At 55.0% G+C, this 60,948-nt stretch overlaps 3 protein-coding genes across 7 annotated transcripts; 2 read left to right on the forward strand and 1 right to left on the reverse strand.

Annotated features, from left to right (window-relative positions):
* Positions 1–4,446: 4,446 nt before the first annotated feature.
* ABHD17A (abhydrolase domain containing 17A, depalmitoylase) lies at positions 4,447–16,352 on the reverse strand. Its single transcript, XM_049876214.1, has 5 exons — positions 16,219–16,352; positions 8,688–9,227; positions 7,265–7,459; positions 5,022–5,201; positions 4,447–4,928 (listed from the first exon to the last, which is right to left on the reverse strand). The coding sequence occupies exons 2-5, from the start codon at positions 9,008–9,010 to the stop codon at positions 4,703–4,705; spliced, it is 924 nt and encodes a 307-aa protein (XP_049732171.1). The 5' UTR covers positions 9,011–9,227; positions 16,219–16,352; the 3' UTR covers positions 4,447–4,702.
* A 4,614-nt stretch (positions 16,353–20,966) lies between these two features.
* On the forward strand, positions 20,967–42,065 carry ADAT3 (adenosine deaminase tRNA specific 3). Of its 4 annotated transcripts, none has more exons than XM_049876205.1 (3): positions 20,967–21,283; positions 38,932–41,078; positions 42,021–42,065. In XM_049876205.1, exon 2 carries the CDS (start codon positions 38,949–38,951, stop codon positions 40,002–40,004), a length of 1,056 nt encoding a protein of 351 aa, XP_049732162.1. In that variant the 5' UTR covers positions 20,967–21,283; positions 38,932–38,948; the 3' UTR covers positions 40,005–41,078; positions 42,021–42,065. The 4 variants fall into 4 exon arrangements, with proteins under 4 accessions (XP_049732162.1, XP_049732161.1, XP_049732159.1 ...); XM_049876204.1 differs by lacking the exon at positions 20,967–21,283 and adding an exon at positions 28,711–28,792; XM_049876202.1 differs by lacking the exon at positions 20,967–21,283 and adding an exon at positions 28,818–34,526.
* Positions 28,760–60,521, forward strand: SCAMP4 (secretory carrier membrane protein 4). Of its 2 annotated transcripts, XM_049876213.1 has the most exons (7): positions 28,760–28,792; positions 42,021–42,069; positions 44,449–44,577; positions 45,157–45,313; positions 46,171–46,272; positions 50,536–50,653; positions 58,827–59,104. In XM_049876213.1, the coding sequence occupies exons 2-7, from the start codon at positions 42,063–42,065 to the stop codon at positions 59,004–59,006; spliced, it is 693 nt and encodes a 230-aa protein (XP_049732170.1). In that variant the 5' UTR covers positions 28,760–28,792; positions 42,021–42,062; the 3' UTR covers positions 59,007–59,104. The 2 variants fall into 2 exon arrangements, with proteins under 2 accessions (XP_049732170.1, XP_049732169.1); XM_049876212.1 differs by lacking the exons at positions 28,760–28,792; positions 42,021–42,069; positions 44,449–44,577; positions 50,536–50,653 and having other exon boundaries at positions 44,622–45,313; positions 58,827–60,521.
* Positions 60,522–60,948: the final 427 nt, after the last annotated feature.

Genomic DNA, 60,948 nt, shown 5'->3' on the forward strand with positions numbered 1-60,948 from the left:
CCCTTGGGCTGTCCTGTACTTTAACACTCCATTTTTCTAACTGCTTTATCATAGCAGCGGCGTTTGCTCGTTTACACGGGAACACCTACCTCAAGTTGGTGACGGTGTCCACACAGAAGAGAGCGGCCTTTGCTCCTTCACTGGGGGGTAGGGGCCAGTCCATCACTGGCTGTGTTCCTGTGTGTATCTGCCCAGGACCATGTGGCAGACGCCTCGGGTGTTGGCGTGAGCACTCGAGGCAATTTTGTACAGCACCCACCAGAGCGCTATACTGCTGTGCCTCCCTCTTGCCAACCAATATGGGCACTACAGCGGCTGCTTTTCTGGTGACTCTGGTGAGCGGCTTCCCTGTTGGGATGCACTGTTCTAACTTGTGCTACAGCATCTGCTTCTTGGTTTCCCAGCGGGGGAAGGAAAACAGGTCAGCATCCAGGGCTTGAAGGCCACCCCAGATGTCCTGCCACAAGGCTTTCTCCCACAGGATATTACCAACTTATTGTCCATTGCTCCTTATGCCACTGTCCTATCCACATAGTCAGCCCGCAAGCTACTTCCAACTGTCCATACACAGGGTTAAGGGCCAGGGTTTATGGGTGATGACCATCCATGCGGTCCTTAACTTGTCCCATTGACTGCTTTGCCCTGAGCCAGTTTCAAAACAAATGTCGTCAGTGGAGGCTTGCTCAACCACCGCCGTCCATAGTGGTGGCATACCTCGGCTAGAGCCATCTGTGTACCGGGCATCTACTGGCAGCAGGCCTCCCCCTCTTGGAAGAGAGTGGAGGCAGCTCCGCTGGCGCACTAGCGTGTGCCAGGATATCATCTCAGTATGTCACTGGACTAAGTACAGCCTGTAACTCTGGGACGACAGACGGGCAGAGGACACTGAGCTGTTGCAGGTATGCATGCCATTTGGTCAGTGTAGCTGCCTGGGCAATGGCTGATGATGGCTTGGAAAACACCCTGCTGGCCCACCCATCTACGAGCAAAGCTTTGCAAAAGATGGCAGCTCCTCCCCCATTAACAGCTCTACCTGGCAGGGAGCGTCACAGACCACCAATGCTTCTTTCTCCATGAGTCTGTATCGGTTTTTTGACCCCCTCCACAGTTGGGACCGAAACCCTAGGGTGATTCAGTTCCACCCTGGTCTTGGCACACGGCCTGGCCAAAGCCGTCCTCGGTGCTGCTCACGTCTAAGAAGAGGGATAACCCTTTTCGTATTGTGCCCAGAGCTTTCACTCGTGCAACCAACACCTGTGCTTCTCAAAAGTCTGCTGCTGTTCATTACTCCAATCCCAAGAGGCACCCTTTTTTTTTTTTAACAGTTGATAGAGTGGCCTCAAACACTGGGCCAAGTGGGGAATAAATATGCTCCAAAACCCCAAAAGACCCACAAAGGCCTGCACTTCTTTTGGCGTCCTAGGGGTGGGGTGAGCTTGTGTCTTAGCACCTATGGCTTCAGACACCACAGTACGAATTTCACCAACATTCTCGGCCCCTGCACTTTGTGGAACTCGTGGCCCATCGTCTCCCCTGTAGGTAGATGATTAGGGCGTCTAGACACCCCTGTAACAGAGATGCATCCTCAGCACTTAACGTGATATCATCAGTGTAATCAAACCAATGGAGAGCAGCAGGGAAGAAAGGAGCTAGGTCTCTAGCCACCACACCATGGCAAGTAGTGGGACTATGCAAATACCCTTGGGGGAGCACTTGAAATGTCCCTTGCCGCCCCTCCCAGGTGGAGGCAAACTGGTTTTGGGTGGACAGGGCTGGAGGGATGCTAAAGAACACACTGACCAGATCTAACACAGCATGATACACGCCTAGGTCCTTACTAAGGGTTTCTAACAAGGAAATTATGTTCGGGACTGCAGCGTGTATAGGAGGGATCGCCTTGTCAAGTTCCCCATAGTCTAGGGTCATCCACCAGGACACACCTAGTTTCTTCACAGGCCACACAAGGCTATTAAAAGCACTGCAGGTTTCCTGGAGGATGCCTACCCTTTTCAATTCCAAAACGGTGTCACTGATTTCCTTATATTATCTGGGCAACTTATACTGCTTGATGTTTACCACCCTTCCTGGTGGGGCAGGGCCACTGGTTCCCATGCCACATTCTCCCTCAGGGCTAACTTTACCACCGTCACTAGCAATCAGAATTCTCCCACAGACGTGGTCAAAGTCAGTCCCATGAAGACATCCATCCTTAGGATGTATTCTGGTATTGGGGAAATATAAACTTGATACAGTTTAGGGGGAGTACATCCTATTTGTAGGGTCAGGAGTACGTGACATACATGGATAGTCTTTTTGCCATACCCATCAATTGCAGGGGGGGGTCCTCAAAACCGTTCAGGGTTTCCAAAGACAAGGATGCATTCTGCCCTTGTGTCAACCAAGCTAGCACCCACTGTTTGCTCCTGACCAATGTTATTATGACCTCTACTTGGGGCCTCCGGTCCACCTGCAGGGCCCTGACCTGCAGGTGACCTCAGCTCCACTCCTAGTCCCTATGGATTGGCAGGGCCCACCTGGCGGCAAGGTAAAGTTCCTTGAGGGGGATAGTGGGACCCAAAGGGCAGTACTGTTACTCCGGCTTCAGGTTCTTCCAAACGTTGATCAAAACCGCATTCTGTTGTTTATCTATCTTTTCTACTGCCATCCCACAGCCTCTAAGTCCACCTACATCTACTTCCGGGGTGCTCTCAAGGGGTCCTTGTACAGTCGTCTTGCAGTGCTTTCATCCTTTCCTTTCTCTCTTCTCACAGCTCCCGCCCCCTTTTCTCTAGCCCTCTGAGTTTCACCCGAGTTTGCTGTGGCTTGTCCCACCTGGTAGAACATCTAGCCCACTGAGGCTCTCCCTACACCCACCAGCTTGCCGTAGGAGGGTGCGGCCGCCTGGACGGTCTTTGCTGTCACTCCTGCAGCAGAGTTCACTATCTGGTCCCCGGAAGTGCTCGGCATAAACGGCGTGGCGCATCCCTAGCTCCAGTGTGAGTTGCTGTAACTCCACCGCAGACCATTTCCCAGACTTACCTGGCAGATCCCTCATTTGGCCACACCTTTCTACAACACAAGGTGAACCAATCCATGTGTGTGTGCCCTCTGTGTTCCGAGCAGCTTGTAAACGCTGCCAGAGGGCGGGGTGGGTGGTCATACCGCTCATCTGTTCTGTCTCACCTCCACGTAAAGAGGCGCCGTCTCCTCTAATATCCCACAGACGTAATAAGCAAGCTGCACTACTTTCTCTCCTCTCTCCTGGAGTTTCCCACACAATTCAATCAGCTTGGTGGGGGTGTAATCCCGCACTGCCATACAACTGGCGGGTGGGTGTGCATGGTCACCCAGCTCCCGGGAGCGGCGAGCCGGCGAGGCCGCTGCGCAGAGCCAGGCTCCTCCTGTCCCACCACCTCCACGTCCTCGCAGCAGGCTCGCCCTCCCAGGAACCCCACGGGCGGCCCCGCGCCGCAGCCCACCACTTACAGCGAGGCCACGCGCCGCCGGCCCCGCGCTCGGAACCCGGCCCCCGCGGCCATCTCCGCGCGCGCAGGACGCCACCTCCGCTTCCGCGCCATCCGCGGCCTCAGCACGTGACTCCAGCCCCAGCGCCATCGTTCCCTTCCCCCCAGAATGTAGGACCGCCCCCTTTTAAAGGGGCCGAGGCTTCCGAGCGGACTCGGGCGGAGGCAGCCCCCAATCCTGGCGGCTCGGCCCCTGGCGTCCCTCCGTCTTCTGTGCGGTGGGCAGCAGACCGCATGCAGGAGCAGCCTTCTCACCCGAAGGTTGCAGACAGCGCTCCGGGAATTGAAGATGAGCCCGGTCCTCCCTCCAGGGCATTCCTGGGGGAGGACGGGGCTCAAAGGTCCCACTGGCAGAAGGGCGCGCCTGGCGTATCGCTGGAGCGGATGACACCTGGGTCTGGGGTGGGTGCGCCCCGGGACCCCGACCTAAACCCTAGCTTCTGCTCCCTTTCCCTGGGGAGACCCCAGGGAGCCATGGGCCCGCCACTGCCCTAAACTTGCCCGTTTCAAAGGAGCGGCCCGGCTGGGTTCTGAGGTGCCAAGAGCTCGGCACCAGGGTCTAAGGTGGGTTTTGCCCCCTCTGCATCGGGGGCCCAGAGAGTGGGCAGGCGGTGGGTCGGGGCCAAAAACAGCGCCCCTGTGAAAACTGCAGGCTGAGCCCAGACACGAACTGGCTACAGGGGCCCAGGGTTGCCTTGGAGACGGACGCACCGCGTCCACCCGCGAGCGCCCAGGGCAAGTACTGGGCAAGTACGTAGGTGGTCTTGGGTGCAAATGCTGCCGCCTCCCCCCGCCCTTGCAATCAGCAGTCTGGGCCCACCCCCACCTCACCCCGGAGAAAGCTACATTTGTGAGCCCCAGAAGAGGTGGTCTTGGGGGGCAGAAGTCCTAAGAGCTCTCAGAGTCCCGAACCACGGCATGCTCGGGCCATGGAAGCCGGGAGAGGAGCCCGAAAATTTTAAATCTTTAATTTCTTTTCAGGGCTTTTTTTGCTTCCAGAAGGAAAGGAGAGCATAGCTCCGTTGCCTGTCCAAGGCCCGCGGCCCTTGGGGCGAGGCGGGGTTGTCCCTGCCCGTGCCGCGCGGGCGGCCGGGGATTCTCATGCAGCCCCCGGCGGGGCGGACGGGGCGAGGTCCTTATTGCTGAGGTCCAGGCCGGCTCGCGGCGTGGCTGCCGAGCTAGGCGCGCTGGCTGGGCAGCTCCTGGGTGATGAAGCGGCGCAGGCGCTCCAGGTACTGGCTATACAGCTCGATGTCGTTGTGCCCGGCGCCCTCCACCCACAGCGGCTCCACGGCCTTGGGGCAGCGCTCGTAGAGCGCCAGCCCGTGCGAGAAGTCGATCACCTCGTCCTCCGTGCCGTGGATGATGAGCACCGGCGACGTGATCTTGGACACCTTCTCGATGCTGCGGGGCAGGAGCGCGTCAGGCCTCCGCGCCCTCCCCCTCCCCCACGCAGGCCCTGTGGCCCCGCCCCCGTGCCCCCCCCCCCCCGCTCACTTGGGGAAGGCGTCGAAGCAGTAGGTCTTCTTGGTGTCCGGGAAGGCGACGCGCATGCCCGAGGTGAGCGGGGAGTGCAGCACGACGGCGGCGCACTCATAGCGCGAGGCCAGGTCCACGGTGGGCACCGTACCGATGCTCTGCCCGTAAAGGATGATGCTGTCGGGGCTGATGCCGTACCTGGCGGGGGGCGGGGCGCGGCGGGGTTAGTGCCGCCAGTCACAGGGCCGCACGCTCACCCCCTCTTCCTCCTGCAGAACTCTTCCATGCCTGCACTCCCCAAGGGTCTCAGGGATCCTCCCTGCCCCCCCCAGCACCTGCGGGGGTGAGCGTGTGGAAGGGCTGCGCTGTGCTCTTCGGACAGGGGAGGCCCTGGTGTCCTCTCCACCCCCACCCTTCACACACAGCCAGACCAGGGCAGACACTGGGAATCCCGTGCCTCCTGATCTGGAAGCAGCGACCGGCCTCTCTGCTCCGGGATTAGAACACCCTTCCGGTCACACCTGGGGTTCCCCACAGACTCTCTGGGCTCCTTCTGCACCCCTGCCCCTTGGCCGTGGGCATCTGAGGGGCAGCCATGCCCAGCGGTCTCCTCGCACAGGGTTGGGCCTGAGCAGTCCTGTGCTTGAGTGCTTAGAACCAGCCAGATGAACAGTAGGTAACCTGGGGCTGCAGGGCTGAGGCCCACCTTCTCTCTGAGCACCAGCCCCACGTGGTGGACATGTCCTGGACTCTGAACTTTCCAGAGACCTGCTACCGCCACACCCGGGGGAGTACAGCATCCAGCTTCCCCTTCCAGAACCTGGGACCTGACAGCAGCTGACTCAGCTCCAGGCCACTGGCTGCAAGGGGCCCCATGAGGACACCCCTCCTCCCAGTGGACAAGGGCCAGGGCTAGTTAGGGCCTTGCCTGGGCGACCTGACTCAATCTCAGCACCTGGTCTTCTCCCTTTACCCAAGGCCTCTTCCAAGCCCCACCAGCTGCCCTGGCCACCCTTGGCCTGCTGCCCCAGCTGCCATGGCCACCTGTGCTGAGCTCAAGCCCAGTTGACCACTCAGCTCCAGGCAGGGAGGCCCAAATGGCATCTGGGCACCACAACACCAACCAAGAGAACATGTGCTGATGCGGTGGCCTCTCCCCTAGTCCCACCCCAGCCCCTGAGGCTAAGGGAAGGCCTTTCTGAAGGCCAAAGCTGGCAGACTGATGGAGGTCAGGGCTCTCGGCCACAACAGAGGGGGCATTAGTGAGTGTTCACTGCCTAACTGGAGAAAGGACTAGAAACAGCTGAGAGCAGGAGCACACGGGCACCAGAGGCAGGGCTGGGTGCTGGCAGACCCACAGCCAGGAAGCCCAGGACAAATTCCCAGAGCCACGGCGCCAGGGGATGCTGCTCCTGGGGCCTGCAGCCAGTACATCGCCATGGCAACTGGGCTGCCACCTCCCGAGGGCCAGCTCTGCTGTGCCACACCTGGTTCCCACCAGAGCAGGTAGAACCGGTGTGTGTGTGGAGGGGGGCAGGTGCCACCTCCAGGAGGGCAGGGGCTGGGCACAGGATTCAGCCACTGCTGGTCACGAGAACAAGCTATGTGAATCAGTGGGGGGACTTGGTGGCCAGCAGGGTGGGGATGGGGCAGAAAAGACCTCAAGACTAAGAGTCTGCAGTAAAGCTGGGACAGGCTGAAGTAGCGGCACCGCGGCTCAGTGTGTGGCTGTGAGCAGTGGCCAAGCCTGGAGGGACCTCGCCAACCTGCTGCCGCCAGGACTGTACTGGCATGGGCACCCCAGGAGTCTGCGGCACCCCACAAGCCTGTGTACCCACCCCCGGGTGACCAGAGGTCCTTCCCCACCACTCTGACCCTGCCCAGGGGGGTGCCAGGAATGTCTGCCCCTCCTCCCATGCTAGGGCTCCCATGGCAGGGCACCATACCCGTGTCCTACGCCCAGGGGGTTTGAGGTCTGCCGGGCCTCTGCCTCGGCACCAGCCAACCTGGGCTCCACACATGGAGCACACCTGTTGCCAAGTGAGGGCACAGCAGCCAGGCACCGCCCCTCTGGTGGGTGTCTTCCTGCCCTACCCAGGTGTCCCTAGGTTTGGGCACCTCTCTGAGAATACACTCTAGGCTGACCCTTCCCAGTCGGGAGCTGGGGACTGGCCCCCAGCCCCAGGCTGAGGCAGAGCTGCACAGCCCCTGCCCTGAGGCTTGGGTCTGTCCTGGGGGCAGCACCTGGCCCTGTGGCCCACCTGGTGCGCAGGGCCTGCCAGGCAGCATCGACATCGGCGTAGAGGTTCTTCTCCGAGGGCTTGCCCGAGCTGGCGCCGTAGCCGGAGTAGTCGTAGGAGAAGATGTTGCAGCTGATGCGTGTGCCCAGGCCGACGTAGAAGCTGCTCATCTGGCCCAGGTCCACGGCATTGCCGTGCGAGAAGAGCACTGTGTACCTGGGGGCACAGGTCAGGGCGGCCCGCACCCAGGAGGACAGGTCACCACGGTGCGTCCCTCCCGAGAGGTCACGCAGCCGGTGGGGAAGGGGGGTGGAGAGGCAGGAGGCTGGGCCGCCTCCACCTCTGTGGCTTTTCCCCCTGGCAGGGCAATAGGCACCTGTGCCACAAAGAGCCCCCCCTTCCTCCTGTCCCTTGGACAGGGTCGGCCGACTGAGACTCAGACTTCCCCTCTCTGAAAGGGGGTCACTAGGACCATCGGTCCCATTCTCAGCACAGAGCGGACCTGCAGGGTGATGGGTCATTTTCATCCCTGGGCAGCACCCACGTCTCCTCTGCAGCTGTTCCTTTTGGAGAGGCCTCACCTGCCCGAGGACAGCACAGGCATGCACCCGCTGCTCAGAACCTCCCAGAGTAGGAGGGTGGCATCTGATCAGCTGTCAACCCTCTACTCATGCACAGCTGACAGGAGTCCTGCCCCTCATGCCCTGCTGCCTGGGTCCCAGGGTGGTCCTGTGGGAGCAAAGTCTGCACCAGGTCACGTGAAGGGTAAGGGATGGGCTGGCTGTCCAAGGAAGCCCTGGAGCCTTCCACCCACTGACCCGCCAGCCCCACCCCTGAACCAAACTGGGAAGGCTTGCCCTTTGGACTCAGACCTGGTCTGCCGGGCTCCACCCATGACCCCAGGAGGAGCTGCCCAAGCCCCCAGATGAAGACAGGCCTGGTGGCCCAGGACCTGTGACGCCACCTGGGCCATGTACCCTTGTTAATGTGGACACAGCCATGGTGTCCCAAGCTGCCTGCCAGGATACCAAGGCCTCATTGGGCCCCCAGGACCCGGGAGAGCTTCCTAGGCAGCTGAGCACTGAGACAAAAAAGCTGGCAACCCTGTGGAGCAGGCGGGCAACATGGTCGCTTGGAGCTGCGGCATGGGGTCAGCCAGCCCCACCCTGAGCCTCAGTTTCCTTATTTGGGGATCAGGTAAGAACGGTCCCCACCCTTTGGCAGTATGATGCATAGGCAGGGATGGCCAGCTGAACCTCAAGGCTCCCCTCTGTGAAATGGGATCACCAGGACCCTCAGTCACGTTCTCAGTACCCAGTACAGAGCGGACCCATAGTGCCTGCAGTGATCATGACCTTTATCCCCCCAGAGGAGTAAGGACAAGCCTGCAGAAGGGGGTCACGCTGACCGGTGTCCCTTAAGACCCTCTGCCCCCGCGGCTCACCTGGCGCCAGGCACACAGCGCACGTACATGCAGGTGACACGGCTGCCCCGGGCGCTCTTGGTCAGGAAGACCTCGATGGTGTCAAGCTCCCGCTGGCTGTACTGGAAGTCAGCCCGCTCAGTCAGGTGCAACTTCCAGCGTCCAGGGGGGCCGGCTGAGGCCCGCAGGGTGCCTGAGGGGGCGACGCCAGCCCCCGGCTCGGGCTCGGGCACCAGCGAGTAGGTAGGCTCTGGTGGCAGGAAGGCGAGCTTGGCAGCGATGCGGCCTGGGCAGGGCGGGCAGCAGAAGAGGCAGCAGAGTTCGCTCACCGACAGGCCGTTCATGGCGGGTGCCGGGCCCCCGCCGACGACGCCGGCCGACCTTGCGCGGCAGGGGGGGTGTGGGGGTGCTCTGAGCCGCGGGCGGGGGGGCGAGCGTCCCCTCGGCCTGCGCCCCAGACAAGAGCCCCGTTAGGAGGCTGCAGCCCGGCCCCATCGCGGTCCACGCCGAGCCCTCGGGAGCCTCGCAGCTGCGCGCCGCCGTACCGTGCAGTGGGAAATCCTGTGGGAGAGAGCAAGATGTGGGCACCTCCGAGCAGGGCACCCCACAGCCCAGCCGCACCCTGTCCTGCCCAGACAGCGGTGCTCCCCTCCGCACAGGGGTCCAGCCACTATCCCCGGGAGGAAGGAGCCCCAAGGACTGCTGACCGTGTGCTGCGCCCTCAGGCTAGCACCCTTCCTGGGCTTGCGCCCTAGGCTTAGTGTCCCCCAAAATGCACATCCACCTGCAACCCGGAAGGTGGCTTTATTTGGACACAGGGTCTTCACAGATGTGATCGAGTTAAGATGAAGTCACACTGGCCAAGGGTGGGTCCTAGCCCAACACAAGGGTTGTCCTCCTAAGAGACACATGGAGGGAACACGGCCATGCGAAGGCAGACACAGGCAGGAGTGATGGAGCCAATGGCCAAGGACCATCCACAACCCTGGGAAGTGAAGAAATAAGGAGCAGTCCTGCCCTAGAGCACACAGCGGGGGCACAGTCCTGCCGACACGCTGAATACAGACTTCTGGCCTCCAGAGGTGTCCCTGGGTTGTGCAAACTGTTAACGCACTGGGCTACTAACCAAAAGGTTGGAGGTTTCAGTCCACCCAGAGGCCTCTTGGAAGGCAGGCCTGGCGATCAGCTTCCAAAAACTCAGCCATTAAAAACCCTACGGAGCAACGGGCTGTCTCATTATGGGGAGAGTACTTGGGAGTGTGTAGCAAGGTGTATATGGGTTTTTGTGTGAGAAACTGACTTGATTTGTAAACTTTCACTTAAAACACAATAAAAATTATTTAACAAAAAAACAAAAACCCTACGGAGCACAGTTCTACTGCCACACCTGGGGTTGCCATGAGTCAGGGTCAGCTCAGTGGCCAGAACCGTGAGACAATAAAAAATAAAACTCTGCTGTCCTAAGCCAACCAGTTTGTGGTCGTTTATTCCAGCAGCCCCGGGACACTCAGCTGGGGATCACCAAATCCTGCCCTGGAAGCCACGTTCCTCAGTCCACCCTCCGTGTACAGGGCGTGGTGAGCAGACCCGACCCTCCAGCCACATCCCCGCACACCTCCTGCTCCAGGCCAGGGACCCCCTTGGTCTCCACCATGTTTCTGTGCACAGCACACCCGGACTCGCCCCACCCCCACCTCAGGGCAGCCATGTCCACCCACAACCTCAGAATGTGACATTGTTTGGAAATAAGCCATACTGGGTTAGCTGTCGGGTGCCAACAAGTTTTTAACTCAGAGACCCCATGTGACAGAGTACAACTGCCCCGTAGGGTTTCTTAGGCTACGATCTTTACAGGACCAGGTTACCAGCTCTTTGTCACATGGAGCTGCTGGGTGGGTTCCAACTGCCAACCTTTTGGTTAGCAGCTGAGTGCTTAATCTTTGTGCCACTCGGGCTCCTTCACTGGGTCAGGGTGGGCCCTAAACCCAATGACAAGGGTCCTTATAAGGCTGTGTAAAGACACAGAGAGAGACACAGAGGGAAGACGTCCACGTGAAGACAGAGGCAGAGGCTGGGGTATTGCGTCTACAAGACCCAGAACGCCAAGGATTACTGGCAGCCACCACAAGCTGGTAGAGGCCTCCAGAGGGAGCACAACCCTTGATTTGGGACTTCTGGCTTCCGGAAATAGCCCAATAAATTTTTGTTGTCTTTGAGCCACTTGTTGCAGCAGCCTTAGGATCTAACACGGGTGTCTGCTTCAGCAGCACCACACAGGGCATCTGTGACTGGGGGCAAGTCACCTGACCCCCGGGGCAGCACCACACAGGGGATCTGTGATTGGGGGCAAGTCACCTGACCCCCGGGGCAGCACCACACAGGGGATCTGTGATTGGGGGCAAGTCACCTGACCCCTGGGGCAGCACCACACAGGGGATCTGTGACTGGGGGCAAGTCACCTGACCCCCGGGGCAGCACCACACAGGGGATCTGTGATTGGGGGCAAGTCACCTGACCCCCGGGGCAGCACCACACAGGGGATCTGTGATTGGGGGCAAGTCACCTGACCCCCGGGGCAGCACCACACAGGGGATCTGTGACTGGGGGCAAGTCACCTGACCCCTGGGGCAGCACCACACAGGGGATCTGTGACTGGGGGCAAGTCACCTGACCCCAGGGGCAGCACCACACAAGGGGTCTATGACTGGGGGCAAGTCACCTGACCCCCAGGGCAGCACCACACAGGGGTTCTGTGACTGGGGGAAGTCATCTGACCCCTGAGGCAGTGCCACACAGGGGTTCTGTGATGGGGGCAAGTCCTCTGACCCCTGGGGTCTCAGTCCCCTCATCTGAACCCCACAGGACTGCTCAGGAAGGTAAATGAGATGACAGGGGCCCAGTGCAGGTCTGGATCAGAGAAGAACACTGGGAAACGATGTCACATTAAACTGAAAATAGCTAAAGGGCTAAAAAGGAGCCCTGGCAGTGCAGTTGTTAAGCACTATGCTGCTAACTGAAAGGTCAGTGGTTTGAACCCACCCAGGACTCCGTGGGAGAAAGACCTGGCCATCTGCTCCCATAAAGATTACAGCCTGGAAAACCCTATGGGACAGCTCTGCTCTATCATATGGGGTCGCTAGGAGGTGGAATTGACTCGGTGGCACCCAACAATAACAACAAAGGGCTAAAACAGCTATAGTCGTGTGCAGAGCAGCCAACAGGCAATCACAAAAACAATACGGAGCCCTAAGACAAGTCTACCCACTCGCAGAGAAGAACAAGGGACGGAGACACGCACGCAACCCCGTGTGAGAAGACAGAGCACCGGACACATCTAGCTCTTGGGTCACTGTGTTTGACAACCTCTGGGCTGGAGAGGCACGTACTGAGAGGCAGAAAGAGCCACACGGGACCCGTTCATAGTCTCAGGCCCACAGGAGAGCAAGGGGTCCCGCTGCCACACAGCCACCTCCTCCAAGGCCCAGAAACAGACCTGATCCCCAGACCTGCCACCTGAGACTGGATGCTGGGGGCACACGGCGGCAATCACTATACTGAGGCATGCAAGGAGGCAGCGGGGCAAGCCAGGGGCACTGACAGCTTCAGGGATCCCCCGAGCCCCCAAACAGGATGCAAATTTTATGTGAGACTATTTTTCAGAGAGCATGTAGTCTACTGCAAAAACCAAAACCAAGCCCACTGCTGCGGAGTTGATTCCGACTCCTAGAGTCCCCACAGGACAGAGTAAAACCGCCCCCGCCAGGTCTCCCAGGCTGTGATCTTCACGGGAGCAGACAGCCACATCTTTCTCCTGCGGAGCAGCCGGTGGGTTTGAGCTGCCGGCTTTTTGGTTAGCAGCCGAGCACTTAACTGCTGCGCCACCAGGGCTCCTTGTAGTCTACAGCAGAGGTTCTTGGATGGAGACGATTCTGCCCCCAGGGGACACTGGGTGATGTGTGGAGACATTCCACTGGGAGGAGGGTGACGCTCTGCTGTGTGGAGTGTGTAGAGGCCACAGGTGCTGCTCAATACCTTACAGTGCACAGGACAGCCCCACCGCAGGGAATGATCCAGCCCCCATGTCAGCAATGCTGGGGTGGAGGGGGACCCTGGGCTACAGCTTTTACCACATGCTCAAAGAGGTCCGGGCCCTAAAAGGTGAAGCTGCAGTGTGCTGAGGGTTCTGGAGTTTGGGGTGGCACCATAGAAGGTCAGTCTGAGAGGAAAGCCTGGCTGAGAGCCCAGTGTGGCAGGTAGGAGGCTCTTGGCAACCTCAGGAATGAAGGGGCACCCGAGGGTGGTCAAGGCTCCACAAACTGAGCCAGAAACCCATAGTTGTCCTTGCCAGCTCCCGCTACCCCCCCTGGACCCCACCCATCACTGGGGCCTCATCTACTGGCTTTACCTTCAAACTCCGCCCCTACCATCCACTGGTTCATCTACTCCCAGCAGCCAAAGGGTCTTCCTGCAACACCAATCTGGTCACACACTCCCTTCTGGGGTGGCCCCAGGGCCTCACGCTTGTGTCAGGATGAAGGCCAAACCCTTCCAGGGCCTGCTTCCTGCTCACAGACCTCTCAGGCCTCACCGCCCCAGCCCCCCACCCTGCCCTGCCCCCCACTCACCACCCTGCTCTCCACAGCCCACAGCCATGCTGCTCCCCGCCTGGGTCACCTCTCTCCAATCTTGCCAGCTGGTCCTTCCCCTGTCCTATCCACCCTTTAGAGAGCTTCCTCAAGAAGCTTTTCTTGAACCCCCCAAACACAATCAGGACCCCCAAACCTGCCCAGGACTCCCCACAGCAGGTTAGGACCCCCTCACACACTCTCATGGTTCCACGCTTTTTATTTGTTACATGTTTAACCATAAATCAAACCCCCCTAGACACTCCTCGAGGGCAGGACCTCAACCCCACTGCTGTCGAGCCAGTTCTGACTCACGGTGACCCTACAGGACAGAGTAGAACTGCCCCATAGAGTTTCCAAGGAGTGCCTGGTCAGGACCCGTATCTGGTTTTTCAGCTCAGCAAGTACGTCTTGAAGGAGCCCTGATGGCACAACAGTTAAGCACTCGGCAGCTAAGTGAACCCATCCAGCAGTTCCTTGGAAGAAAGTCCTGGCAATCTGCTCCTGTAAAGATTATAACCAAGAAAACCCTAGGGGACAGTTCTACTGTCAGGACTCAGTGGGACCCAGAAACAACAACACATACTTGTTGAACGGACTGTGGTCTGTGGCAAAGCAGAAAGGGGTAAGCCACAGGAGAGAAAGAGGTGCCTCCAGGGTGGGCCGGTATGACGGGTGTGAGGATCAGTCTCTGTCACTCTCCCGAGGGGACACTCCCCTAGGTGTTGCTGCGGAGGCACTGTACTTTGCAGATGAGGTTAATACCTCCAACCTGCAAACTTTAAGTAAAGGCCATCACCCCGGATAATCTGGGTGGGGTGGGCCTCACCCCATCAATTGAAGGCCTCATGAGCACAAACTAAGGTTTCCCGAAGAAAAAATCCTGCCTCAAGACAATGACCTACAAATCGTGCCGGGCTTTCCACCCTACTGGCTGGCCCTACAGATTCAGACTAGCCAGTCCCCACAGTCTCACAAGCCAATTCCTTAAAATCCATCCGTCTCCCCACCTCTGTGTAAACACACCCAATGTCTTCAAATTGACTCCAACTCACAGCGACCCCATGCATTACGGAGTAGAACTGCTCCACAGGGCTTCTTGGCTCTAATGTGTATCGAGATCACAGATCACCTGGCCTTTATTCCACTGTGCTGCTGGGTAAGTTCATACCACCAACCTTCAAGTTAGCAGTTGAATGCAAACTGTTTGCACCACGCAGGGACCTTTTCTCTGCATGTACATATACCAAAAACTAAACCAAACCCACTGCTGTCGAGTTGGTCCCCAGCTCACAGCAACCCCATCGGACAGAGGAGAACTGCCCCATAGGGTTCCCTAGACAGTAATCTTTACGGAAGCAGATTGCCACATCTTTCTCCCGTGGAGAAGCTGGCAGTTTCAACCCCCGGCCTTTTGGTTAGCAGCTTGAGCATTTTAATCCTTGTACCACCAGGGTTCCTCTTTCTATATACACTCCAAAAAAAAAGCCCTGTTGCCATCGAGTTGATTCCAACTATATCAACCCTACAGAACAGACTAGAACTTCCCCATAGGGTTTCCAAGGCTGTAAACTTTTATGGAAGCAGACTGCCACCACATTTTCCTTCAGCAGAACAGCCTGTGGGTTCAAACTGCTGACCTTTCAGTTAGGAGTTGAGTGCTTTAACCAGTGCACTACCAGGGCTCCTTCCTTCTACATATATACACATTAAAGAAAAAAAAACAAACCCACGGCCAACGAGAACTGAGTAGAACTGCCCCACAGGGTTTCCAAGGAGTGGTTGGTGGATTTGAAGTGCCAACCTTTTGGTTAGCAGCCGAGCTCTTAACCACTGCACCACCCGGACTCCTTCTACATATATACATAGATATTTACATACAGATGTTATCCTACTGGTTCAGTTTCTCTGGACAGCCCTGGCTGATACAACAGGGGAGGGGGGCCCTCTGAGGGGACAGTCTTGTGCGGTGCATCACTGAGTATGCCCTTGCTCACCCGGCACACAAGACCCCATCAGTTCCACCCACAAGCACACCCTGGAAGCCCCACTGTCAGGCCTGGTGCTGGCTGGTGGAGTTAACGCAGCTGACAGACAAGCAACTATGCAATTTCAACACTACAAGACGGCCTAAATACAGATGGCTGGAGTGGCACCTCACCCAGCCAGTCAGGTCGGGAAAGCTGCCTGGAAAGAGCCGTCTGCAGCTTGCAGAGGGATGTGGCCAGGTGACATGGCACGGGGAGGAAGGAAGAGCATGTGCGAAGCCCCAGAGGCACAGAGTATTCCAGGAACTGCAGGTGGCTCGTTCTGGCCAGAGCCCAGCCCGGGAGGAAGGCGCCGTAAGCACAGGGGTCCCAAAGGAAGCCAAGGCCAGGGCCCTGTGATCCCTGCGGTGGAGTCTGGGCTTCATCCTCAGGGAAGCGGGGAGCCACGGGGGAGTCCTGAGCCGGGGCTGGACACCACGGGCTAGGCGCTGGGGCCCGGGAAACGGACTGTAGTGGGGCGGGGGAACCGGGCCAGGAAGACGCCGGAGAAGGTGCAGGCGTATCTGGGGTGATGTCTCAGCATCAAGGCCCGACCACTGACTGGCTGCGGGGGACAGAGTGGAGGCCGGGTGTCCGGCTAGGGGGGCAAGCCCGGGGGGAGCAGAGCCCGCGACCCCAGGACGGTGGGCGCGCACCCCACGTCGGGGGCTGAACGGGTGAGGGGGCAGGTGATTGCCACGGCCACACACGCCCACCCGCGGTCTCCGCCCTGGCCCGAGGGCCCTCCGGGCAGGACCCCAGGTCGCCCCTGAGAATACGGGGGTCCCAGGGGCGTCCACTGGGCTGCTCCGGCCTCGCGGCCCGGCCCGGCCCCCCAAAACGGCCGCCGGCGGAGCAAGCCGGCTCCGCGCCACCGTGCACGTCCTGCCCGACACTCACCGCCCTAGTCCGCGCCCCCCGGCCCCGGGGCCGCGCTCCATGGCGCCCGGCCGCCCGCCCGTGCCTCCGTCGGTCCCTCCGCGCCCCGGCCCGGCCTCCGGCACCGCCGCTCTCCCGCGGGCGGAAGTGAGCGTCGCTCCCGCCACCGCCCCGGAAGTGACGCAAACAGCGAGCGTGGGCCGAGGCCCTAGCGGCGGCGCATTGCGCGTCCGGGGGCGTGGTCTGGTTGCTGGGGGCGGGGCTCCGCGCATCGGGGCTGGGTCCAAGCCTGGGGCGGGGCTCGAACTCCGGGTTGCGGAGACGACTTTCCACTCGCTCGAGGGCGGGACTAGGGTGAGGCGTGTGAGGCTTTTTCCTCTTTAGGGCGCTGTGCGGGCGCGCCCAAAATCTCAGTTATCAAAATAAAGACAATTACAATCCTCTATTAAAAAAGTTGGAAAACTGGCGCCTGCAGCTGGCTGCCTCTTTTTGTAAATAAAGTTTTATTAGAAACGGCCCAGACTAGGGTGAAGCAGTGGGGTAAGGTTGTGCAAGTGCTTCTGCTTTTATTTAAAAGGCTGAAATTTTATCATGGGTTCTATTAAGTTAATTTTGATTTTTTAAAATATTACATTGAAATATGTATATGTTAATAAATGAATGAATTTTTTACCTCGTTGTCATGTAAAAAACCAAACCCAGTGCCGTTGAGTCCATGTAGTCAGTTCCGACTCATGGGGACCCCATGTGTTAGAGAGTAGAACTGAGCTCCCCTAGGGTTTTCTTGGCTGTAGTCCAGGGCTTTGAACTGATGCATTCTAGTTGGAACCCCTGCTGAGAATTTGCATTTCTCACAAGTTCCCAGGGGTTGCTAATGCTGCTGGTTAGGGACCAATTCTGAGAAGCGCTGGTAGAGCTCTAAAAAAAAAAAAAAAAAAAAACACTGCCGTAGAGTCAATTCTGACTGGTAGGTACTCTAGGATAGAGTAGAACTGCCCCATGGGGTTCCCAAGGAGCGGCTGGTGGATTTGAACTGCTGACCTTTTGATTAACAGCCAAACCCTTAACCACTGCGCCACTAGGGTCCCAGCAGTGGCGCAGTGGTTCTCAAAATTTATTATGCATAAGAATCACCTAGGGATCTTGTTAAAATGTAGATTCTGATTCAGTATATCTGGGGCGGAAATTTAAATTCTCAGCAGGGGTTCAAACTGGAACGAACCGGTTCGAAGCCCTGCTGTAATCTTTAGGAAACAAATCGCCAGGCCTTTCTTCTGCAGCACTGCTGAGTGGGTTCAAACTGGTCAAGAGCAAACCGTTTGCACTACCCAGAGACCTCTGACACTCTTTCAGTTCGAGCCCTCACCCCAGTCCGGGCCCAGCTGGAGGGTCACATTGTAGGGAGAAAGGCGGATACTAACACAATGAACAGGGAGAAGAGACTGGCTGAGGATGAGGGTTGGGAACAAAATGAGAAGCATGGCAGAGGCTGACTGGGGAAACCTGTCTGAGAGATGACAGGGACAAGGCAGAGGCAGACAAGACCAGCCTGGGGCAGGACTGCAGAATTAGTCGGCCAGCAAGTCTTTCCAGGCCCCGGGGCCTTTGCACATACCGTTGCCTCTACCTGCAGCCTTGTCCCTGTCTCCACACCCCACTCATAAGTCCCTTCCCCCTGTAGGCAGCCCCAGCCCCTGTCCCCAGGGGCTTTAATCTTTGGCTCCATTTTACAGAGATAAGCCTGAGGCCCCGGGATCTGGAGGGCCCTCCCCTCAGGGCACAGCTGGGGGTGGGGGCTCTGCTGTGGAGGTGGTTTCCGGCCTGTTTTCTGGTTTCCCACGGTGTCGGTAGCACAGCTCAGCAGCCACATTTCCGGCTATATGGGAGGGGGCTACCGCCCCCAGAGCCTCCTGCCTCCGCAAGCCTCTGCCTTGGAAATAGGAGTGCTCGTCGGATCATGTGGCAAATGTAATTATCATTAAATTGTACACTTCAAGATGGTTAACCAAATTGCCCAGCTGGACATATTTTACCACCATAAAATGCAACACACACGTAAATGAATGGTTACAAAGCCCCTGGGGTAGGGGGAGAATACTTGAGGCAGGTGCTTGAGGCAGGGCGGGCTTTGTGGGCTGAGACCTGTTTTTGCGGGCTTCCAGGGCTGGGGTCAGAAGGGCCTGCTCTGGGTTTAATGCTGTGCTGTTGCAGTCTTGAAATTCCTAACAAATTTTGAACCCGGGGCCCTGCATTTTCATTTCGCACTGGGTCCTGCCAAGTATGGGGCTGGTTCTGGCTTGGGGAAAGAACAGGGTGGCCTAGTTGGGGGTCTGGGAAAATGTGGGGATCGGTGAGCAATACCCCTACTTGCAAATCTGTTTTCATGCCCCCAAGGGTGAAGGGGAGAGAGTGAAGGATGGGGTCAGGAAGTAGGTTCCGCACAGCCAGGAAGGAAATGGGGGTATCTTAAAATAGCTCTGCTCACCCAGCCAGCCAGAGGTGGGGGCAGGACATTGCACTGGAGGGAGGCAAAGCCAGGGGACTTGCAGACCAGCAGAGGACCCTCCACCCCAGCACCCACCCCCTTTTTCTCCCTACACAGCCAGACCCAGCACCCACTGTCCCCGACCTGTTCCACCCCAGGTGCTGGGTTTAAAAGAGGGCGATGCTGGGAGGATCTGCCTTGGAGCTTTTTTTTTTTTTAAATTAAAGTATAAAACTGGCACAGAGTAGAACTGCCCCATAGGGTTTCCATGGAGTGGCTAAAGGATTCAAACTGCCGACCTTTTGGTTAGCAGCTGAGCTTTTAACCACTGCGCTACCAGGGCTCCAGGTATAAAACTAGATGAATGGAAATGGAACATCCGAAACGGAAATACTGAGAATTTTCACACATTGTGAAGAATGTAACCAATGTCACTGAACAACTTGTGTAGAAATTGTTGACTGGGAACCTGAACTGCTGTGTAAACCTTCACTGAAAACACACTCTTATTTTTTTTTAGTTAAGGTATAACTTACATACAGTAATGTACCCAAATCTTAATTGGGTGGCTCAATTAATTTGCACATGTAAATACATGCTGTGGGCTGTCCTGTGCACTGTAGGGTGTTGAACACCATCCCTGGCCTCCACCCACTCGATGCCAGTAGCACCTCTTCTAGTCATGACACCCACAAATGTCCCCAGATGTTGCCCAGTGTCCCCTGGGGGCAGAATCGCAGGCAGGTAAGAACCCCTGGGTTAGGGGACTCCACTGACTCCCAAGAGACTCCGCGTCCCATAATCATCTGACCTACTGACTTCCTACGACGTTGCCCACCTTTAAATCCACACACTGAGGAGGGAGGAGGGAAATCAGAGAAGCTGGACAGTCCCCCTGGTTTATACCGTCTGACCCAGTGGCAGTTTATTCTGGTGTACACTGTGAGCAGGGACCAAACCAAAATTTTTCCAAATAATTACCTCAGGGTCTCCCCCTTGGCACCGCTGACGTGGGGGCCAGGTATTCTCTGAGGATGGGGCTATCCTGTGCACTGTAGGGTGTTGAGCAGCTTCCCTGGCCTCCACCCACTCGATGCCAGTAGTACCCCTCAGTCGCGGGACAACCACAAATGTCCCCAGCCATCACCTAGTGTCTACTGGGGACAGAATCACCCCTGGTGAGGACCCCTGCCCTAGGGTAGTGGTTCTCAAACTTGAGCTCCCACCAGACACTCCTGGAAGGTCCCTTACAGCCCGGAGTTACTGATTTTGTGCTTGTAGGGTGGGGCCCCAAAAACCTACATTTGTAACAGGTAATGCTGCCTTTGATTGAGGGATCCCAGTTGGAGACCCACTGCTGACACGCCCCAGCCCTGCCTCTCTGAGTGGCCCTGAGCCGAGCAAGTTGCCGCTGCTGGGACCTGAGGGACCAGGCGGGTGGAGGTGGGTGCCCACAGGATGTGCTCAGATTACCGGCTCAGCCTCTTATCTGGACGGAAGCCCGGATTCATAAGGCCGATGCTGCCTTTGGCCAGCAGATGGCGACAGTACCCTCTGATCTTTGGAACAGGGGGGTGCGGGTGGGTGCAGGGTTTACCCCAAGCAGGGCTTCGGTGGTCCCAGGAGTCTCGCCCAAAAAACAACAGAATAACATCAGTCTCACGTGCATTGAGCACTTCCTCTGAGCTAGACAGTGGGGATACCACAGTGAACAAAATTCCCAGCCCTCAGGGAGTGCAGACATTCAAGATAAAATGTTTCCAACATATATTTTAATTGCTCTAAAGACAGTAACTGAGCCCTGGTGGTGCAGTGGTTAAGAACCCAGCTGCTAGCCAAAAGGTTGGAATTCAAATCCACCAGCCACTCCTTGGAAACTCTAAGGGGTAGTTCTACTCTGCTCTGTAGGGTCACTGTGAGTTGGAATTGACTTGACGGCAATGGGTTTTGTTTTTTTTAAAAGACACTAACCACCACCTCTGTGCTAATTTGTCATACTGTGGTGACCTGCCTGTTGCTTTGATGCCAGAAGCTATGCCACGGGTATTTTAAATACCAGCAACGTCACCCATGGTAGACAGGTTTCAATGAAGCTTCCAGACTGAGACAGAGGAAGAAAGGCCTGGCAATTTACTTCCAAGAGTTAACCAGTGAAAACCTCACTAATCACAACAGACTGTTGTCTGACTTGCTTGCTGTGGGCACGTCATCAGAAGGGATTAATCAGTGGAGCAAAACATCCTGTTGGGTGACGTAGACGGCCAGCGAGGGCGGGTGAGGGACACCGTTGGTGAGATGGATTGGCAGAGAAGCCGCAACAATGGACTCAAACATGCAGGTGACTGTGAAGATGGCACAGGACTGGGCAGAGCTTAGTTCCGTGGTGCATGGGGTCACCATGACTTGGGGGCTGACTCAACGGCAGCTAACAACGACAGAGGGAAGGACACACGGGGAGATGCCGCGAGGACAGAGGCGGATGCACCTATAAGCAGCAAAGGAGCGCAATGATCGGTGCAGCCACCAGAAACTAGGAGGCAGGCCCCAGGAGGAACTGACGTGGCCGAGACCCGGATTTGGATTTTTGGCTTCCAGAACAGTGTGAGCATAAATTTCTTTCTTCCTTTTTTTAACTTTAAATTTATGTATTAAAGATCTTAGAGAAATTTTAGATAATGGAACATAAAGCAAAAATTTGAAGTTCAGCAATGAAAAAAACAATAGAAATTATTCTGGCATTGAGAAGCAAATCACAACAAAAACATTCAGATTATAAAAAATGTTTAGGTATTCATGAAAACTAAATTGTCTGTTTCTCATTTCGTACATAGGAGGACTGGAAGAATTCTCCATAGGCTAGCTTCTGGCTCCTCATACTTCAAAGCTTGTTTCTTCCCTAATACTCACATATTTCCAGTTATGACTGTCTCAGCTCATAGTTTGATATTTAAAAAAAATTTTTTTTGTACTTTAGATGACATGCTACAGAGCAAATTAGTTGCGAGCATACATTTCTGCTCTTTAAAACCACCCGCTTTGTGGTACTTTGTTACAGCAGCTGCAGGATAGCAAGAGGTGTCTTACAACCTCCAGGATGCAGGAGGTGGGAACTTTGCCCTGCCTGGTGGGGTCTAGAGGACTTTATCCACCTCCCACCAGCAGCTGAAGGAAGTGTGCCCACCCCACTTCCAGGAAGACACTGGCCTGAGGATCGCCACAAAGGGGGAAACACCTGCAGCCTATTAACGCCACCCATAGCAACCTCAGAAAGTCAACAGAATGATCACCCAAACAAAAGACCCCACACTTTGGCACCAGAAAATGTGATTTCAGCTCAGCCCCAGGGAGGCGGGGGGAGCCTGTGTCTGGGAAGCCCATTTCCTCTTTCGAGCTCATTTCCTTTACTGGCATATAGAGAAGAGCTTTTACAAGGGAATTGGGGAAACGATCCCACAGGGCAGTTTTTGCAGTCTTTTGGTGCCAGACGTTATTAACCTGTTGCTATGAGTTCTGAGGGTCCTGCTACTCCGGAAAAGCTTGGTGATGATACCAAAACAAACCATGTCACTCGGGGATCTTGGTTTATAGAGACAGAAATCCTGACTCAAAGTGGCTTAAGCCAGAAAAATAACAGGGAAGGTCAAGACCCTCTGATTCAGACATAGCTGGATCCAGGTGTTCAAACCATGTTGTCAAATTGTGGACCTCTCTTTCACTCTGGGTCCGGCTCTCCTCTAGGTTGACTTAATTCTCAGACATGCTCCACCTTTGGGTGGCAAAGATGACTCTTGACAGCCCCAGACTTACACACTATAGCTGAATGAAAGTAACTCTGCTAACATTTTAGCCAGTGTCCTAGGGCTGACTCATTGGTCCCATGTAGGTCCTATGTCCACTCCTGAACCAATCACTGTGGCCAGGGGAAGGGAAATGCTCTGATTGACAGTGCTGAGCTTGCAGTTGGATCCCTGGAATTACATGGACTGGGGGTGGAGGAGGGGAAGCCTTCCAAGAAAAATTAGGGTGCTATGTCCAGAAGTTGAAGCTGAAGAAAATTAAAACAAGTCCACAAGAGCCAACGTGTGACCTTTAGTATATCCCACCTGGATTCAGAGACCATCTCAAGAATAGATTTGATGCATGGAACACTAATGACTGAAGACCAGACAAGCTGTGAAATGACATCAAAGACATACATGAAGAAAGCAAAAGGTCATTAAAAAGACAGGAAAGAAAGACTAAAATGATGTCAGAAGAGACTCTGAAAGTTGCTCTTGAAATTCGAGTAACTAAAGTGAATGGAAGAAATGGTGAAGTAAAAGAGCTGAATGGATTTTAAAGGGCAGCTCGAGAAGGTGAAGTAGTATAATGACATGTGAAAAGACCTGGAGTTTGAAAACCAAAGGGGAAGAACACATTCGGCATCTCTCAAGCTGAAAGAACTGAAGAAAAAAAGTCAAGCCTCGAGTTGCAATATCGAAGGATTCTATGGGGAAAATATTAAACAACGCAGGAAGCAACAAAAGAAGATGGAAGGGCTCCTAAAAATCAAACACCTATGCTCATCTAAAGACTTCACCAAAAGAGTAAAAAGACCACCTACAGACTGGGAAAGAATTTTCAGCTATGACATCTCCGACCAGCGCCTGATCTCTAAAATCTACATGATTCTGTCAAAACTCAACCACAAAAAGACAAACAACCCAATCAAGAAGTGGGCAAAGGATATGAACACACATTTCACTAAAGAAGATATTCAGGCAGCTAACAGATACATGAGAAAATGCTCTTGATCGTTAGCCATTAGAGAAATGCAAATTAAAACTACGATGAGATTCCATCTCACTCCAACAAGGCTGGCATTAATCCAAAAAACACAAAATAATAAACATTGGAGAGGCTCTGGAGAGACTGGAACTCTTACACACTGCTGGTGGGAATGTAAAATGCTACAACCACTTTGGAAATCTATCTGGCGTTTCCTTAAAAAGCTAGAAATAGAACTACCATACAACCCAGAAATCCCACTCCTCGGAATATACCCTAGTGAAATAAGAGCCTTTACACGAACAGATATATGCACACCCATGTTTACTGCAGCTCTGTTTACAATAGCAAAAAGCTGGAAGCAATCAAGGTGTCCATCAACGGATGAATGGGTAAATAAATTGTGGTATATTCACACAGTGGAATACTACGCATCGATAAAGAACAGTGACGAATCTGTGAAACATTTCATAACATGGAGGAACCTGGAAGGCATTATGCGGAGCGAAATTAGTCAGAGGCAAAAGGACAAATATTGTATAAGACCACTATTATAAGATCGTGAGAAATAGTATAAACTGAGAAGAACACGTTCTTTTGTAGTTACGGGGGAGGGGGGAGGGAGGGTGGGAGAGGGTTATTTACTGATTAGTTAGTAGATAAGAACTACTTTAGGTGAAGGGAAGGACAATACTCAATACAGGGAAGGTCAGCTCAACTGGACTGGACCAAAAGCAAAGAAGTTTCTGGGATAAACTGAATGCTTCTAAGGTCAGTGGAGCAAGGGCGGGGGTTTGGGGACTGTGGCTTAAGGGGACTTCTAATTCAACTGGCAAAATAATTCTATTATGAAAACATCCTGCATCCCACTTTGAAATGCGGCGTCTGGGGTCTTAAATGCCAACAAGCGGCCATCTAAGATGCATCAATTGGTCTCAACCCATCTGGATCAAAGGAGAATGAAGAACACAAAGGTCACACGATAACTATGAGCCCAAGAGACAGAAAGGGCCACATGAACTAGAGACTCACATCATCCTGAGACCAGAAGAACTAGTTGGTGCCTGGCCACAACCGATGACTGCCCTAACAGGGAGCATAACAGAGAACCCCTGAGGGAGCAGGAGATCAGTGGGATGCAGACCCCAAATTCTCAGGAATCCCGGCGGTCATAGTCCCCAAACCTTCTGTTGGCCCAGGACAGGAACCATTCCCAAAGACAACTCATCAGACATGGAAGGGACTGGACAATGGGTAGGAGAGAGATGATGATGAAGAGTGAGCTACTTGTATCAGGTAGACACTTGAGACTGTGTTGGCATCTCCTGTCAGGAGGGGAGATAGGAGGGTAGAGAGGGTTAGAAACTGGCAAAATTGTCACAAAAGGAGAGACCGGAAGGGCTGACTCATTAGGGGGAGAGTAAGTGGGAGTAAGGAGTAAGGTGTATATGAGCTTATATGTGACAGACTGACTTGATTTGTAAACGTTCACTTAAAGTTCAATAAAAATTATTACAAAAAAAAAAAAAGAAGATGGAAGGAATACACAAAGTCATTGTACCAAAAAGAATGGAGACAGCATATGATCAAGATGGTACTGAAGGAAGAAGTCCAAGCTTCGCTGAAGGCACTGGCGAGACACAAAACAAAACAAAAAAACCCAAACCCACTGCCATCCAGTCATTTCCAACTCATAGCGACCCTATAGGACAGAGTAGAATTGCCCCATAGGGTTTCCAAGGCTGTAAACCTTTACAGAAGCAGGCTGCCACATCTTTCTCCCGCAAAGCAGCTGGTGGGTTTAAACTCCAACCTTTCAGTTAGCAGCTGGGCACTTAACCACTGTGCCACCAGCGCTCCTGGTGAGAAACAAAGCCTCAGGAATTGATGGAATACGAACTGAGATGTTTCAACAAACAGATACAGTGCTGGAAGGGCTCAGTTGTCGTGATGGTTAAGATTGTGTGCCGACTTGGCTGGGCCATGACTGTCAACGTTTTGGCAGTCATATAATGTGATCAGTTCCCTGTTGAGATTTGTTACGTGATCACCCCCACAGTGGGGTATTCTGTGGGTGGTACCGGTGGGGACAGGGTCTGTGGCGGCTCACCACCCCCTCAGCCTTCATCTCTCTGCTGTCTGCTGCCTAGCTCCTTCCTGCTTGCTTTGCTGGGGTTTTTGCTTGTTCCGGATTCTGGAGCTAGCTCCTGTTTGTCTGACCTCTGGTTCTTGGGACTTGAGCTGGCAGCTTGCCTGTGGTGTTGCTTGTCAATCTTGAGATACATCAATCTTCACAGCCTGCAATAGCCCTGCTCTCTGGCCTGCCGATCTTGGATTTGCCAGCACCTGTGGGTACATGAGCTGGGAGAATCCTCTTTCTTGCCCCACAGACTTGGGACAGTACAGCCTCTAAAAACCACGTGAGCCGTTGCCTTGATATAAATCTGTCTATATAGATGCTTTACTGATTTCGCGTCTCTAGAGAACCCAGCCTAAGATACTTGTCTATGCCAAGAAATTTGAAAGACAGCTACCTGGCCAACTGACTGGAAGGGATCCACACTTGTGCCCATTCCAAAGAAAGGTGACCCAACGGAATGTGCAAATTATCGAACACTTTCAATAATATCACACTAAATAAAATTTTCCTGAAGATCATTCAAAAATGGTGGCAGCAGTACATCGACCGGTAACTGCCAGATACTCGAGCTGGGTGCAGAGGAGGTCATGTGTGGTGCCATTGATTACTTTTGTGTGGCCTTTCTTGCCGTGGTCTTGTAACTCCCACCCAAGTGATTGGGCAGGACTATGCGACAGCGTAATTGCGGCCCACCAAAGCGATTGGTCAGTTTTGCCACCCTATTGGGCTTAATATGAGCCACACCAGAGGTGGGAAAGAAAGGAGAATTCCACCACCACCAAGGAAAAACAGCCACGAGCCACCACGCCCTTTGGACCCAGGATTCCTGGGCTGAGACAGAGAGGGAGCTGTCATCTTGAAGACAGCAAAAAGTGGTGGCAGAGACCCGGCAGCAGGAGATGGCATGGTGGGCTTCCTGGCCCACGAGAGAGAAAGCTGAATACCTTCGGGCAGAAGCTGAGGGCCAGGGAGAAGCGTGCCTACGAGCAGGGCTGGGAAGAGGCAGTCCTGACAGGAGAACTGTATCCTGAAAGTTCGTGAGCCTGAACTGTAACTGTTAATTTCTTAATAAACACCATAATCGTGAGTATGGTCTGAGTTCTGTGAGGCCATTGTAATGAATTATCAGACCCAACACAGAAGTACAGAGTGCCATGGGAGGGATGGTTGGTGTCAGAATTGGTAAAGATGGTGGGAAGAGGAGGCCTGTCTGACCTTCACCTCATAGGAATTAGCCTTGAACCTGTTGATCTTGATTCTCCTTCCCCTTGTGAAGTTAAAAGGAGGTCAGACTTTGCCTCCAAGCTGTTTTTACAACACGGAACATGGGATATCATTGCTGATGTCAAATGGATCCTAAATGAAAGCAGAGAATGCCAAAAGGATGTTTACCTGTGTTTTACTGACTTTGCAAAGGCATCCACTGTGTGGATCATAACAAATTATGGGTAACATTGCAGAAAACGGAATTCCAGAACACTTAATTGTGCTCATGAGGAACCTGTACATAGATCAAGAGGCAGTCATTCAAACAGAATAAGGGGATACTGCGTGGTTTCAGTCAGGAAAGGTGCGTGTCAGGATTGTATTCTTTCACCGTACCTATTCAATCTGTATGCTGAGCAAATAATCCGAGAAGCTGGACTGGGCATCAGGATTGGAGAAAGACTCATCAACAACCTGTGATATGCAGAAGACACGTCTCTGATGTGGTGAAAAACAAGTGAAATTTTGCAAGACAGATTAGTAAATATGCACAAGCCCATGTGTCTCATTTATTGGGTAATGGTCCCTGCCCTGTTGTTTCTCCATTAATTTAGACTCTGCCCATTAAAGGCTCACCTGTGCTAGTTAGCTGTTGTCATCTCAATCTCAGTAGGGGATTCTTCAACAGGGCACAGTACTCAAGAAGCTGTGTTCTCGACTAGATGGAACCCTGTAACTATGGCCCCTGGACACCCTTTAACTCATAATTGAAGCCACTCTGGAAGTTCACCCTTCAGCCAAAGATTAGACAGGTCTGTGAAACAAACAGTAACACATGTGAGGAACGTGGTTCTTAGTTCAATCATGTATAGGCGACCAAAATGGCAACGCCTGCCCAAAAATATCGACAGAGAAGGCATGAAGGGACAGGAAAAATGGACGGATGGAAACATGAAATTGAGGTGTGGAAGGAGAGAGTGTTGACACACTACGGGGATTACAGCCAATATCACAAAACTGTGTATAAATCGTTGAATGAAAAACTTATTTGCTCTGTAAACTTTTAAAGTGCAATAAAACGAACCTGCACTCTTTATTGAGCCCCTTGACCCCCCCCCCGCTGCTCCGGGACCACCGCCCCAACCTCCAGACGTCCCCCAGGCTCTGGTCTCACCCCCTCCCCTGTGCCCACGTCTGTAGCCAGTTGGCACGAAGCGGGGACAAGATTCCTGGCGACCATGCAAATGCCTGGTATGTTTCGTGCCGGCCACTTCTCCCTACTCTGCTCTCCCAGCGTTTCGGTGAGCTGGGTGCATCACCCCCACGTTCAGAAGGAGGCTTATAGGGGCTCCCTCCTTACTCAAGGTCCACGGTGAGGAGGTATGGGGCGGCGCTGCCCACCCCACCACACTACTCAACCCCGTCTCTGACTCAGTGGTGCCCAGGAGAGTCAAGAGATCCTATTCGCCTGCTGTACAGATGGGAAAACTGAGGCCCAGACACGGCCCAGGTCCCAGACTGGGTCACCTGCGACGTAGAGAGAGCGGCATCTGAACCGAACCCACCCAAGTCTACTTGGACCACCCCTCCCGAACCACGTGACAACCCGGGCTAGCGGACAAACTGCAGACAGGTATCGTGTCCCCTCTCTGCCTCGGTCTCCCCACTTTGCTCCTTTCTCCGTCGGCCTCCAGGCTCCGACTGATCCGGGCCCCGCATGGGTCTCGAACTCATAACGCGGCTCTCGGACCAGAGAGGCCGGCGACCGACCCCAAGCAGTCATGTGAGTCCAGTTCAGGCGAGGGGCGGGGCAAGCCGGCCCCGCGCGCTGCCTTCTGGGGATTGTAGTCCGGTCCCTGCCTCCGCCTCGTGCCGCCGTCGCCGCTGGAACTGCGCTCCCGTCCTGCCCCGCGGTGCCAGGCAGGAGCGGAGGCGGGGCGGGGCGGGCCGGTTGCTAAGACTTGGTGAAGCGCAGCGCTCGCGCCCGTCTCCCTCACGTAAGCGCGCAGCTCCGGGGTCTCGGGTTCTCCTGGGGGGTCCGTGGAGGGCAAGCGGGGCTTTCGGCTGTGGAGGTGGCGGACAGGCGGGGAAGGTGCGAGAGGCCGGGATGGCGCCGCCTGGCTGGCCGGTGGGCGGGCGGGTGCGTGCGGTGGGCGCGAGGAGGCTGCGCAAGTGCGCGTGCGCTCAGGGCGGGTCGGGCGGCGAGACCCTGGGCCCTGGGCCCGTCTCTTCTGCGCGTGCGCGCCCCAGAGGCCCGACGCTGGAGACCCCGTGCGCCCCAGCTGCTTCCGGTGCGCTGTGTCCTCGGGGCATTGCCGTCAGTCCCCTGCATCCCAGCTTCCCACCCGGCTCTCTGGTCGTGCCCCGCTGGTGTCCTCCCCTTCCACACCATGAGTTTGCTCTTGTATATACTACTAGTAATGATTGGTAATTCCTAATATTTATTGCAAGTTTTGAGTTTTCAAGGGCTTTTAGTGAGTTTTTTCCTACACTCCGCATGCTCGGGGGTCTCAAACTTTCAAACACAGAGGGACCACTTGAAGGGTTGACACTTTATCAAAAAAATAGAAGACATCTTATTAAATTCAAATGTCAGGTGAATGATGGAAAAATTTTTAGTGTTAGAATATCCCAAATAAGGCATGGGATGTACTTATGCTAAAATAAAAATCCAAAATAGTCATTTATCTCAAATTCATGTTTGAGGGTGCCCACTTGGGGACCTTGTCAGAAATGCAGATTCCTGGTCCCACTGTGTCCCTGGGTGGTGAAGATGGTTAAGTGCCAGACTGCTAATACGAAGGTTGGCAGTTAGAATGCACCCAGCAGCATTGTGGAAGAAAGACCCGGCGATCTGCTTCGGTAAAGATTTGTTGGGTGCGGTTGAGTTGATTCTGGCCCGTAGTGACCCCATGTGACAGTAGAACTGCCCCATAGAGTTTCCAAGGAGCGCTTGGTGGTTTCGAACTGCTGACCTTTTGGTTAGCAACCGTAGCTCTTAACCAGTACACCACCAGGGTTTCCATAGGGTTTCCTAGGCTGTAATCCCTGTGGAAGCAGACCGCCAAGGCTTTCTCCCGAGGAGCTGCTAGGTGGGTTCACACCTCCAGCCTTTCAGTCAGCAGCTGATAAATTAATCGTTGTGCCACCAGGGCTCCTTTCTATAAGGATTACAGCCAAGAAAGACCGCCTGGGTAGTTGTACTCTGTAAAACATGAGGTCATCGTGAGTCCGAATCGACTGGACAGCACCTAACAAGACTCTGCTGCAAAGCTCAGTTGTGAGCAGCATCTGTAGGGTTATAGTAGTATGAAGCAGCCAGGAACCAGCAGAGCTGGGGAAGTACTAGGCCAGGACAGACAGGGTGTCATTCCAGGCAGACACACCCGGGGTCAAGCTCTGACTCGGTCCCAGTTTCTTTCTCTGTCTGATAAGATAAGGCCCCCTAGCCTAAAGTTACCCAGAATATTACTACCCAGAACCTGACTCACAGCCGAGCTGAATAAACACCACTTGCCATCCCACTGTTCACCACCAGACCCACGTGGACCCACCCTTGCTGGGACCCAGCCCACAGTCCAGCTGTGGGGACAGGGCAGGCCCATTTAGAGGATGGGTGCTGTGGGTCAGTGGTCCTGGTCACTCAGGGGACTTGCTGTCAGGGTTCCTGTCACCCAGGCTCACTGGACCCTCCTGGGGTCGCAGTGGGTGAGGAAGCAGCTGCTCTTACAGGTGAGCCCCCTACCTGTGACAGTGGTTTCAGTGCTGAGGCTGGCCCTCGGCACCACAGCAATGAATGTGAACACCACCAACCCCATTGTCTCCTCGAGTGCTCCGGGGTCTTTTCCATGAGCTTCTCTGCAGACGCTCTCCAGACTGGATCGTGGGTGCTTTTAGCCACAGGTCCCTGGGTGGTACAGACAGTTTGTGCTTGACTAACCTAAAGGTTGGTGGCTTGGACTCACTTATAGCAACTACCCAGGAAAGGCTTGGCGGTCTGCTTCCTGAATGATCACGGCCAAGAAAACTCTGTGGAGCTCAGTTCTACTCTGACACATGTGGGTTCACCGTGAGTTGGAGTCAACTTGACAGCAGCAGGTTTGGGGTTTTTTATTACGACGGCAGGGAGATGTGCCGATGCCTGCAGGGAGGGACGTGAGCCGGGCAGAACCCACGGGCTTGTGTCAGGTAGTCCTGGAGTGGGGACCCCGAGGCCTGCACGGGGGCTTTGAGGACAAGGAGGGGGAGTGAGGTGCAGAGATGCCCCGGCCACACTTCAGATTCCCCTGATGTGTTTAAACAGCTCCTCCCTGTGTTCCAGAAGGTTCCCTGGCCCTCCCGCCAGCACCCTAAGGCAGTTACTCCTGGTGTCCTGGCCTGTGCCTGGGTGGCGTCCGGGGTGTGGGTTCAGGGTTTGCAGGCTGGGCTGCGCTCCCTGCGGCAGCTTGGCCATCAGAACTCTCTGAGAGACGGCGGTGCGTGTGAGCAGGTTCTCGTGTTCCTGAGCCGTTTTGTTTTCAGTTTGTTGAATGAGCTCAAGGGGCGCTGGTGGCTCAACAGTTAAGCGCTCAGTTGCTAACGGAAAGGTTGGCAGTTCAAACCCACGCAGCCACTCCACGGGAGGGAGGACCTGGCAATCTGCTTCTGTAAAGATTGCTGTTGTTTTTAGGTGCAGTTGAGTCAGGGCCGACTCATAGCGACCCTGTGTACAACAGATGGAAACGCAGTCTGGTCCTGCCCCATCCTCACAGTTGTTGCTGTGTTAGAGCCCATTGTTGTAGTCACTGTGTCAGTCCATCTCATCAAGGGTCTTCCTCTTTTTTGATGACCCTCAACCTTACGGGAAAAGATGTCTTTCTCCAGGGACTGGTCCCTCCTGAAAACGTCCAAAGCTCTTGAGATGAAGTTTCTCCATCCTTGCTTCCAAGGAGCGCCCTGGATATATTTCTTCCAAGATGGATTTCTTCGTTCTTCTGGCAGTCCATGGTATATTCAGTATTCTTTGTCAATGCCATGATTCAAAGGTCTCAATTCTTTGGTCTTCTTTATTCTCGTCCAGCTTTCGCACGCATATGAGGTGATTGAAGGTACCGTGGCTTGGGTCAGGTACATCTTAGTCTCCAAAGTGACATCTTTGCTCATTAATACTTTGAAGAGGACTTCTGCAATTTGGCCAATGTAATATGTTGTTTGATTTCTTGATTACTGCTTCTATGGGTGTTGATTATGGATCCAAGTAAGATGAAATCCTTGACAACATCAGTCTTTTCCCCATTTGTCATGAGGTTGCTTGTTGGTCCAGTTGTGAGGATTTTTGTTTTCTTTATGTTGAGCAGGAAACCCTGGTGGCACAGTGGTGAAGAGCTACAACTGCTAACCAGAAGGTCGGCAGTTCGAATTCACCAAGTGCTCCTTGGAAACTGTATGGGGCAGTTCAACTCTGTCTTGTAGAGTCGCTATGAGTCAGAGTCAACTCGATGGCAACGGGTTTGGTCTTTTGTTTTTATGTTGTAGGGTAAAGATTACACCTTAGCAAATCCTATGTGGCGGTTCTGCTTTGTCACATGGGGTCTCTGTGAGCCGGGACCAGCCAACAGCACCCAACAACAACCGCAGGGTGGGCGGACGGCACTGCCTTGCAGAGAGCTTTTCTGGTGTGGACTGGGAAGGTGGAGAGGCTGAGGCTCCATGGTCCAGGCTCAGACGCTGACTCTGCAGAACATCCCCCTCTTCTGTAGGATGGGGCCAGCACCCATAGCTCCCTCCCAGGGTACAGGGACCGTGAGGAGGCCAGTCCCCAGGAGCATCAGGTACTGATGGCATGCTCTGTGGGCACCAGTGGTGGTGACGGTAATGGTGAAAGGTGTCACGTCCTCTGAGGTACTGGGCCTGGTCTGGAGCCTCCACCCTAGTGACTGTCAGATGGCCTTCCCCAGGCCCCAGGATTTTATTTTCGATAACAGCTTTATTGAGTTAAGATTCACGGGTGATGATACCAGCCCATTTAAAGTGAACCAAAAAACCAAATAAACTCCTTGCTGACTTGTAGTGACCCCGGGTGACAGAGTGGGACTGCTCCACAGGGATTCCTAGGCTGTAATTTTTTTTTATTGAACTTTAGATGAAGGTTTACCGAGCAAACTAGTTTTCTTATCAAACGGTACACGGCTTGTTACATGATATTGGTTAACAACGGAACGATGTGTCCACACTCTCCCTTCTCAACCCCGCGTTCCATATTACCAGCTTTCCTGTTCCCTCTTGCCTTCCAGTCCCTGGCCCAGGGCTGGTGCACCCCTTTAGTCTTGTTTTTTTTCCATGGGTCTGTTCAATCTTTGGTTGAAGGGTGAACCTCAGGAGTGACCTCATTACTGAGCTGAAAGGGTGTCCGGGGGCCACACTCTTAGGGTTTCTCCAGTATCTGTCAGGCCAGCAAGTCTGGTCTTTATTTTGCAGTTAGAATTTTGTTCTACATTTTTCTCCAGCCCTGTCTGGGACCCTCTGTGGTGATCTTTGTCACAGCAGTCAGTGGTGGTAGCCGGGCACCATCTTGTTGTACTGGACTCAGTCTGGTGGAGGCCTTGGTAGATGTTGTCCTTTAGTCCTTTGGACTAACCTTTCTCTCACGTCTTCAGTTTTCTTCATTCTTCCTTGCTCCTGAAGGGGTGAGACCAGTGGAGTATGCTAGATGGCCGCTCACAGGCTTTTAAGACCACAGACACTACTCATCAAAGTAGAACGTAGAACATTTTTTTTGTAAACGGTTACGCCAGTTGAGCTAGATGTTCCCTGAGACCATGGTCCCCACACCCAGGGTATAATCTTCACAGAAGCAGATCTGCAGGACTTTGTTCTGCAGCACCGCTGGGTGGGTTCAGAATGACGACCTTTAGCTGTACATGTTGGTTGTTTGCGTTCGTTAGTAGTTGAGTGCAGACCATCTGCTCCATCTTAAAGCGTACAACTCGGTGGTTTTAGCATATTCACTGGCCGTGCAGCCATCACCATCACTGAATTCCAGAACATTCCATCCAGGAAGAACCCATACCCTTGAGCGGCGACCCCCAGCCCCAGGCCACCAGTGACTCTGTGGATTTGCCTGTCCTGGATATTGCCCATGAGTGGAATCGGACACCGTGTGACCTTTTGTGTGTCTCTCCACGCTCACCGGGCATAGTGTTTTTGAGGTTCGTCATGTCGTGGTGTGTGACCCTGCTTCACTTTTGTTTGTGGCTGGGGGATACTCCATCGTGTGGATGGGCCCCAGCATGTTTATCCATCTGTTGACGGCCACTTGGGTTGTGTCCACCTTTTGGGTCCTGCAAACCGTGCTGCTGTGTACGCACGTGTGCAGGCCTCTGTGTGGACGTGTGTTTCTAGTCCTCTCGGGTGGATACCTGTGGGGATTGGTGGCTCACATGGCAGCTGCCCCCCTGATGTTAACGTCCCCGCTAGGAGTTGGCAGCCCCCGCCAGCTGTGTGCCAACAGCAGCCTGCTTTTGTCCTCGCTTGCTTTGTTTTTTGTCAGACAGAGATTTACTTTTGGGCGACAACAAGGCAGCATTTGTCTTTTGCCTTGGAAACAGTGGGTGCATGTGTGGCTGGGGCCAGCCGTGCAGCCCGGGGGACCCTGGGCGTGGTGTGTGAGGAAGGGGGCTCCACCGATCCAGCTGCATGGATCCCCCTGGCGGAGGCCTTGGACAGCAGCAGCTGCGGTGACACCAGGTGCCTGTGAGTATGTGAGGTGCCACTTCCACACCTTACCTTGTCTCCCAGCGTCCATGAACACCCACGGGGCTGTATGATTGCCAGGCTTTGGGAAGACGACTTCATTGTGCCCCTTGAAGGGACTGGCATGTTGAGCGTCCCTTGTGCAGGGCACCTTTTCTGCCAAGGAGTGAGCATAAAAACTCACAGTTGTTGCTAACCCATAGGTTGGAGGTTCAAGTCCACCCAGAGGTACCTTGGAAGAAAGGCCTGGCAACCTACGTCCTAACAATCAGCTGCTGCAGACCCTGCGGAGCACAGTTCTGTTCTGACACATGCGGGGCCGCCCTGGGTCAGAGCCACGTTGACAGCATTGGGTCGGGTTTTCCTTGTTCTCACTGTAGCAGCCCAGTGCTACGTGCCTGAGCGCCTGTGGGCCAACCCAGGACCAGCCCTTTAGACCTCGCTCACGCAGCTTCTCCCCAGCTCTGCCAAGACCTCCTTGGCCAGCATCCCCCACCCCCCTGCCGCCTTCCTTTCCTTCCTGCCTGCCAGCCTTCCGTGGCTGAATCCATTTCACTGAAAGTACCAGCAGGGAGGTAACGCAGTTTTTACTTATTTGGAACACTTCAGGCTGGGAGGAAGCGCGTGCTCCGTGGGTGGGTGAGTTTCTGCCCCTCCTCCACGGGCCGCGTCTATGCTGCTCTTTCTCTAACATGGACCTGACATGCTGTGTGGTTGTGGGTGAGTGCCTTACCCTCTCTGTACCCCAGGCCTGTCAAACGGTAAGGTCCTCACACCTGCTCTGGTCTGCAGCCTGGTGGTCCAGACACCCCACTGTTGGTTCTGACCCTAAAGATAACCATTTCACCCAGACCAGCTCCCCGTGGGCCGAGTTCAGCCGACATCTTTGCAAAAGCTCTAGGGATGCAAAGAATGTGGGATTTCTGGCTCTCGGTATTTTCAGCATGTCTCTCTCAACCGGAAGCATCTAACCCATTGCCGGACTCACGGTGACTCTGTGTCAGGGTAGAACTGTGCTCCACAGGGTTTTCTTGGGTGTAATCTTTGTTTTGTTTTTAAGTTAATTTATTTATTGTGCTTTCAGTAAACGTTTACGAATAAAGTTAGTCTCTCATACAAAAAGGTATACACACCATGCTGTGTACTCCCAGCTGCTCTCCCCCTAATGAGACAGCACACTCCTCCTCTCCGTCCTGTATTCCCCGTGTCCATTCAGCTAGCTCCTGATCCCCTCTTCCTTCATCCCTGCTTCCTTCTCATCTTGCCTCCAGACAGGAGTTGCGCACATAGTCTCGTGTGTCTACTTGAGCCAGTAAGCTTGGTTGTAGTCTCTGGGGAAGCAGATCTCCAGGTCTTTATTCCATAATGCTGCCGGGTAGACTTGAACTGTCAGCCTTCAGTCTGTCAGGTGCAAACCATTTGTGCCACCCAGAGACCTGCATCTCTAAGCCAACGAGGAATAACTGTGTTTTGGAAAGGAAAGGTGTCCTGGTGGTGCAGTGGTTAAGCGCTCGGCTGCTGACCAGAAGGTCAGTGGTTCGAACTCACCAGGTGCTCTGCAGGAGAAAGGGGTGGCAATCGCTTACTTAAAGGTTTGCCACCTTGGAAACCGTATAGGGTTGCTATGAGTCAGAATCAACTCGAAGGTCAGCAGCAGGCCTGGGTGGCAGCGGGTTTGGTCGGCAGCTGGTTTGCAAAGGAAACGGCCCCCGTGGGGCTCTCCTTGGGGCTTCCTGCCTCGCAGCCCCCAGCACGACACCTTTTGGGCGGGAGTCCCCACAGCACGCGTTGGCCCTGCCTGCCACGTGCACTTGAGCGAAGGAGCCGGTCCCTCGTTCCTGTCTTCCTGCTCCTGTGGCCATGGCGGAGGGGGTGGGCGTGTGTCCAGAGCTCCAGCCGGGCCCCGTGCACCGAGGGGTCAGCAGAGGTGTGTGACGTGGAAATGTGGTGGTGGGGGTGAGAGGAGCATGGGGCAGGTACTGCCTAAATGAGGAAGACATCCTTGTCAAAGAAGACTCAGGGCAGCCCCAGGGACTGCTGGGCAGTGGGGAAAGGGACTGGGACGTGGACGCCGCTGCTTCATCCTCGTGTGTCCATCCCTGTGAGAGGCTGGCTACATGGGGTAGCCCCCAGTCCTGAGTCAGTTTCTGTGAAGGCAGCGGCCCACCACCCATCTCTGCGTCTTGGAGGTGGGGCATGTCCCACCAGCCTCCTTTGTGGCAGTCCTAGCAGGAGGGCGAGGAGCCTGGGGGCACCTTCAGAGGATAGGCAGGCCAAGCCTGGTAGGGGAGGGTGCAACCCGAGGTCCCCCGTTTCTCTGTCCAGCCCTTTGCAGACCCAGCTGAGGACCATTCATAGAAACCAGACCTGCGGGCAAGTGTCCCAGGTGACTACTGTGCTGGGCGGCAGCTCCACGTCCCCCACACTGGCGAGGTCATTTCCTCTGGCTGTATAATGAATTCGCACACCTGCTCACGAGTGCCCAGTTCTGGGTCAGGGGCTCGGGCATGCTGTGGCTGGTCTCACGGCTCAGGAACCCAGGGGCCACCAGGCCATGCTCCTAGCTGGAGGCATGACCAGGGACGTCTGTTTCCGGGGTCACACAGGTGCTGCAGGATCCAGCTCCTTGTGGCTGTAGCCTGTGGTCATCCCGCTTCCTCACGGCCTGTCGGTGGGTGCATCCTCAGCCTCCAGAGGCCCCGTTCCTTGTCTCCTTCCAGCCACGTGCTGCTCATCTCCTACTCCTGGAGACGTGGTTACGTTGGGCAGCCGGGTGACCCCCGATTGAGGGTCAGCATGTGCGTAACGTGACCTAGTCCCAGCCGTGCAGCCCATCACTGTCACTGTTGGGTGCTCAGAGTCTGTGGGCTGGTGGTATCAGGACCAGGGATGGTCCCCCCAGCAGGGAGGGGGCTCCCTCCTGCTGAGTGGCTCACTCCTGCAGTGCCAGGCACCCAGAGGACAATCCCCAGAGCAGGGAGGCTCAGGGGGGTGTGGCAGGACTGGCTCCTGGCACCCAGTTCTGCTGAGGACCATGGCTGTTTTCATCCTGGGACTGTGCCGTCATACTGTCACTCCATCCAGATGCCAGGGGGTGGGTACATACCTGAGCTTAGCCAGTCAGATACCAGCGGGTGGGTCCACACCTGAGCTTAGCCAGTCAGATACTGGGCAGGGACACTTGCCTGAACTCAGCAGGTCACGTGCCAGAGGGCGGGCACATGCCCAAGCTCAGCCAGTCAGACTCTCTCCTGGGACTTTGTATCCTGAGCCTCCTATCGTGCTGTTCCCAGCCACTGCCCAGTGTCCCCCCGCCTAGGCTGGGGGTACTGCTGCCCTGGCCTCGTGGGCCACACAGGAGCCATCTTGGCCACCAGCAGTGTGAGGTATGCAGGGCTGGGCACACGGGAGTAGGCGTTTCACTCACAGCACCACATTGGACGTGGGCTTCCACCGCCCGAGTGCAAGAGCAGTTTTTACTTTTACTTTCTCTGCGGAAAGGAGGCGTTCCTAAAAGGCACTTCCCGCGTTAGTGTTTCTGGGGTTTTATAAACGATTCTCAAGTTAGGCAGAACACTTTGAGTGTGACTGACTCAGGCACATCAGAGGAATCCAAGTGTGTTAGGAGGTCTCGGGTGATTCTTGGCCGTGACGCGGCCCTGTGCCGACAGCCTCAGACGGGTGAGGTTTAGATTATTTTATTAAAACTTGTTCTTTCCCATTTCTTTATTGACCTGAAGCTGGGACTTTGGGGTGAGAGTGCCTGTGTTTGGTAGCTTCCTTTTGCCCTGTTACTTCTGACTCTGCTCCGGGTCTGAGAAAGCAGACGGCAGTGGCTGTTTCGTTATCCACACAATGGAGTATTACTCAGCCTTAAAGAGGAATGAAGCTGTGGTACACGCTACGACGTGGATCAGCCTCGAAAAGATGACATCCGGTGAGAGAAGCCAGACCCAAAAGGCCACGTTTGATCGTATATATGCAATGTCCAGAACAGGCAAATCCACAGACACAGGAAGTGGATTACTGGTTGCCAAGGGATTCAGGAGGGAGAGCTGAGGAGTGACTGCTAATGGCTGCGGGGTTTCCTTTTAGGATGGAATGTTCTGGAACCAGATAGTGGTGGTGGTTGCACAATCCTGTGAATTAACTAAAACCATTGAATTGTACACTTTAAACGGGCGAATTGTATGGTGTATGAGTTATATCTCGATTAATAAAAAAAAAAGACGACAGTGGTTTACTGCAAACCAGAAGTTAGGATGTGAGTGAGAGTGTACCTGGCGGTGCGGTTCTTGGGGGCTGGAGCTCTCACACGACCTTCAGATCTGGCACCTGCCGGGACGGACTCCTCAGCTCACCCGTGCTGGCGGATGACGCTCTGCTCCCGTCTCTGTCTCCACAGTCAGAGCCCGGCCGAGGATGGAGCCACACAGGAAGGAGGAGGCCGGGAGCCCGGAGCAAGAGCTGTTGTCATCACCGTCACCGTGGCGAGTGCTGCCCGTCCTGTCGGAGCAGCAGAGCGGGCCGGTGGAGCTGGTGCCCGCGTACGCCGCACCCGTGCTCGACCCGCGCCAGACCTCCCGCCTTGTCCGGGAGGTGTCGGCCGCCCTCCCACTGCCCGCCCAGCCACACCTCAAACGGGTGAGGCCAAACCTGGATGCCAGCCTCCCACACGCGCTTGAGCTGCTGTTGTGCCTGGCAGGAGACGACTCAGGCACGTGCACGCTCAGTGAGCTCCTGCCGCCAGCTGTGGACCCGCATGGGTTGGGGCCACCCTTCCTGGTGCCCGTGCCTGCCCGGCCCCCTCTGACACGGGCCCAGTTCGAGGCGGCGCGGGCCCACTGGCCCTCGACCTTCCACGAGGACAAGCAGGTGACGCGTGCACTGGCCGGCCGGCTCTTCTCGACGCAGGAGAGAGCCCGTATGCAGGGCCACATGGAGCGGGCCGTGCGGGCTGCCCAGCGGGCAGCCGCACGGGGCCTGCGGGCTGTGGGTGCTGTGGTGGTGGACCCGGGCTCGGGCCACGTGCTGGCCACGGGCCATGACTGCTGCAGTGCAGCCACCCCCTTGCTGCATGCCACCATGGTGTGCATTGACCTTGTGGCCCAGGGTCAGGGCCGCGGTGCCCACGACCTCGGGCCCCACCCCGCCTGCTCCTTCGCGCTGGCTGCAGCTCCCCAGGCCATCCGGCCGGGCACCGTGCGGAAGCTGGACTGCTGTGACAAGGACGGTGAGGACGGGCTCCCGTATGTGTGTACTGGCTACGACCTCTACGTCACCCGTGAGCCCTGCGTCATGTGTGCCATGGCCCTTGTGCACGCTCGCATCCGCAGAGTCTTCTACGGGGCACCCTCGCCTGACGGTGCTCTGGGTACCCACTTCCGCCTCCATGCCCGGCCGGACCTCAACCACCGCTTCCAAGTGTTCCGTGGTGTGCTGGAGGACCAGTGCCGCCGACTCGACCCAGACACGTAGGCTTGCAGCTGCCAGGCCTCTCCTGTTCCCGACACCTGGGGTCCATGGCCAGAGTGCAGCTGTGGCCCCATCAGACACCCCATGGGCGTCCTGTCTGCCTAGCTGCCGCCTCTCCTGGACAGCCTCTGTCGATGCCTGGAGTCTGTGGACACTCCTGTCTGCCCAGAGCCTCTTCCATCCCCTGGATTCATGGACAAGCGGTGGCAGCAACCACCTCGGAGATCCCACTGATGCCCTCCACCTCTGGCATGAGCCTGACTCTTCCCACCAACCACACGGTGACTCTGGGGTGCTGGCTCCTGCTCAGAGCACACGGTTCCTGGACTGGAGTGTGTGGGCCGCCTGGCACTGGGCTCTCTTCTCTGGCCCCACCAAGAGGCTTGGCCCCAACCCCCTGAAGTAATCACGGCTGCCATGATTGTGCCCTTCTGTCTCAGGTGTCAGAAGACGGGTTTGATATGTGGAAATAAACAACTCAAACCAGGCTCGTGTGTGTCAGTGGAGGTGCAGCGTGGTGGCCAGCCAGTCCTTGGGCAGCATGGCCGTTCTGCAGGGGCAGAGTCTGCACATCCGCCCTAGGCCCTCTGGTTCATGAGCGCCACAGCCGAGAGTTACCTGGGGCTCAGAGTGGTTTCCAGTGGGCAGAGGGACTTCAGTGGTGCTGTCCTCCCACTTCTTGGGCTTGGAAGATTCTAGATGAGCTTGGGATGCTGCCCGGCTGACTGTGTCTGATACCAGCTGATCTGAAAGGCTCCTTAGGTCCCACATGTCCCCCCCCCCGTCAGATGGAGAGAGGGGACCCAGAAGGGGTGGCACAGGCTCCCCCAGGATAATGAGGGCAGAGCCCACGTCTGCCTGTGGGCACAGGTTAGGCCTTTGTCCATCCAGCTAGCGCCAAATGTGATTGGTGACTGTGTGAGCCGTCGGGGCTGTGAGGAGCCCTGAGCTTGGGGGACAGTCCCAGCCATCCCATCGGGGCTCCATCTGGAGGAGCCAGACAGTGGACAGCCGAGAGGGTGGACTGTGAGCACCAGCCTCCAGGCAGTGGACCACACCTGTGTCAGGAGCCAGCCGGTAGGGCCCCTGGCTCAGGCATTGGGAAGGTGTGGAGGGGTACAAGGTGGCAGGTGGGGCCCCTGGCTGGAATGATGGAAAGGTGCGGAGGGATACAAGGCAGCGGCATCCATCCTGGCTCCCTGTGTAGGCTCTCTCTTAGTCCGAGTTGGGGGTGTGAGGACCCCCAAGTGGGCATGCCCCACTCCAGCCTAGGCAGGGGGCCGACAGTGAGTAGCGAGCCAGGGAGAACTGGGTGTCATCAGGACTTCCTCACCGTCTCCATCAGGAAGTTCATGTTCTGCTGGCTGACCCTTTCCCTGAAAACAGCCTGGTCCACCCACCTGGCCCTTCTGGAGCCAACTGGGCTCTGCTCGGGCATGGCATCGGTGTGGTCTGGTGGGCAGAGCACTGCCCCAACCTGGGCTGTGGGCTCCGTCCGGGAGCCTGCCGGGTGCTGCTGTGGTACCAGGTGCTTCACTTGGATTGAGTCAGGATTCTGGGCCCCATGAAACTCATGGGGTCATGAACGGTCCCAGAGAGGGGTATGTGGCTGCCCAACATCATAGCCGTGAGTTCCGGGCCAAGGACCTCGCTCTTGGTGACTCAGACTGGGCCACAGAGCTATTGGAGGAGGGGGCAGAGGGGGGCACCGGTTCTGGCTCCCTTTGCTGGGTTGCCTGCTAGGCTCCAGGGCTGGAGGGGAGGGGCTGGGTCCTGAGGGGAGGTAATAACAGGGCGCAGACCCTAGGTCTCAGGCACCAGCTGAGCCTGCAGGTGAGCTGGGCTGGCCCTTCAGTGAGAGTCCACAACACTGGGAGACCAAAGCACAGTCAAGGGCTCTCTGTTCTTGAGGGTAGCCTGGCCGCTAGGCCCCTTCATGCGGCAGCAGCCTGGGCCTGCACTGGGCACCAGATGCTCCTTGTGGCCATGGGAGCTGACTGTCACTGTCCTCTCTTCCAGGTGGATCGTGGCTTTAGCCACGCTCTGTCAGCCGCTGCAGACATGTCAGGTGAGTCTTGCCCAAGGTCCCACACGGGGTTCTTTCCTCATTCCCTCAGTGCTGATGGTGGTGGGGGCCCGCAGTGTGCTGGCGTCCTATCAGAGGGAGTAGTGTGTGAGGAGACCACACAGGCCTGTGGTGTGCTGGTGTCCTGTCAGAGCACGGAGTGTGTGTAAGGAGACCACCCAGGCCCATGTGTGCTGGCATCCTGTCAGCAAGGACTGTGTGTGCTGGCGTCCTGTCAGCGGGGAGTGTGTGTGAGGAGACCACGCAGGCCCGTGTGTGCTGGCGTCCTGTCAGCGGGGAGTGTGTGTGAGGAGACCTCGCAGGCCCGTGTGTGCTGACGTCCTGTCAGCGGGGAGTGTGTGTGAGGAGACCACGCAGGCCCGTGTGTGCTGACGTCCTGTCAGCGGGGAGCGTGCGTGAGGAGACCACGCAGGCCCGTGTGTGCTGGCGTCCTGTCAGCGGGGAGCGTGTGTGAGGAGACCACGCAGGCCCGTGTGCGCTGACGTCCTGTCAGCGGGGAGTGTGTGTGAGGAGACCACGCAGGCCCGTGTGTGCTGACGTCCTGTCAGTGGGGAGTGTGTGTGAGGAGACCACGCAGGCCCGTGTGTGCTGGCGTCCTGTCAGCGGGGAGTGTGTGTGAGGAGACCACGCAGGCCCGTGTGTGCTGGCGTCCTGTCGGCGTGGAGTGCGTTTGAGGAGACCTGACAGGCCCGCGGTGTGCTGGCGTCCTGTCAGAGCAGGGAGTGGGAGGACGGCCTATGCCATATCATCCATGCTGGGTCATCCCTGTGTACCCACAGTGCTCTGCCTTCACCCGGAGGCTCTCTGGCCAGTGGCAGAGCTGAGGTCTGAGCCTGGGCCTCCAGAGTCCAGAACCTGACCGCAACATTGCTGTCAGCCCGGGGCCCCAGGCTCTGACCTTTCAGGAGCAAGGGCTCAGGAGAGCCATGCATGCAGACGTGGGTCTCGCCTCTTCCACATGGAAGCGAGTGGCTCCTGGTGGGCGATGTCCCTCCTTCCTGTCATGATGGGGACGGTGCTGGCAGAGGTGCATGACCCCATGGAGGTGGTGAGGCCTCCACTGGGGTGACCCCAAGAGGCATGGCAGGCCTTAATTTCTGGGGGGTTGGGGCTTGGCTGGTGGTGGCTCCCTGTGAGGGTGAACTGGCAGGGCCCCGACCATGTGTCCCATGAATATGTCACCGGGTGCCTGAGGGGGCATGCAAGCAAGCCCAGACTGGGGGAGTGTGGCCAACATCAAGGCACTTGAGGCCCGTCTCTCAGGATGTTCTGGACTTTCTGGGTCCCTCAAAGTGGATGCCACCCCACCGCTGACCTCAGTCCTCCGCTTCCTGGGTGCTTTGCCCCACCCCTCACTGCTCCTAGACCTGGTAGACAGTCCTGCCCCAGGGCTTTTGCATTAGCCGTTTCCTTTTCCTGGATTGCCCTTCCCCAGACACCCACCTAGAAACCCTGGTGGTGTAGTGGTTAAGTGCTACGGCTGCTATCCAGGAGGTCAGCAGTTCGAATTTACCAGGCACTTCCTGGAAACTCTACGGGGCAGTTCTGCTGTGTCCTGTAGGGTTGCTATGAGTCGGACTGGACGGTAACAGTTTTTTTTTTTATTTAGACACCCATCTGCTTTTCACCCTTGCCCCCGCTCAGTCTGTTCTCCCCGTGGCCACCAGAGGGTACCCGTGAGCACCGAGTTGGGCTGGCCTTGCCCTGCCCACTACGCTCCAGGGTTCCCACCTGTCTTGTTCACTGTCTGGCCGTAGTAAGTCAATGTTGACCCGAAAGTACTTTGCAAGTCTTCAGGTGCGATGTGGACACACGCTCCGTGTGCCGGAACCTTCCTATGCTCTCACCTTTCCGGGGGTCCGGAGTCCGGAGTGGGTCTCACAGGGCTGAAACCTGGGTGTCGGCTGGCTCCTTCTGGAGACCCCAGGGAGAATCGTGTCCTGCCTTTTCCAGCTTCTAGAGGGCCCTCGTCCTTTGGCCCATGGTCCCTTCCAATGTTTTCAGAGCCAGCAGCGAGCATCTGTCAGTCTCTCTCTCTCTATCTCCCCTTTTCGGTCCTTATATTTCCTCTGACTACGTAGCGGAGAGAGAATAGGTAATAATAAAGGTTGAGAAACACGGTTGTTACTTCTCTGATCCTCCTGCCTCCCTTTTCCAGGGACCCTGTGATCGCGTGGGCCACCCAGGTGATCCAGTATCACCTGCAGTCTCAAGACCCTTCACTTCGTCCATCCGCAGGGTCCCTTTGCCGTGCGAGGTACCATGTGCACAGGCTCTGAGGACCAGGACGGGGCGTCTTGGGGCTGTTAACCCCCTACCCTGGCCTGGCGTTTCACTTTGTGGTGGTTTCTGTCCCTGCAGAAAAGGAAAACAACTTCCCACCGCTGCCCAAGTTCATCCCCCTGAAGCCCTGCTTCTACCAGAACTTCTCGGACGAGATCCCCATCGAGCACCAGGTCCTGGTGAAGCGCATCTACCACCTGTGGATGTGTGAGCCCCCCCACCCCCAGCTCCCAAAGCCCTTTGCAGCAGGGGGTGGGTGGGAGGGAGTGTAGCCGCGCCCCGCCCCCGCCTGGGTGCCCTGATGCTCCAGAGGCCAAGACAACCTGACAGGAGAAAAGTCCCCCCCAGGAGCCCAGATGACAGCACTGCTTAGTGATGTTCTGGGGACTGACCACCTGTGTTTCTAATAAAGTTCCACCCCGGGGCTGGCGTGGGGCAGTGGACCTGCTCCAAAAGCCAGTGCGCCTAGGATGGGGAGGGGATGGAGTAGACGGGGTCGATGCCCAGCACAGCCCTCCCTGGCAGAGGGAGCGAGAGGCTGAGAACCCTGCTCCAAAAGCCAGTGCGCCCGGGATGGGGAGGGGATGGAGTAGACGGGGTCAGTGCCCAGCTTGGCCCTCCCTGGCAGAGGAAGCAAGAGGCTGAGAACCCTGCTCCCCGCCTTGCTCCAAGGAGCCAGTGCGCCCAGGGTGGGGGAGGGGATGGGCAAAGCCTCCTGTCCCCAGTGCCTGGCACAGCCCCGTCCTTGGCCCCAGCTCAGCCTCTTCTGCCCTGTCCTGCCCCCAGTTTACTGTGCCACCCTGGCGGTGAACCTCGTCGCCTGCCTGGCCTGGTGGATCGGTGGCGGCTCTGGGGCCAACTTTGGCCTGGCCTTCGTCTGGCTGCTGCTCTTCTCGCCCTGCAGCTACGTGTGCTGGTTCCGGCCCGTCTACAAGGCCTTCCGGTGAGTGGGAGCGGCCCGGCCAGAGCAGGAGTCATGCCAGAGGGTACCCAAGCCTTCACCCCCGTGCCCCGAATTCTGCAGCCCCTCCCTCGTTTGCAGAGGGAGCATGTGTCCCAGTTGGCCCACGATGGCCTGGTCTGCGCTGGCTCAGTGGCTGGCAGCTACCTCTCTCTCGTGTCCAGTTTGGAGGACAGTTTGTGTCAAGTCCCAAACTGCAGCCCATGGGCCAAACCCAGCTGCTGCCTGTGTGTTATTTTTGTTTTGTTTTTTAACGTCAGCATTGTTGAGGTGGTACAGCACAGATTCACCTTTCTAAGGTGTACAGCTCAGTGGTTTTTAGTATCTCCTCAGAGTTGTGCAGCCATCACCTCTTTTAGTTCTAGAACATTCCCACCTCCACCAGTCCCTGGGGATGTCCTGAGGCGAGGCCCCCTGCAACTCTCCCCCATCCCAAGAACATCAGGGAGAAGTAGGTCTGGGTGGAGGGCGTCACTGGGTCCCTGACACTCCGTCTTCCTGTTTTCACCTGTAATAACCTGTGTGTGGACACGCTGGGTGGAGCAAATGGAGCACACTTGGCAGCTTACTGGAAAGCTGGAAGTTCGAGTCCACCCAGAGGTGCCTCAGAAGAAAGACCTGGTGATCTGCTTTGAAAACCAGCCATTGAAGACTCCATGGAGCACATTTCTGCTCTGACACACGTGGGGTTGCCATGGGTCAGAGCTGGCTCAGTGGCAGCTGGTTAAAGATGTCAGCCGGTTTCTGTCCCTGCCCTCCCTGAGCTTCCGTCTGCGCCTCTGGGCAGTACCTTCGAGGCCAGGCCCACAGCCACAGTCGTGCCTTCTCTCCACCCCCAGGGCTGACAGCTCCTTTAACTTCATGGCGTTTTTCTTCATCTTCGGGGCCCAGTTTGTCCTCACCGTCATCCAGGCCATCGGCCTCTCTGGATGGGGCGCGTGGTAAGCCTGACCTGTGAGGGTCTTTTATCAAAAAGCTTTGCAAATGTAATACGTGGGAATCGTAGGGCTCTGGACGCGGTAGGTGTGTTAGTGTGGGCTGAGTGCCACAACGTAGGCGCAATGGTGGAGTCCTCGCCTCCCACGTGGGGGACTCGGGTTCCATTTGTGAGGTGGCCTCGGTGCTCTGGGCCCCCGACTCCACAGATGAGGGAACCAGGGCTCCAGCGAGCTCAGCCCAGCTCCCCCCATTGCCATGGGATGCCTTCCTGCTGCTCCGTCCTGCCTCCTCGCCTGTGTCGCGGGTGGGGTACTCAGACAGCGCCAGGCCACCCCCTGCCCATCCCCATCCCAGCCCTCTCCCCCCGCCTTTCTGGGCCAGGGCTGTCTGGTAGTTCCGCAGCTGGCCGCCAGGGGGCGGGCATCACCCGCAATTACTTGTTGGTCTGGATTTTTCCAGACATTTCGCTGAGGAAGATTTTAAACTTTTACAGAAGCAGAGGATGTCTTAAAGTGAACTCCTGTGCCCCATCTCCCGGCTCTGAAAACTCCCAGCTCACAGCTGACCTTGCTTCAGCAACTTCCCACTTAGCCCCATACTGGGATGTCTAGAAGCAAACCGCAGGCCTCACGAGGCTTCGTGTGTTAGCAGCTCTGCCAGGATCTCTGAACGGACAGACTCCTTGGAGCATAACCACAGTGCTGCTGCTGTTGTTGGGTCCCACCAAGTCGATTTCAGCTCACAGCAACCCACGCTTTACAGAGCAGAACTGCCCAGTAGAGTTTCCTAGGTGGTAGTCTCTATAGGAGCAGACTTCCTGGTCTTTTTCCCATGGAGCCTCTGGGTGGATTTGAACCACCGTCCTTTGGGTTAGTAGTCAAGCACTTAATCATTGCACCACCAGGGCCCATAATGGTGTTATCATACCTAAAAAAATTAACAACAGCTTCCTGATGTCATCGAGGTAGGGAAGCTCGTGCTTTTCCACTTGTTTTTTTTTTTTTTTTCAAATTGTGCTTTAGATGAGGGTCTTACAGAGCAAATTAGTTTCTCATTAAACGATTAATACATACTATTTTGTGACATTGGTTGCCACCCCCACGACATGTCAACACTCTCCCCTCCTCAGCCTTGGGCTCCCCATTACCAGCTTTCCTGTCCCCTCCTGCCTTCTCATCCTTGCCCCTGGGCTGGTGGGCCCCTTTAGCTTTATGGGTCTGTTTAATATTTGGTTGAAGGGTGAACCTCAGGAGTGACTTCAGTACCGAGCTTAAAAGGGTATCTGGGGGCCATACTCTTGGGGTTCTTTTTTTTTTTTTAAATAGACTTTTTACTTTAGGACCCTTCACCTTTTTCAGAAGAGTTACAGAGATAGGACAGAGAATCCTGTCTCTCCTCACCCAGCTTCCCCTCACCACCGTTGACACTGTGAGCTAACCACCACCAGGTGTGCCAAGTTGACTCCGCCTCACGGTGACCCCATGCACAACAGAGGAGAACTGGGTTCCATAGGGTTTTCAATGCCTGATCTTTCTGGAGTGCATTGCCAGGCCTTTCTTCCAAGGCACCTCTGGGTAGACTCGAAGCTCCAGCCTTTTGGTTCGCTTCCTGGCCTCCAGACTTTATTGGAATGTCATTGGTTTTTCCACTAACATTCTTTTCTGTTTCAGGATTCCATGTCGCGTTTAGCTAAGCTCCTTTTCGGCAGTTTGTTCAAACCAGAAGCCAAATAAGGTCCGCGCATTTCCACAGGTGGCGGAACCTCTTAGTTCCCCTTAATCCATAGGCTCCTCCCCCTTTCCTTGCAGTTTATTTGTTGAAGACACTCCTCAGTTATCCCGTGTCATTTCCCTGAAATCGACTTGATGGGACCCAACAACAGCAGCAGCACTGTGGTTATGCTCCAAGGAGTCTGTCCGTTCAGAGATCCTGGCAGAGCTGCTAACACACGAAGCCTCGTGAGGCCTGCGGTTTGCTTCTAGACATCCCAGTATGGGGCTAAGTGGGAAGTTGCTGAAGCAAGGTCAGCTGTGAGCTGGGAGTTTTCAGAGCCGGGAGATGGGGCACAGGAGTTCACTTTAAGACATCCTCTACTTCTGTAAAAGTTGGATTTTTCAGTAGCGGTGTTACTGAGGTGTAATTCTCACACCACACGTTCACCCTTTTGAAGTGTATGGTTCAGTGTTATTAGTGTTTCACAGAGTCGAACGATCGTCTTGGTGATCTTGTGCTCCTATGACAGAAATACCACAAGGGGGTGGCTTTAACAAACAGAAATTTATTTTCCCACAGTTTAGGAGGGTAGAAGTCCAAATTCAGGGAACCAGCTGTAAGAGGAAGCTTTCTCTTTGTTGGTCCTGTGGGAAGGTCCTTGTCTCTTCAGCCTCTGTTTGCTCGTTCCTTGGAGATCTCCATGTGGCTTGGCATCCATCTTACCCCGTCTCTGCTTGCTCACTTGCTTGCTCCGTCTCATTAACATAACAAAGGCCACCCTTCCCAAATGGGATTAGAACCACAGGCATAGAGGTTAGGATTTACAACACCCATTTTGGGGGGACACAACTCAGTCCATTAGAAGGATCAACATCACAATCTAAATTCAGAATGTTCCGTTTCTCTCCATCACCAGAAAGAGCCCACGTCCACTGGCATTCACCCCGTGTTATTTCCCCCTCCGCCCCAGCCCCTGGCCACCACCGATCCACACACTCGTTTCTGTAGATTCGCTTGTTCTGGGCGTGTTGTGGCAGTGGGATCCTACAGCGTTCGGCTTCTCCCACTCAGCATGGCGTTTTCAGGTTTATCCACGTAGAGTGTACCAGAACCTCACTCCCTTTACGGCCAGGCGATACCTGGTTCTGTGGATGGACCACACTATGTTCTCCATTGAGGTGTGTGGCCTGTGGGCTGGGTGGGGGTGGGTCTACCACTCGCTACATATTCTTTTCCATTTTCGGAATTTTGAACCGTGTGGTTTATTTTCTGTTTGGAAAAATAAGTCAGAAATGCCATATTTCCTGCACCCCCACCCCAGCCCAGGGAAGTGTGGATAATGAGGTGGGTTTGCGTCCTTGTGCTGTCTGTTGAGGTGACAGCCCACAGGCTCGTGCTACACCTGCTGATGCGGTGCGTTCTTTTTTCTCTCGTCCTGTTTTTATTTCTTCAGTGTTCCATTACGTGGGTGGCTGTTGTTGGGTGCCATCGAGTGCCAATTCTGACTCCTAGCAACTCCGTGTGACAGAGTAGAACTGCCCTGTAGGGTTTCATAGTCTGTAATCTTTATGGGAGCAGATCGCCAGGTCTTCTCTCCCGTGGAGCTGCTGGGTGGCCGTAGCATATTGATGTTTGTGTTATTCCCACCATGTTTTGTCTGGTTTTTCATGATTAGAAACAATTACTGGATAAACTCTTAGAAGTACAGGCGGTCCCCAGATTGTACACGAATTCTGTTCCTAAGTCTGTCTTTAAGTCGAATTTGTATGTGAGTCGGAACAGTTAGGTACGGCTCGTATCTAACATCAGTTAGTCAAATGTATAGTTATATGGAAACCCTGATGGCACGGCAATCAAGAGCTCGGCTGCAGACCAAAAGGTCAGCAGTTCACGTCCACCAGGTGCACTTTGGAAACCATGGGGCAGTTCTGCTCTGTCCTATAGGGTCGCTGTAAGTTGGAGTCGACTCGAAGGCAGTGGGTCTGTGGTACATAGTGTACCTGCCTATGCAGGTCTGCTGAAACACCTCTAACGTAAGACGGTAACAGCAACAGCGATGTCTTGACGCGCATTGCAAAGGAGCCCCTTTGTCTTATCACAAACCATTGTCGGTACCCCCGATTTTTAATATAACAGGCTTTATGGGGGGGTGTTGGATCGTAACCGGATTGTACGTAAGTTGGACATTCATAACCTGGGGACTGCCTGTGGCATTGTCGGGGTGGGAGGGTTGAGCATTTCAACCGTTTACAGATGGCGCCTCATTTCCCCCCATAAGGGCGTACCTCCCCCGCCCCCAGCAGTGTAGCACTCATTTCCCCATTCCCTTAGCCAAGTGAAGTTTGCTGGCATGGTCGTTAGGAAACCATGCCTCGTCCTCCTCGCATGTCTTCGTTGGTGGGTCTGAGCATCATTTCAAAAGTTTGGCAGCCACTAGTCCTTATGTGACTTGCCCATCTCTCTGCTAGTCCTTCATCTTTCTTTCTGTTGAAGGACAGCAGGCCCTTGTCTGCGTGCCTGTCAGCACTCATGCTCTCTCTGACCTCTTGCAGCGGCTGGCTGGCAGCAATCGGCTTCTTCCAGACAAGCGTCGGGGCCGCCGTGGTCATGCTGGTCCCGGCCATCATGTTCTCTGTGTCAGCTGCCATGATGGCCATCGCGATTATGAAGGTACGCTCTGGGTCCCGGGGAGCCCAGGTCAGCCAGGTCTTTGTACGTTTTGTCTCATCTGCTCCTGTGAGCCCCGGGAGCTTGTCTTATCCCAGCTTCAGGGGCCGGAAACTGACTATCTGGGAAATTGACAGATGCCTGTTAGCTGGCAAGAACCCCCAGGTGGTCAGGCAGAGTGAGAGACCCTTCCCGCTTTGCCGTGGCCACCTTCCAAGGCGGAAGGGCTGGGAAATGGCACGGTGGTGGAGAGGTGGGAGCACATGCGTCCTGCAGTTTAGTCTGCTCTGGCGATTTGGCTACGTGTTGCCGTGTACACAGATGCGAGGTAAGTAAAGGGAAGACAGACCAAACGCTCATCCTCTGGTCGCACAGGCCCATTTCAGAGGCTCGGCTGCCTTTGCTGGTGGCGCCCATTCAGGACAGCAGGTTGAGAAGGTCTCCATCGCTCCAGAAAGTCCCACTGGACGGTGCTGCTCCAGATACTTGGAGATTCCGCAGCCAGCAGTGCTTGTGCTGTAGTTAGGGAGGCCTGTCTGCACACGCGGGGTATCTGTGAGCCGTGTCCACCCAGTGGGGGCGGATGAGGCTGAGGAGCAGGCAGCCCTAGGGCGCGCTGACCAGAGCTGGCCCTTCCAGGGGTAGCTGCCCTGGCCGTCCTCCGGCTGTACGCACAGTGGGTGCTTCACAGGGAAGCAAAGCTAGGACCAGTCTTCCGGACTCTTGACAACCCTGAGAGGCCTGAGGATACAAACATCCACCAAGTTGTCGGGTTCATTGGTGGCTCAGTGGTAGAATTCTCACCTTCCATGTGGGAGACCCTGGCTTCAATTCCCAGCCTGTGCACCCCATGTGCAGCCGCCACCCTGCTGTCAGTGGAGGTTTGCGTGCTGCTGTGACGCTGAACAGGTTTCAGCTGGACCTCCAGACTAAGACAGACGAGGAGGAAAGGCCTGGCTATCAGCTTCGAAACTGCCCGGTGAAAACCCTCTGGATCGCAATGGGCCTGTCCACATCGGATCATGGGGATGGCGCAGACCTGGCAGCGTTTCCTTCATAATGCACGGGGTCACTGTGCTCTGGGGGCTGACCCAGTGGCAGCTAACAACAACCACAACAAAGCTGTCACAACCTCCCCCACAAGAACCAAAGACAGGACTTGCCTCTGCATCCACGGGGGCTGGCAGGTGGCACGTCTCAGCTTTAGACAGCCGAGTGGACTCCTGGGGCCGCCATACAAAGTACCACAAAGTGGGAGCCTTGAAACAGCAGACGTTCATCCTCTCACAGTCCTGGAGGCCAGAAGTTCAAATTTAGAGTGTCAGCAGGGCCATGCTATGTCTGGAGGCTTTAGGGGAGGGTCCTTCCTCGTCTCTTCCAGCTCCTGGTGACCCCAGCTTCCTTGGCTTGTGGCCATATCACTCCAGGCTCTGCCTCTGTCTCTTCACGGCCATCTACCGTCTGTGTCTCTGTGTCCAGATTTCTTTGCCAAGCACCCCAGGCAGTGGATCAGGGCCCACCCTCCTCCAGTATGACCTCTGGTCAGCTAATTACATCTGCAAAGACTGTTTCCAAAGGAGGTCACGTTCACAGGCACCGGAGGTTAGAACTTCAGCATATCTTTTTGGGGGACACAGTTGAACCCACAACAGCCACCTTGGCCCTCATGTGTTTGTCTCATGAAGAAGGGGACCTCTTGGCCACCTTGTGACGTGATTCTTGTTGTTAAACCTGTCTCCCACCTAGATCATGTAACACTGTACTCCGCTGCCTGGGAAGACAAGGGGAAAGCTGGCTGCGCCCCACTTTGTCTGAACGGTGCAGTCCATTCCACCTGTGTGGGTGATTTACCAGAAAACAAACTGAATGTACTGAAGACGCCTTAGCTGAATCACGGCAAGATTCCAAATCGAGTCCACGGAGGAGAGCTAAAGAAATTCCAGCCGTGAACCTCCACTCAGCAACAAACATCACCAAGCTAAAATGCAAATGACGCCCTGAAAGTGTTGGTGAAGCGTGAGAGCCTCAAAATAGAGTGGGTGCTCCCAAAACACGAGAGGGGGATGACCCCTGTCTTGGCGTCCCTGGGCCCCCGCCCAGGTCCGGTGCTTAGCCAGGAGGACTCCCAGGCCTCGGCAGGTAGTCACACCCACGGCGGTAGCTTATCGGGAAGACACAGCACAATCTGCAAAGAGAGAGGGCACAGGGCGTGGGGTCCCGGGACACCAGGCGCAGCTCTCCAGAGCCCCCGCCCCGTGGAGTCACACAGAAAAACCGGGCCTATTGCTGTTGAGTCTATTCCACCTCACGGCAACCCCACGTGTTACAGAGGAGAGGTTATCTCCGCGGGGTTTTCTTGGCTGTAATCTTTATGAGACCAGAGCTCCAGGCCTTTCTTCCGTGGCACCAGCGGGTGGGTTTGAACCATCAACCTTTAGGTTAGTAGTCAAGCACAAACCATGTGCAGCACCAGGGACCCTGTGGAGTCACACGGGATGTACTTTATGCCCCATAACAGGCCACCAGGGAAGCTCCCTAGAGACCAGTGCCCAGGGATGTTATTGGGGGCTGGCCACGTGGGCACCTCTCCCTGGCACATCCCAGAATTCCAGACCCCAGAATGAAAGCAGGGAGTCCAGGTGGCGCAGTGGTTAAGTGCTCAGCTGCTAATTGAAAGATTGACAGTTCAAACCCACCCAGTGGCTCCGTTAGAGAAAGACCTGGCCATCAGCTCCCATGAAGATCACAGCCTAGAAAACCCTATCGGCAGCTGTACCCTATCACGTGGGGCTGCTGTGAGGCAGGATCGACTGGACAGCACTGAGCACCAACAGAAGGAAAGCAGGTGTCTAACGTCAACCTGGCTGTTCGTGCAAGCATTTCAGGCACAGAGAGCCGCCCCTATCAGGGTGATGGGAAGAACCAGGAAGACATACCCGTTGCCGTCAAGTCAGTCCCAACTCATAGCAACCCCACAGGACAGAGTAGGGCTGCCCCGTAGGGCTTTCAAGGCTGTAATCTTTATAGAAGCAGATCACCAGGTCTTTCTCCTGCAAAGTGGCTGGTGGGTTCGAACCACCAGCCTTTTGGTTGGCAGCCAAGCGCTTAACTCCTGCATCACCAGGGCTCCTTAGCGTGGTGGGAACACCCCCAAAAGCCACATTCGCAGAACCTAGCTGGGGGCCACCTTGCAAGCAGGCCTTTCCTCGCAGACAGGCCTGAGGTCTTGTCTCTCCTCTACCACTGCTCCCCCAGAGGAAAAGGCAGAAACAGGTCTCTTTTCCAACTAATGTTATGATTTTGTTTTTGGTGAAGGTTTACATAGTAGTTTAGGTTCCCATTCAACAATTTCTACACAAGGTGTTAAATGACCTTGATTACATTCTTCACAAAGTGTGAACATTCTTATTATTTCCATTCTGGTTGTTTCATTTCCATTAATCTAGTTTCCTGGCCCCCTTACATTCTCATCTTTGTTTAAATTGCTGACTGGTTTCATACTGGTGGTTTTTTGAAAGCGCATAGTACTTACAGGTGATATTCATTATTATTATTATTTTTTTAATTAACTTTTATTCAGCTTCAAGGGAACATTTACCATTCCAATCAGTCTGTCACATGTAAGTTTACATACATCTTACTCCCTTCTCCCACTTGCTCTCCCCCTATTGAGTCAGCCCTTTCAGTCCCTCGTTTCATGCCAATTTTGCCGTCTTCCCTCTCTATCTTCCCATCCCCCCTCCAGTCAAGAGTTGCCAACACACTCTCCAGTGTCCACCTGATTTAATTAGCTCACTCTTCATCAGCATCTCTCTCCCCGCCGCTGACCAGTCCCTTTCATGTCTGATGAGTTGTCTTCGGGGATAGTCCCTGTCCTGTGCCAACAGAAGGTCTGGGGAGCATTGCTGCCGGGATTCCTCTAGTCGCAGTCAGACCATTAAGTATGGTCTTTTTATGAGAATTTGGGGTCTGCATCCCAGTGATCTCCTGCTCCCTCAGGGGTCCTCTGCTGTGCTCCCTGTCAGGGCAGTCATCGATTGTGGCCGGGCACCAACTAGTTCTTCTGGTCTCAGGATGATGTAGGTCTCTGGTTCATGTGGCCCTTTCTGTCTCTTGGGTTCTTAGTTGTTGTGTGACCTTGGTGTTCTTCATTTTCCTTTGCTCCAGGTGGGTTGAGACCAATTGATGTATCTTAGATGGCCGCTTGTTAGCATTTAGGACCCCAGATGCCACATTTCAAAGTGGGATGCAGAATGTTTTCATAATAGAATTATTTTGCCAATTGACTTAGAAGTCCCCTCAAACCATGTTCCCCAGACCCCAGCCCCTGCTCCGCTGACCTTTGAAGCATTCATTTTATCCCGGAAACCTCTTTGCTTTTAGTCCAGTCCAATTGGGCTGACCTTCCTTGTATTGAGTGTTGTCTTTCCCTTCACCCAAAGCAGTTCTTACCTACTGATTGATCAATAAAAAACCCTCTCCCTCCCTCCCTCCCTCCCTCCCTCCCCCCTTCGTAACCACAAAAGTATGTGTTCTTCTCAGTTTTTTCTATTTCTCACGATCTTATAATAGTGGTCTTATACAATATTTGTCCTTTTGCCTCTGACTAATTTCGCTCAGCATAATGCCTTCCAGGTTCCTCCATGTTGTGAAATGTTTCACAGATTCGTCACTGTTCTTTATCAATGCGTAGTATTCCATTGTGTGAATATACCACAATTTATTTACCCATTCATCCGTTGATGGACACCTTGGTTGCTTCCAGCTTTTTGCTATTGTAAACAGAGCTGCAATAAACATGGGTGTACATGTATCTGTTTGTGTGAAGGCTCTTGTATCTCTAGGGTATATTCTGAGGAGTGGGATTTCTGGGTTGTATGGTAGTTCTATTTCTAACTGTTTAAGATAACGCCAGATGGATTTCCAAAGTGGTTGTACCATGTTACATTCCCACCAGCAGTGTATGAGAGTTCCAGTCTCTCCACAGCCTCTCCAACATTCGTTATTTTGTGTTTTTTGGATTAATGCCAGTCTCGTTGGTGTGAGATGGAATCTCATCGTAGTTTTAATTTGCACTTCTCTAATGGCTAATGATCGGGAGCATTTTCTCATGTATCTGTTGGCTGCCTGAATATTTTCTTTAGTGAAATGTGTGTTCATATCCTTTGCCCACTTCTTGATTGGGTTGTTTGTCTTTTTGTGGTTGAGTTTTGACAGAATCATGTAGATTTTAGAGATCAGGCGCTGGTCTGAGATGTCATAGCTGAAAATTCTTTCCCAGTCTGTAGGTGGTCTTTTTACTCTTTTGGAGAAGTCTTTAGATGAGCATAGGTGTTTGATTTTTAGGAGCTCCCAGTTATCTGGTTTCTCTTCATCATTTTTGGTAATGTTTTGTATTCTGTTTATGCCCTGTATTAGGGCTCCTAGGGTTGTCCCTATTTTTTCTTCCATGATCTTTATCGTTTTAGTCTTTATGTTTAGGTCTTTGATCCACTTGGAGTTAGTTTTTGTGCATGGTGTGAGGTATGGGTCCTGTTTCATTCTTTTGCAAATGGATATCCAATTATGCCAGCACCATTTGTTAAAAAGACTATCTTTTCCCCAATTACCTGACACTGGTCCTTTGTCAAATATCAGCTGCTCATACGTGGATGGATTTATATCTGGGTTCTCAATTCTGTTCCATTGGTCTATGTGCCTGTTGTTGTACCAGTACCAGGCTGTTTTGACTACTATAGCTGTATTATAGGTTCTGAAATCAGGTAGAGTGAGGCTTCCCACTTTCTTCTTCTTTTTCAGTAATGCTTTGCTTCTCCGGGGGTTCTTTCCCTTCCATATGAAATTGGTGATTTGTTTTTCTATCCCCTTAAAATATGACATTGGAATTTGGATCGGAAGTGCGTTATATGTATAGATGGCTTTTGGTAGGTATTCATTATTTTTTGAATCAATCTGTTATTTAGGTACAAGGTGACCTTGGGTTAGTTTCGGTTCAAGGTTTGAAGCATATCTCAGGCAGTAATCTCGGGTAGTCTTCTAGTCTCCACCAGGGTAAACGGATCTTCAGTGGACAATTGCACAGAAGAAGAAAGGAATTCCAGAGGAAATTAATAAAAGCATTCAGCCTCACTAATCAAGAACATCACACTAAAACAATATCCTTTTTTTTTTGCTTGCTGAGTTTGCCATGATTTCTAGAAATAACACAGCCCTGAGTTCCCAGAGGGCAGACAGGGCTGAGGGGGAGCCGGGACAGACCAGCTCAGCCTCCTGGACGACTGAGAACATGGTCCACCCCCACCAGGGAGCCCTGCTGAGGAAGTCATTGTTTACAGACGCACCCCAAGATGGCTGTTTACAACGTGGGATTTGAGGCTCCAGGCTAGTCAGAACCACGGATTTACGGAGCGTGTGTGCACGCTAAGTGCTGTCCTCAGGGCTTCACGAGAGTGCCTCGCCGTGGGGGACACAGGCAAGACGCGTCAGCCAGGGCCAGGCGGTCCCCGGGTGAGCAGTGGTGGTGGAAGAGAAGATTCTGCAGTGAGAAGAGACAGGTCATGAAACAGAGTCTGCCTCAGAGAAAAAATTGTGACTCAGTGTCCTAGGTAGGTTAGAGAGAGACCGGACAGGTAGAGAGGGGGAGAGATAAATAGGGAGAGAGAGAGGGAGGCGGAGGGAGAGAGAGAGAGAGAGGGAGGTAGATGGGTAGATGGGGATATATGTATAGGGAGGTGGATGGATGATAGATAGCTGCTGTTGCGTTGACTGGCTCACAGCGATCTCACGTGCAACGCAAACGCTGCCTGGTCCGGTGCCATCCTCACAATCGCCTGTGTGTTCGAGTCCATCGTTGCGGCTTCTGTGCTTCCACCGCACTGAGGCTCTCGCCCACCCTTGCCGCCCTTCTCCCTCACCAAACGTGATGTCCTCTTCCTGCTGCTGCTGTGCTTCCATCGCACCGAGGCTCTCGCCCACCCTTGCCGCCCTTCTCCCTCACCAAGTGTGATGTCCTCTTCCTGCGGCTGTTGTGCTTCCACCGCACCGAGGCTCTCGCCCACCCTTGCCGCCCTTCTCCCTCACCAAACGTGATGTCCTCCTCCTGCGGCTGCTGTGCTTCCATCGCACCGAGGCTCTCGCCCACCCTTGCCGCCCTTCTCCCTCACCAAACGTGATGTCCTCCTTCAGTGTCTGATGACGTGTCCAGGGCAAGGGAGTTGGACAGTGTCCTGTTGGGATCCATAGGGTTTTCATTGGCTGATTGTTGGAAAGAGATCACCAGGCCTAGAAAACGCAGACCAAACCCACTGCTTCTGAAGCCCTATTCTGACTCATCCTGACCCTACAGGACAGAGTGGAACTGCCCCATAGGGTTCCCAAGGCTGTAAGTCTTTATGGAAACAGACTGCCACGTCTTTCTCACACAGAGCGGCTGGTGGGTTTTAACTGCTGACCTTTCAGTTAGCAGCCGAGCCCTTAACCAGTGCACTACCAGAGCTCCTTGCCAAACCTAGTGTCCCCCAAAATCCGTGTTCACCCAGAACCTCAAGAGTGTGGACTTGTCTGGAGAGGGGGTTTTTGCAGATGTAACTCATTAACAGGAAGCCATGCTGGGGAAGGATGGGCCCTAATTCAATGCCTTAGAAGAAGGGGAGAGAGGGAGAGAGACAGACAGACAGACACACACACAGAGTGAAGACGGCCGTGTGAAGATGAGGCAGAGATGGCAGTGATGTGGCCGCAAGACAAAGAATGCCTGAGGCCCCAGAAGCTGAAAGGGATACATCCTCCCCTAGAGCCTACGGAGGGAGCGAGGCACTGCCGACGCCAAGTGGGTTCTTGGCCTCCAGACCCATGAGGGCAGGAGCGTCTGCTCCTCTTAGCCCCCATCTGTGGGGTTTTGTTTCCACAGCCCTGGGACCCTCAGACCCTGAGTGAGCGCAGGGTACACAGGCAGGGAGGACAGTGGCTCACCTCGGGGCACCCTGAGGCGGGGCCGATGGTGGTTCACTTCAGGGCGCCTGAGGACGCAAATGCGGTCTATTCACATTTCCTAGAGTTTCCGCAGAGACTCCTTGTCACCTGTAGTTAGTTTTGGAAGAAGGAGCAGGACTTTAAGGAGGAGCAGGTCTCTCTCTTTCACACACGCCCTAATCTGTCTCCTCGTGCTTCCCTCCAGGTGCACGGGATCTACCGAGGGGCTGGCGGAAGCTTCCAGAAGGCACAGACGGAGTGGACCACAGGCACGTGGAGGAACCCGCCATCGCGGGAGGCCCAGTACAACAACTTCTCGGGGAACAGCCTGCCCGAGTACCCCACCGTGCCCAACTACCCCGGCGGCGGCGGCCAGTGGCCCTGAGGGAGCCGGCTGGCCCTGCCCCCTGCCCTTGCGACCGCCTCCACCCACCCTCCCCCACGTTGTCAATGCCACCGCTGCCCAGGTCCATGGGGCCTTGAGCGTCCATCCCCGCAGGCTCCCCAGGAGGCAATGCCACTCCTTCTTCAGCAGGCTGGCAGGGGGGCCGGTGGATTGGGTCCCCCAGCCAGGCCAGTGGACATGGGAGGTCTGCTGGGGCTGTGTCACATTCATCTCACTTCCAAGAGCAGATCTTGCTCAGCACTACCTGGGGATTCCCAGCCTGTGCCCTCTGGGCAGGGGGACCCCCTGTTCCCTACAACACTCGCCATCTTGTCCCTGCGTGCAGCCCTTTCCCTCCAGGTTGTGGGGGCTTGACTGGTGGGACCCCCACAGCGGAGGTGGTAGCAGGCTGGCCTCTGTCCTCCTTTCAGAGCTGAGAGACCCCCCCAGCCCCGCACTCACCCTCTAACCTTGCCCACAGAGACCCCACTTGGCTTCGAGCCAGGAGGAGACCTGGTGGGTGGCACCAGGCCCCCTGTGGGTGGCACAAAACTTGGTTGATGGCCTCTTGTCCCCTGGGGCCCCTGCCACCCACAGCCAGAGCGCCAGTGTGAACCATCCCCCCATCTTTCCTGCCTGCTGTGCCAGGCCACTGGTCCGCACACATCCAGTACCCCACTCCCGTCCTGTGATTGACACACCCTCCCCAGATAACTGACGGGTTGCAGGACTTGGGGGGTCAGGTTGTGGGGCAGAGTCTCCCCACTCAGACCAGGAACTTTCTGGATTCTGACTCAGAGTGAATCACTTTGTGGAGGAGACATCTCCATCCAGGCAGGAAGCACGGGGACTGGAGTTTCTCAGGAGACAGTTTTCCCAGACTCTTTCAGGAGAACAGCCTCTTGAAACAAGAATTCGTGAGCCTGTGCCTTATCGAGGAATTTAAACCTGGTGTCGACTGTAGGCGTCTTTTTCTGTTCTTCTTCCAATTCTCCTCACTCCATCTGACATGGCGTTGACTGCGTGGAAGGGAAGCATGTCTTGTAGGATTTCTACAGCACCGTTGGGAACAGGTGGGGCAGACAGAACCCTTTCCCAATAACCTTTTAACACTCGTTGCCAAGCCCTTCTGTACTGTTTGCGAGAGCGGGTGGCGCCCCCAGCACTGCCCTTCCTAACTGCCTGTCCCAACACACGCTTCCTGGGGCCAGAAGCCCCCCAAGCCACTCAGCATCCAAAGGTGGCCAGGCTGTTGTCTGAAAATGAGAGGGGTGCGGGACCCACTGGGTGTCCAGGGATGGTCCAGCGGCTTCCTGCCAGAGGCACGCAGCTCACACACTCACAGCTCAGTGCTGCTGCGACCTTCCAACACCACAGTGCCAGAGTCGAGCCGACCTGGCGTGGGAGGTGCGCCTTTGGGGGTGCTAACAAACCCTCCCCTCTCCTTCTGTGTTCTGCACTCTCGTTAATGTTGTTTGTTACATGAAAATATGCTGGAAATAAATAAGTCCTTTTTCTGCATCACACTGACTGGGGCGGGCTGTGGTTGTGCGTGTGTGTGCGTGTTACCATGTGAACGTGCATATGTGTGCGTGTACAAGGACGTGTACGTGTGTTTACAGCCTGTACGTGACCCTATGTGTGCATGAGTATGTGCATGCCTGTGTGCACGAGCTTGTCAGTACATGCTTGTGTGTGTGCATTTTCCCTGCCTGGCCTGGCCACTCCACCAAAGAGCGCCAGAGTGCATGCCCCCTGGCAGCATAAACCAGAATTGAACTGGTGCACAGACCATGGTCCTTGTCCCCAGGCGGCCTCATTGCAGCTCCCTCCGCCCCGTGTTTCCCCGAAGCCCTGGAAGGAGTCACGCCAAGATCCACCTGCCTGTCCTACCTCCCAGGCTCGGGGAGGAGCTGAGCAGGGCCCCAGCATGGTCCTTGCA

This window comes from Elephas maximus, chromosome 3, assembly GCF_024166365.1.
Source record: "Elephas maximus indicus isolate mEleMax1 chromosome 3, mEleMax1 primary haplotype, whole genome shotgun sequence".
Classification (NCBI taxonomy): domain Eukaryota; kingdom Metazoa; phylum Chordata; class Mammalia; order Proboscidea; family Elephantidae; genus Elephas; species Elephas maximus.

Bases quoted from the DNA above. Each gene is read 5' to 3' on its own strand.
- ABHD17A (XM_049876214.1), bottom strand. From the start codon at position 9,010: ATGAACGGCCTGTCGGTGAGCGAACTCTGCTGCCTCTTCTGCTGCCCG. The intron at 7,460-8,687 runs GTGAGCCGCGGG...CTGTGCCCCCAG, and splicing joins CGCTGTGTGCCTGGCGCCAG to GTACACAGTGCTCTTCTCGC. The intron at 4,929-5,021 runs GTGAGCGGGGGG...CCTGCCCCGCAG, and splicing joins TGCTTCGACGCCTTCCCCAA to CATCGAGAAGGTGTCCAAGA.
- ADAT3 (XM_049876202.1), top strand. From the start codon at position 34,052: ATGGGCCCCAGCATGTTTATCCATCTGTTGACGGCCACTTGGGTTGTG. The intron at 34,527-38,931 runs GTGAGTATGTGA...CTGTCTCCACAG, and splicing joins TGCGGTGACACCAGGTGCCT to TCAGAGCCCGGCCGAGGATG.
- SCAMP4 (XM_049876212.1), top strand. From the start codon at position 45,072: ATGGGCAAAGCCTCCTGTCCCCAGTGCCTGGCACAGCCCCGTCCTTGG. The intron at 45,314-46,170 runs GTGAGTGGGAGC...CTCCACCCCCAG, and splicing joins CCCGTCTACAAGGCCTTCCG to GGCTGACAGCTCCTTTAACT. The intron at 46,273-58,826 runs GTAAGCCTGACC...GCTTCCCTCCAG, and splicing joins CTCTCTGGATGGGGCGCGTG to GTGCACGGGATCTACCGAGG.